This window comes from Hylaeus anthracinus, unplaced genomic scaffold, assembly GCF_026225885.1.
Source record: "Hylaeus anthracinus isolate JK02 unplaced genomic scaffold, UHH_iyHylAnth1.0_haploid 12001, whole genome shotgun sequence".
Classification (NCBI taxonomy): domain Eukaryota; kingdom Metazoa; phylum Arthropoda; class Insecta; order Hymenoptera; family Colletidae; genus Hylaeus; species Hylaeus anthracinus.
The window spans coordinates 13,552,824-13,624,912 of NW_026534348.1; the positions used below are offsets into that span (position 1 = coordinate 13,552,824).

A 72,089-nucleotide genomic window follows, 5' to 3' on the forward strand; every position below is an offset into this window, starting at 1 on the left:
CAAGTACGTGATTCATGGCGCATACTCAGCTGAATTACTATGTATTTGGATTTCCATTGGTACACAAAACTTGAGTTGGAGAAGTACTTAGCAATTTAATATTTAGTAGTAATCGCATTTCCTAATTTATTAATAATATTTCTAATATTTACACTCTCGAGTAGAGGAAGGGATCATAAAAGTATGCTGTAAATTATTTAGTTAAACACTATCTACTTATTTCACTCAAATATTGAAATTATCATGAAAAAAGGTATTTGTGAAACAAAACTATGTATGTGAATATGAAATGTGGCACAGTTAAATGAAAGATGAGTCCGGATGGAAATGATTAAAAATTCACTGTAATATTGATTTTGTCATATCGAATACGATAATTTTAGGCAGGTAAATTTCGACTAGAAAAATTATATTAGATTACGAAATAAAGATTTCAATTTGAGAACAAGTGCATGTTTTAGAAAAGTGAGAATATGAATAGTAAAATACGATGTGGAAAAAAGACGTGATTCACTAACACGATAGTTCATTTTTAAAATACTGCATCGTATTTATAGATGCGTGGGGTGCTTCGTCACAGCTGAGAAATTTGAAAACGTGGTCTAGAGATTTTATGGGACTCGCGTCATGTGACGTTATAGGTATGTGTGATACCTCGATATTCGTAGCTATCGTTACATACAGTCCATGACGAACTGATGCATTCTCAAATTTCTATGCACACTTTAGTTTCAAATACAATAATCTTTTACTCCTTGTGACTATGATGATTCTTCTTTTGACCACTTCGATCCACAAATGGATGAAGTCAATATTATTTTTATAATCTCTATTTATTTTAATTTATTCGATTTACTTTCACTTGAATAGCTCAAAGGATTATTCAGCTCTCAACGCGATAACGTAGCGACTTGAAACAATAGTGCGCAAGCTCAACCCCGATAAGATCATACATAGATTAGAGAAGGCTTCTGAGTCATCAGTAGAAAGCATGAGTTCATTGTGTAGATCAACGAACAGGAAAGTTTTTGATGATAACCTGTGCTCAATGTGTAAAGGAATAAAACAACGAGGACGAGAGTTTTATAAAACGTGTTATTTTTTATTACGAAATGTAATATAAAATACAATAATAAATTATTAAATAGTGTAGATATAATTATTTGATATATTATCTACAAATACAAATATCTGTTTGATAATACTGAACGATGAAAAAATAATTTCATTACAATTATTGTCTTTCATAAGTACCTAAATGCTAATAGTGTTCACTTGTCAGGAGTACAGAAATTGTTTCCTTAAGCGATTATCACATACCGAGACCAAAATTGCGATCGCGTATCACCTTCGAAATGGCAAAGTGAGAAGGTGCTATCGATTCTAATAAATTATTTGTTATTATTCAATAAATAAATACCGTCATAAATAAATAATTCTGTCGACCGCGATTCACGGATAAATAATAAATACTAAACCTAGTGATCGGCGAATGCAATAAATAAGTTTATGAATAAATAAGTTAAATAATGCGATTATCCAGCTAGTTCATTTTGCAATGATCCGATTATCTCGAACGATTGTCGCGAATGATTTCAGCGGCTGTCTAGTCATGCGTAGTGTGACACGTCGTTGCTTTCCGTAGCAGTCGATAGGCGCTAACTGAATTTATATCATATCAGTTTGCAGCACTTTTATCGGTGGTATCGGTTCGTTATCGTTTCGATGGCACGCTCGTCGTTTCTCGTATGCAAATCTGTACAATTTTCTCGACGCTTTCTAATAATTGAAAACGTGTCTCCAAGCGTGCAGGTAATCTCTGTACTTGTGAAGAATGCCCCAGTCACGGATGAGTCTTCTGGTGTCGTCCACGGGCTCTCTTTCTATGCTAGTCATGATACTTCTTTCCACACGCGGCGGAACTTCAAGGGGCGTAAAAGCGACGATGTAGCTCTCCACCTCGCACAGCATCGCCTTCACCGAGTTTTGAGTTGCCTCCAGAGCGTTGTGAACCTGAGAATTCGTCTCGTCGTCCACCAATTCCTCGAAAGCAACTGCGAATTTCTGCAGGTCCCTGTGCATCTTTGGAAAGTGGTTGATAATCTGCAACAGAAAAGGTGGTTTAGACGTTTTTGCCAATTGTCAGCAGCGATGTAAACTTGATTTTAAACGGAGAAAGTTTTATGACTCTGTGTCGGTGCATCCTCAAGTAACTTACAGTTGTTTATGATACTTTAAAAACTGTTACTACAAGAGTTCAGAAGGTTGTAAAAGCCTTAGATAAAAAGTTGCTTCACTATTTGTCAGGAATTAGTAGACATTGGTCCTGATCAAGGACCATTCCCAGGTAAAGACTAATTTAAACGTGGCACGTTTTCTTGCAAGCCAGACTATGTACCTTGTTACGTGGATTTTATTATTGGTCCTATAAAATATTTCCCGTACATTTCTAGCATACTACGATCCTTGGGTCTATCAAAGTGAATCAACCACGTCAGACGATTACTCCGAACATTTTGATTGATCCAAAGATCTCAGCATGGCTATAATCATACAGGAAATATCATACTAAGGCAATCAAGAAAAGTATGCATAAGAGCATACACCCTGGTCTACTCTAGCCTGCAAGGAATCATACTCCATCCAAATTAGCATATAGACAAGTAAGACTCCATTCCTTGGCTCTTGAAAAAGGTAACACGATTCAAATCATTTGAATAGCATCTCAAATTAGCCAAGGAAAGAGAAAGAGAACGCCTGGAAGGATCGACTCGACGTCGCGCGTTCGGGAGGGGGGACGTACCGATGTTGAATGATCTAAACCGCGGGAAAAGCGACGCGGAGGGGGGGGGGTGGACGCCGGGGAGTACCAAGAGCGTTATCACGGATGCGTTATCAGCGTGTACGCATCGTGACGGAGGACAAGCTGGATTACGCAGTCGCGCGACCCGGCAAACATAACCGGCGTGTACCCTGGAGTTGCATTGCGCGCGCAAACCTCGAACAGCCGCACGCGCTTCTGTTCGCCTGCTACTTTATAATAATTACCGTCTCATTAAAATTTGTTATTTAACGTTGCGTTAATTAATTGCAACACCAAACGGTCAACTGGTCGCGAACTGAAAACCCGCGCGAATTTCTGCAACGGGCTCACCTGTTCCGTGATTCGACACATTCGTGCTCTTCCGGTTTCTCGTGTCCTAACGCTTTCCACGCTCAATGAATATTTATAGAAGTGGGGGAGGGACACTTCGTCGTGGAGAGCGACACAAAGGACGATTACGTCCCTAGGAAAGTTCGGTGCGATATCTCGCTGATTACCGACAACTCATTCCGGAAATGAGAAGGATACTCTAACCCTTGTCATTGTTGCAAGTTTGGGTAGATTGTTGAAGATCGAAGCTCGCTATTTAGTTTTCCTTTTGGTGGCAAATTGTACGATCAGTGGTATTTGATTCATCGAGGAACACGATTTAAAAGAAAAGTGAGACTTAAGCTCGCGGAATTAATCTCGTTACATATTCAACTCCGAAATAAGTAGAAAACATCAAGTAGCTTGTGCCTTTATCATGAAACGTTTTATTGACAATATATGAGTAAAATATTAGGTTGTCCCGAAAGTTTCTTTCGCGAGTTGCAGTCAATTATTATTTTATGTGGTCGTGTTTATATAAATAGACAATCTTAATTTCGTAGATATTCATGTTGTAACAGTAATGGAGCAAAATGAATCGTGCACAATTCAGTAATGTAACATAAAACATAAAATATTGTACATGTATTACTTATTAATAAAGCGAAAGAAACTTTTGGGACAACCTAATATTATATTATCTCATCATGGACGAGTAGGTAAACAAAAGGACCGACAGTTTTTAACACGTCTAGCCCTAAAGAGTTAACAAATACAAAGGGAAGAATTTACATGGAAACGAAGTCTTTGGTTAACTTTCCTCTCTTTGGCGAAGAAGCCAGGGTGCGATTAAACCTTTGCACTCGTTGAAATTCTCATTAGGACGAACTAACACCACTAACTACCATTTCTATCATTGTACTATTTCTACTGTTTACCAATATTTGTAAAACCTCTTACATAATACGAATTAATGTAAAGAAGTATTATGCAAAGATTTATATTAAATAATACAAAAAATATTTTAATATTCTGTCATATCCTTTTCATTTTGAAAATAAAACTTTCTAAAAATTCCGTATTTTTTGTAACGTTTTTATTTAGAAGCGAAAACCAAAAAGTAAACAATTACTAGATATAGTTTAGCTATTTGTGTGTCACTAACAAAAATCAGAAGTTGTTCGAAGAAACTAAAACTATAATATTTGTGGCATAAAATAAAATGAGTCATAAGACTATCGAGAAAGAAACTGTAACATAAACGAAATTGTTGCGTCTGAGGCGCCCACTCGAATGCAAAGAATGGAATGCGTGTACTTGAACAACGCGTTGACTGTCAAGTTTTCAATGATTAGGGATGTCTTCGAAAGTTTCTCAAACAGAAACGTAAGATATAGAAATATTGAATACTTCCACGAGGCATTGTTATCTTTTACTATTTATTTCAGAAAATATTAAACATTACTAGCCGTAATCGTTTCAGAGATGCACTATAAGTCGAAAGCGCCGGTCACCGTTGACCAACATGGCAGTAAACGTGTTAACGGGCACGCAAAGCGCTGCCAAGGTATGCCCACTACCGCAAACTGATGAAACACTAACCAGGGAGGTCTATAGGATTACAAACGCAAGATAAATTTACCGTTTGTTGCTTCCTGTCGGCCAGCCTCTTGATCATGCTCACGTCTTTTTTGCCAGGAATCCAGTTCGGGATGTATTGATGATCGTGAACGCCGATCCGTACACTTTCGTATAAGTAGTCGTAGTCACGGTTCAAGTAATCGTACATGGTCATTTGATGCTGAAGCATCAGCCTCTCCAGGCTGATCCTAGCTTCTTCGCGTAAGTTCGCCATCGACGCTCCATCTATTTCCACACTACCATCTCCGCAGGGGTGGTGCCACATTGGCAGGTCGCCGGAAACAACGGTCAAGACGCTGATTAACAGGCCACATCGGACGACGAACATATTCGAATTGAACTAATCGGCACAATCACTGGCGCAAACTTAATCTAATCTATCGGTCGTTTCCACCTGGCCCGGACGAAGCGAGCGATTTCGCTAAGACGATGTTAGCGTTTGCCGCGAGATCGTGAACTGAGATTGTCAAACTCTCGTGCTTCCAGCTTATATATGGCATCGTGTAAACAATCGTACGTACGTACGCACGTACAACGGTGGGGTGGCAGCTTATATTTTGTCCAGAGTTTTTCGTCGGTCTGGTAAAGCCCGACGTAATCGCGGGCGAGCCTTCTTCTTCGTAGCGGATTTTTCAAAAATACTGTCCCGCGGACACCGGAAGAATCAGATAATAGCCGACGCTGAATAAGCTGCATTCTGATAGTAATTGCTGCGTTAATGTTTACTACTTACAATTAACTGTGCAAACGAGCGATGTCTGTTGCAATAAACGCCACGTTATTTACAGCCCTGCAACCGATGCGACTGATTAGGTATTTCACGTCGTCAAGTGTAACAATCGTTATAACTATTTTTTTTTTTTTTTCGTTATTGCAAATCGCAGGATTTAGAATGCGTTTTCTGCGTTCCTCTTTCGTAGAGCGTGATTTTCTTTCTCACCAGCTTCTGTAAACTTCCCAAACCGGGTACTTCATTAATTCTGTATTTTGCCAAAATTTTGTACAATTTTTAATAGTCCTTGCAAACTGTTCTCGCGAGCTTCTCTCTTGATTCGTGTACGCAAAGTATTGTGTTCGCGCGTACGTGCAGATTGGAGTAGCATTCGAATTGCATAACAGTCTTTCTAAATTTGAATATTTTTTCAGGAAGAGTGCAGCTCTGCAATACACAATCATAACGTCCAAATTTATCTCTATGACGTGTTCGCGTAAAAACAAACAATACCTATCGGTTGGCGTTGCGAGTTTCGCGGATTCGTGGTTTTACAATCCCACGTTGAAGTGTTCCTTGAAAAAAAGAACGTATCTGTCATCGCACATTTACGGCGCTCGCAACCAGATCGGAAGTAGATACAAGTTCCGTCGGAAGTCTTTCGGGGGCCTCGTGAGCCGTACAAACGCAAACAGCGCTATATTAACGTTATGATTCAATCGAGATAATCACATCAGTAAGTGTCAAAAGCCTTACGTACAGGTTCATCTAAGTACGCCGAGTATCGATGATCTAATCTATCAAATAGGATTAAATGGTAACGTGCTCGAATCATCAGCGTCCAATCTGTGAAACGTCACAATCATGCTTATAATTCTGAATCATCGCAAAAGATATAAACTGACTAATTAAGGTCGAGATACGAACTTCCTAAATTTGCTAAGTCAATAAGATTGCATAACATATACACATCCGCTTAAAAATCTGCAGATAGTTACTGATTTTTAACGAATCTGTAGCACAAGATAAAATTCATAGGAAAATATATAGTTCAATTCATCGTGCATCTGTGCATCGATAGTATAAAAATAAGATTTCAAGTTTTTGCTAAAATTTTAGCAAATACAGCTCGCGCTATATCCATTCGTCTCGCTGAATACGATACGTTCGAAAACAGGCCTTACGAAAAATTGACGTCACGAGGTCAATACATTTGCGTTAAAACTCAGCGCATAGATTCAGGAGCAAAAACTTCTAAATGAAGTCGACGTAACGTGCGCGTCCTACGTAGACGTTGGATTCTACGTAATACTTCGTTGGATTATTTCGTGACGAGATTACGTAGATTCGAACACATGGAAGTCATAAGGAAGTAAACAATAACACATCTAAGTAGAAATAATAATTATTCGAGGACAATTAGCCTACATTCATTAAATGCAAGATGAATCTATGAAAAATAGAAAATGCGCCCGCGCGTGCCTCGTGTCCGTTCTATTTTTACTTATGTCTAATTACTAATATTTCGTAAGGCGACAAAATACAAGTTAGTTTAAGGTAAATTAGTTCAAAGTCCCACGAACTCGAAATAAGCAAGTAGATACAAGTTGTAGGAGAGCCAGTTTTTTTCCTTTTATCTTTTAAAATGAAAATTATGAGATTTTAAAAGCTTACTAAGTGATCTCAAACAATGGTTTTCCTCGTGTGGATTATTGTAAAATTTCCGTTGTGCGCAATATTCGGGCCTTTTGAATCAAAAGATCTTCCCTATCTTTATTGTCGGTATTATTCCAGCTTTTTCTACCTGCCAAGCCTGGCCATAATATTTTATTCAAGCATTCCCTTTGTTTATGCATTGTACGACTTTGTATACTATTTATTATACATTTTCTACATATTTTGACTTACACTTCTTGCCAACAGCAGATATTCGTCTAAATGGAACACATTTAGAATAGTCATACGAATGAAAACAAATAATTTCTTCTTACGAACATTTATTTCAAAAACAGTAATTTTTAAAATACGGTTCAAAGTTTGGTAAGACAATGTCACAAATTCTATACATACATATAAAATAATGCTATTTCTGAAAAAAAAGTAAGAACCATAAGAGTCTCCACAAGAGAAACTGTTGTTTGTGTCAAAAAATTAAACAATTCATGTACATGTATAAATTAAGTGTAATAGTCAAGCTTATGGATAAGCTTATAGAAGCACTTTTCAAAATATATGAATTTGAACTTGTAATTAACCTGGTTGTTGATCTAGTACTCTTCATAAAGAATTATACGATTTTCGAACATTTTGCCCGAATTTGATGAATGTCCATAAAAAATAATTCTGACTCTCGCGAACGAGCATGTATTTTTTTGCACCGCATCGACGATCACTTTCACAAGTTTAATGAACTTGATATGGTATTATCTTGCTGCACACCTATACACTTTCCTCCAGACATCATCGATAACGAGCGTCAGCTGACCAAAACCGAACCTGCGAACGGTTCATAAAATCCTGATACGATTGATTAAATTTCGTTGTTGTATGCGAAATTGAAAGTTTACAATTAACGTTAAATTGCAAAAGTCGTTGCCAAACAGTGGCTGAGGTGTCAGGTGAATATAGAATTCCGTTATTCAATACAAAAAAAACATCGAATTTATTCGAGACGATTATACAAGTACAGAAATGACAATAAATAATATATGCGATGGTAACGTGATATAATAAATAAATCGTAACACTATGTACGTCTACGTGTACGCCACAATAAATATAACTACTACGTATACTTGATAAAATGCAAGTGGAATCCTTAACGTCTAAGTGCGCGTGTATAAAACGTTCGGTATCGCGCGTGAATACAAAGTACAAAAATATTTAACATTAAAGTACACGTATGCCTAAGTACCGGTTCAATATAAAATATCGATTGCCTTCAATACAAACGTGTTTTCATTCAGGAAGAATAATGCTGCGACGATACACCCGCGGGTGAGTTCAACGCGTATACAAATAATTCTTACGATTCTTAAATGGTCCCTCGATACTCGTATCATAACTAAACGAGACGTGTTTCGTCGTCTGGCCTAAGTGTAGTAGACTCCCTTACATCGCGAATTCCTGCGACATGCCAAAAGTCTTGCGACTATTGTGTTCGAATAACTCGATTTCTCGTTTATTTTAATTATAAAATTATAAAATTATAAAAACATAATAAGTTTCTGCAACTATCTGTGTCTATTAAATTTCAATGAAATAGTTGATTTCCATGAAACTTCCTGTTTTACAGAGACGAAAGTGCAACTTGACTCCAAACATTTGATATCGCAGAAATAAATATAGAAAGCCATGATCTATTTAAAAATACACTGATTTCACTAACTAAAACAGAATTTTGAAAAGGCTTGTACATGTAATACGATTATCGCGTTATACAGGAGTCTACTATACTCGAATTGGGACTAAGGAAAAATCGCCTGGAAAACGGTGTCGCCTCGAATACAGCGTCTTTCGAACGCTCGAAAGCAATTAAGAAGCAAAATATCGAAAGATAAAAAAAAAAACTGTCATGTTCGCGACAGGACGAGATTCTACGGACTGGCGAATAAAAACGAAACAACAGATATGAAAGAAAGTAAAAAGAAAAGATACGATTACACCTAAATACACGTATATCGTACGCGTTAACGCACGTCACTTACAATAAGTAATGCGCCTATGTATAAAACGTAGGAACTCTGTACGTACGCGTACGCTGGTGATATCACAGCTAAACAACATTAAGCTTTCGCCTGCTTATGTTAAAGCTACAATAAATAAGTTTGACGAACCGTCTCGTTCGGCGATTAATAATCAATGACTCTTGCGGCGTATTTTCATCAATACTTTCTGTACGTTTCGAAATCTCGATACCGCGGTGCTTCGCCACGATGTACGTATTTACAATGAGCCACGATCGGTTGGGTACGATTCGTTTTACCGCATCAACGTAAACGCGCGTCGCGTGCAATGCAAAGAGTTACAAAAGAAACAACTTCCATATCTGTACGTTGCTTCGTTGCAAAAAAAAAAAAAAGAAACGCTTGACCTGTCAGATCAAACTTTCTGCAGTCAACGTGCTTTCGTTCGGATAATTTCTCTGAACTCTTATCGCATTTATCACGCAATCGATTACATTCTAACTATGTTTATTTTATACTATCGTTTTCCCTTGAATGCGCAACACGGCTAACAGTTTCAAATGGATTCGTCCGCGACGATCGTCTCGTTAGACAAATCGATTGAGGGGTACTCTTTTATTTTCAATCGAAGAATTGCTTTTTTTTTTACTGTTTAAGGTCTTGAGAATATTTCTATAGAAAATTCAAAATTATTAAAATTATAACTGTTTATAAGGTGTGAAACCTATAGAAAAACGACGATAGCAAGATTTTGAATTTATATGGCCATATGGGGAGTGAAAAAGATGCGAAGAAAAAGTGTGTCGACTATGTGGGAAAACGAGGATGCACACAAACATGTATTGCGGCCGATACTGAAATTCATAATGAATAGAACAAAATCATTTTTGATTGTTTGAGACTATTGTAACTTCAAAACAAATTCAACAAGACAGTTGTAAATTTAACAGAATCTTCTATATACATATACAAATAAATATACTAAATTTTAAAAGTCTATGTCAATAACTTTGGCTGCAAAAAAAAACATGAAAATAAAAGAGTAACCCTTTAAAACGTACCGTACGAATCGAACTTCTAATCCGTGTTATTCGCTTATTCTTGTTATTAAGTAGATTATTAGATATAATACTGTTCTGAAATACATTTCTTAATACTGGTCTCTAGTATACAATTTGATTCTCAACGACGCTTTAACTCTCAGCTGTACCAGATGTCGGAAAAGAAATCGTTAATTCCTAAATACGATTGTCGCTCTCGTCTAATTCTATCGCAACACTCTTAACGCTACCACATTGGGAAAAACTGGCAAGATTTCAAAGTATTAAGCATCTACGAAATATCGTGACGATAAATTAAATAATAATAATAATAATTAAAAAAAAAACATTTGTCAGCGACAATTTGAAAGATGCAAAACTGTAAAAGAAGCTCGACGGGCAAATAACTTCTACGCAATAATATTAATGCCAAGAACTTAAAAACGATCAAGTTACGATGAAAATAACGTTCTTAAACAAAGAGAACTCTCAAAGTGTCTAAAGGAACTAATGTATGTATTAGACATTTGTTTCTCAAATTAAGGCTTGCAAAAATATAGAATGTTACACGCTGATAGTGTTCTAATTATAACAATAGAGAGTTCAGGTCGGCGAAGAAAAAAAGTTAATTCCTTAATAGACTGTTAAGGCTGCCTGTTAAACCCATTACTTCGAATAATTGAGAGATTTCGTAAAAAGTTAAGGGAAACCCTCGTGAGATTAATTCTGTCACACTTCTGCGAGCTTCCTTTGTTTGTTTCTAAACAGACTGTGTTTCGACGAACCTTTTCTTGGTCCCCGAGACAAGGAACTATTCTGACCGGCACCCAAAGAATGCTTCCGAACTGGCTTATTTTGTTTCTTAATCTTTGATATCCTTTTATTCTTTTGCCCGGGTCCCCTGTTAATAATTTTTGGTCCTCGATACTTCTGTTTTTTCGGGTCACAGGTACCTAGCCCAGGTGCAGTCGCGTTACGAAAGGCTTTGGTCCAGGCGTTAAGAAATGTTTGATAAAATCTGATAACACCCCAATCCTGAATTAACATCAGTGTTAAGTCGCCTTCCTTTGCCCAGTTAGAACTCTCCGTGACAATTTTAGATTTATGCTTTGTGGGTATATTCAAGTCTAAGTTTAAAATAGCAGTCTCCACTTCACATAACACCTGTAAGGAAAAATGCAAAATTGAAAATATCTGCTGTCGTGATACTACCTCTTCTTTGAGCAGTATTCATGGTAACTCGAGCACCATCTATGTATTTACAATAGTACAAGTTACAATCTGTTTTGAAATTAGATCACAGCAATTCAACAAAAATTTCAACGTTAACCATTGTTGAATCAAAGGAACATGCTATTTGACGTTTTATATTAATTCCGAAGCTGGCTGAATAGTGGTATTATATTCTACGCAGCTTAAGTTTTAGTTTTCTTTTATATCGTATGCTTCACAGTTAAATGATATGAAAAACTTTAAATCTAAATTATATTTTACGTCTAATGTCGATTTTCAGATAGAGTCTAAGGTTTTCTATTTTATCATTTTACTTCAAAAGTTCAGCAAGTGGATATCGTAACGTATCAAGAGGAAAGCGAATCGCATATCGCGTTTTGCAGGTAGAATAAAAATAATATCGTTCTGATTTATTATAGCGTAATATGATATAAATTATGCGTACCCTGAGAATCTCATTGTGCATTTGATTAATGATCTCGTTTCTCCTGTTCATCGTGAGATCGACGTTAATGTCAGATTTCAGATAGAAATCTCGGAGATGATGGAACGTGATGGCGAACCTTTGAAGCGAATCGTGAAGATGTGGAAGCGCGTGACCAGCTTTTTCTCCTTTTTCAAGACACCAAATCTCCCTGTAATACCAGTCGAATTCCTTTTCTGGGAGCCATGGCATTCTGTACTGTTCCTTCAGCACTTTGTACACCTGCGAATGAAAGTTGAGATATTGTTTTGTCTAAACAATTTCGATGTATTCCGCTGTACAACTCTTGCGCGCGATTTCTTCGAAACCGCACAAGAACAAATAGCGTCACACTTCGTGGAAATGACCGGTTTGAGTTTCAGCTGTCAGGATGCTGAATTTCGTCTTAAATGATTCTCCAAAGTTGAAGTTTTAATATATCCACATAGTCTACAATGGATATTTTTCCCGATTTCATAAAGATTAGAAATAAACTGGCCCAAAATGGCCAGTTTGATGAAATAATTAGCATCGCCTTAACCGCAGAGCTCGGAAGTGATACGGAAAATAATCGACTATCCGTTTCGAAAAATGCAATTACGCTTGTGCGTGGCAGATCGTAACGAATGCAAATTACAGGCAGAACAGAAAGTAGGACTTTAGCGCTAGCAGTACGCCGTCGCGCGCACGTGTGAGTCTCCCTGAAAGAGCCGCCCACTCTCTTTTACCCCAGCGAGGTTCAATGATTAATTACGAATCGCGGTCAGGTCGAGCATTACGATTTACCTTCGAATATATCTCGTGTATATCCTTGAGATGCATCTTAAAGTGGTTCTGAGCGATTCTGAGCTGTATCCGCACCCTCTTCAGTGTCCTGTGCACGCTGTGTCGCTGTGGCATCCTCTTCAACTGCATCGGCATCGGATTGCCACACGGCTGCAACCAGCGGTACGTATTATTCGAGGAGGATTCGATGGTGCGAAGGCCGAAAGCAGGCGCACCTGAAACCGTATTCAGGCCCGAACTCAGGAAAAATGCAAGGCTCGTGAAGGTAATCGTCTGTGCCACCGAATCTGTAATACAATAGAAACAACACTTGTCAGAAGAATACCTTCCGTATACACCTGTCGCTTTTCGGGGTTAAATCCGCACGCTCGCACACGTTTCGCGACGTTGAGGAAACGTTAACACGTTGGTCGCCACGTCGTCCAGAAATGGGTGACAGGACTTTTCATTAAGGAGGTAAACAAATTAATTACGAAGGTGAGGCAATAATAGAAATAAATCTAGAAAGTTTCGTGAATTTGGCGACAAAGGTTAAATTGTCTTGTCTTCAATAGTCTTCAGACAGAATTTGAACATTGTAGCAATTTTCACAAGTTTTAGCCTGGCAGCCAACGTGTTAAGACGTATGAGTCGAACTGAACGATTCAGGAGTAATTGTACGCATAAATCTTGGCTTGAATCCAAACGACACACCTTACCAACGCGATACTATTTAATTGTAAGTTTATTTTGACAAATTCGCAGCATTTAGAAATGTCAGATCAACTCATATCCAGTGAATCGCGATCGGGGGAAGGTCATATGTCGTTTGGTGTCCGAGGGTGTGATAGAGAGATTGTCGAAAGGGAAAGAGAGGAACTCTTCCGACTTTCACAGTCGGCGTACCTACATAGATACGTAGGTACCTACGTTGCACCTACGCGCCAATTTAACAGCGACCAATCGTCGCCCCCGCAGTAGGAAATGGGTTGCAAATCGGAGAATCAAGATTTATTGCGCAATTAAATGTCCCGGCTTACGACTTCCTTCGCAATTCCATACATCGCAAACTCACCCCGAAGGCGTATAGATCTTTCCAGCTTTTTACGAGGCCAGACCCCCGCCGGTTAATAAATATCGCGCGAGCTTCATTATTGTTCGATTTCGTGTAAACACGAACGTGGATGTCGATTAAAATTGATTTACTCGACGTATTATAAAATGAAAATTACTTTTGGACAAAAATTTGGTTAACAAATGAGGCGCGAATGATTCATCGAAAACGCATTTAAGAAGATTGATGATTAATTGGGCAAACAGACGAGGATATTAATATAATCTCATCCTATTTATCTTATCATTTCTTACTTAATTCTTTAAGGAACGCGAAAATGATTTCGCTGAAAATTATTTCATGTGATTCGATATGTGAAAATAATTGTAACGAAAATTGTTGAAAAAACTGTTTCTTAAAGCGAAATTACTCGCAACGATTACTGTAACTACTTCAAAGCTCGATCTCATCTTGTTAGTTCAACTGTTACAATTTATAGAAAGGAGATATAGCAATAGCTATTTTCAAATAGATGTAATCTTAAATATTTCGAAAGTTTCGAGAAATATCTAAAATATCTAAAAGTATCCCAAATATCCCAATTAGGATCATAATGAGGAATCTAAACGCTTCAAAAAAATGAAAGAAGTTTCTCGTGCAAGATTTTCTAACGTTGTATTACGGCACCGGAATGACTAGATGTTATGCAGAAATACACAAGAAATATACGTGCCTTAGAGCTGCAATCATTAGTGTAAATTGTGTGACATATTGCAAAACACGCCGCAAAAAGATCGTTTACTGTATTTCAATAAAGCCTCACACGGTAGTTAAAGTGTTCAATTAATTGATACATCCCTGATAGATGATCAATTGAGGTTACGTTGAAAAGTAGTCTGTGACTATATCTCGTTTTTATGCTAATTACTCATACCTGTATACAATTTACGTATGCAGTACTAATGTGAATAATACAAACATTTACTAATAATAATGATTAGATTGCGGATGTTTATGCAAATTCATATTTTCGCAGACACAGAAAAGGAATTGTAACTTAAATGAAAATATGAATGTTGTCAGTTTAGTATAATACAGGCGGGTAGATGACACATTGAGATGTAATCTCGGTCAAACTTCTTGATAAAGCGCGCGAATTTCAGGTTGGCGATGCTACACTGCGTATCAACAATGAGCTCTGGGGGCCACCACGAGGGTAATTAACGCGCGTTAATTGCCCGTGCGTGCGTCTACACTCAGCCGAAGTGTCGGTACGTGTGTTCAGGCGCGAGCTGTCACGGCGATTCGATACGATCGTTCGTGCAATTCGCACGTCAGTCACGCGTGAACGAACATACGTCTTAGCACACTGGCTAGCAAAAGCGCACGTGTGCCGTGCGATGATGCGCATCCTTGCATCCCGAGTCTCGATAGCTCTCGAATTTACCGAACGATACGAAAACCGAACGAAAGATCGGTTAACAACCGTATCACGCGTTGCTTTTCAGTCTCCATTGACAGTTCCTTCGCGTATTCTAATTAGCAGCTAAATAGGCGGCTAATCGACTTACTAATGAATTACAGGTTGATACAAATTTAAGCGTATATAAAAAGGAAATTTTTTTAAAATGTTTTTATTTACAAAGATTTAAAGAAGAGAGAATAAATTGTCTTCTAATATTTTGTCTCTGAAATATAAAAGTACTGCTCGTATTCTCATATGGAATTCTTGCGAAAAATTAAAAAAAATCATTTTTTACAGATTTCCACGTATTGTGAGATTTAGTGGATTAGGTACATGTTCATGTCCAAATTTTGAGCCATAATCTATAAACGTGTATTGTCATCCAGAACACGCGTGTTTACTAAGTTTCACACCGATCAGATGTTGTCGTGCCAAACGTTTATACAAACAGAACAAGTTAAAGTAGAAGCATATAAAAATCGATTCCGGATCCAACGACGTACGTCGTATTAACGTCGATATTTCATTTACAAACTCGACAAGGAAAGCATGCGTTGCGAATCCAAAACCGACTGTACGACCTAGTCAACTTTCAGTACGTTCAATGCGGACTGACACGGTAATAAGTAATCCGCTCACAATGCGGACAGACGCGTTAGGTGTTGTCAATCGTCGGAAGCATTGAAAATCGTTCCCGACTCGATCCTCCGTGGAAAATTAATCCAGTATTCAGTTGTTAACCATAAATTTCTAACGAACGTATCCCTGGTGGTTATTTAAATATGAACTTAGGTTGACAATAAGTCTCGATTCGATTAGCCCGTTGCCCATAGACTGGAGGGAGCCGTCGCACGTGTGTATCTTATCGTAAACTCACGCCTCCTCTTCTTCTCCCGGAATTGCTCTCCACCGCTGGTTCCAGGCAACTCGTATCGCGAGATATACATACTGCGTGGGCGTACGCAGCCGCCGTTAAAGGTGCACCCCATATTGTGTATATTTCTAACGACCATCCCAACTGTAACAATTTGCTACTCATTCGTGTTTCCCCATTCCACATTTTTCCAACACCTCAGGCGTTTGCGAAACGTGCGTTTTCGTGAATACTCTACCACATTACGAGGGTCGCACAATTTTATTGGTGATAGATACAAATAGAAATGAAGCCCCTTATTTTTCTACGTACTTTTCTTCGACAGAAAATACTATGTAAAGTAAATCCAGTATAATTTTTCACCACGTCGTTTTTTTCGATTACATTCCCTACATGGTAATGATAAATAATTGTGAGTTTACAATTCCTTGAAACCTAACGAATGATGTCGTATGAATAATTTAAGAGCTACGCCAAAATTCATCATTATTCAATCTCCTCCTTTAGCGGGTGGTGTTATAAAACTGAAGTAAACGACTAGAGCTGGAGATCGAAGGCGATCAAATTTGTAAATGAAGATGGAACGGTGACACGACGAAGACACGATCCGTCTCCTGGACGAATAAATCCGACAGTTAAAAATCGCAGGAGAACTTTAGATCCCAATCTTCGGAGGTTATAATAACGGTGATATCACGGACGGCATCCCATCCCAATGATCCGCATTCCGGGCAATGTCGTGTTCGGAAGATTGCTTACTCCGCTGTTTAATACGTACGTTCGACATCTCCCGATCGGTTCTCAAAGTGGAATTGCCGCCATTCTCGCGATGGATTCCCTGGATGCCAGTAGTCGACCGATCGGTCGGCCCTCCGGTGATTTGGAGAAAAGGGGCGGAGAAGAGGGTGGAGGGTAGAGGCCTTTTTTCCGCGGAGAAGAGGATGAAGATTGTTGGTTTTGCTATGCCAGTACCGCGGTGGTGAATGCCCCGGGGCGGCAAAAGGCGGTTGCTGCTTTCTGAGAACGGGTCGGAGTTGGCCGCACCGGGAGCGATGATTGCGTGGTGATTAGCCTCCACCTTCGCCTCTTTGGACCGACTCGAACAAGGGAGAAAAGAGAGAGTACTGCCACGGTAAAGAAATTATCTCGGAAGAAAGAGCGCAATACCATTGCCAGGCACGAGCGTTCCGCCGAATTGCTCGATAAACAAACGACAGAAGCGAATAATGGAACGTTTTGAATTTTCGTTGGGATCGCACGCCAGCTAAATGCTTGAAAGCACTTTGGCTGTCTGAAGATGTTGCTAAAGAATTTGGAAATTTATACAAAAAAAAAAGAAATATTTTTAATGCTGAACAAAGCGCAATCTTCCATCCTTTCCTTTATGTCTCGTAAATTAAGTACCACATGAAATCCTTTATTTTAAATTAATACAACACAAAATAATTCGAACAATTATTTTCCTTGCTCTGGGTTCAGCCAATCCTTTACCCAGTCTTGAATTAGTTACCAGGCTGTTACGCTAAATCGAACTTTTCAAACCCCCGATGCATTGTATTCAACAGTTTGCCATACACGTATCGACGCCAGCACCCGAAAAGCTTGCCAGTGCAAACGTTCAAGTATCGGAATACATTTCGTTAGTGCAATGTCATTCAAAATGGTAAGTGGGACGCGTCTCTGCATCTCCTCCCGTACCTTTCCTCTAGTTCACTCCATCCACATGCGCGCCGCATGCACGCACACGTGCGTATGCACAAATCGTGTTTGTACACCGAAGGTGTACCATCCTCATCCGCACCTACGACAAGAATATAGCGTACTATGTGCGAATACACGGTGGGCACCATAGGAAGAGGCAGGTTATGCATGGCACGCAACATTTAATACGAGACGCACGCGGAGGGTCGTCGGGAATAGTCTGCAGAGGCGTCGAGCTTTCTCCTCGCTTCGAATCGCAAAACGATACGATAACGTATATCCATTAACCTTTATTATCGCTACACCATCTCACTCGTTGAGTATGAAATCCGGTAACATTCTTCGACGACTTCTTTTCAAAATGCACCGTGGAAAAATGTGAAACGCCCTTTTCGTTCCCCTGGTTCCAGACTCGTGTTGTCATAACAAGAATGGAGAATCGGGTCATCATCGATCGCGAGTCATGTCTCCGCCAATGAAACCTGACGTCACGGATGCGCCAGACAGATTAGCGGGGCGCACGAAGATTTGCATTTTGTCTGGCGAGACTAGCGCGTTGGATATTCCCCGTTAGTGGACGACCCCACCCATAAACAGCCGCGACGCCGAAGGATTTTAACTCGCCAGGGTTGCACGTTAACCTTCATCCTTTACCTTCCACCCGCCAATTCTGATGCTGCCGGCTCCTTTTTTTTCTCCTTCTTCGCCCTTCGTCCTTTTGCTCTCTTTCTTCTCGCTGTTCTCCGTCCCGTTCGTCATCGGCGTGTTCTCATATTTATTCATTCTTGTCGCCAATCGTTGTCTCTACCTGTTACACCTTATCATCGAGTTCCCGCGTCGTTTAATGTATCATGTTCCATCAGTTCGTGTCACTTGTTACTCTACTATTCAAATTAATATTTAAAGCGTACCTGAAAATTTTATAAAAAAAAAAAAACATTTGGGTCGTTTTATTAAATTGCCTTATTTTTTAGTTAAAGTAAATATCAAATAAAACCCTTAAAAGCGTTGGGAGCTGCCGATAACAAAATTGAAATGTAATTCGGAGTGCAAAGAATTAAAGGTGTCAGATGCGATTTTCCTAGCAAGGCATCCAACGTATAGGGTGGACAGAATCCAAGTTTTCCGAGTCTGTGAATTTTGTCATCTCCTCCATCCTCGTAAAGAATCTTGGCCATTTACCGCACCGAGTTTATCAAACATCGATAAGAATATAAACATAATCTGGGGCATGAACTTATGGGACGACCTAATCATTTTGCGTCGACCATAGAGTACGCGTTCGCGTATACGTGTGTCCGAAGGTGCTTTACGGTATTACGACGATATGGATCACTGATGTCATACTGACGTCATCTATCGTTTATATCCAGAGGTGACAGTCTACCGTTGGCATCGGTGCAAGCGTTGATCGGGAACGACGTTTCACGACCGCATCGCGGCAAGGCAGGGCGAGGGGACGCGGTCCGCTGGAATGCACGAGATCGGCTACTACGGCGTTCAATGTCATCGTCGATTACATTATCTCGAATCCTCAGCCGGCGATAGGCCGCACACGCGCGCGCACACGTGCGCAAGAAAGCGCTCGCGGGGGCCGATCCTGTATGCGTGAATCGCGGTCGATGGTATCGCGACTCTCTCGCGTCCTCCTGCCTCCTTTCTTTCCCGAACGATTGCGCTACGGCCTGTCTTCTCCCTTTTTTCCATTCAAAGATTGTGCGTGGCTCGGCGTTTCGCCAGATCCACGCGCGTACATCAACGTACGAAATCATCAATGTAAACTCGTTCCCAAGGCAATGGCCTCTGCCGCCGCGAGAGAGAAAGCTCCACCTTCGTGTTGTCAAACGCGACGGTGGTAAAAGTTATTGGACGCGACGACACCTTTCGATCGGAGGAATACAGCTGGACCGCGAAAGAGGAAATGGAGCTAGGGAAAAACTACAGACAATTTTCAGCTAGTTCTGCGAAATTTAACTTTTCACTCGGATGTCTTCTCTAAGCGGATGTCGTAAGATTTGTTATCTTAGCTTGTATCACAAATGCATAAAATATAGTAATTGCATAAATTTGTCAAAAGTACACGCTTCCTTGAAGATTCTCATTCAAATAGCACAAAAACTAATCAAAATATGGTATACATACATACTGAGATGTAACGTAACAAAATATGAGTCGGTGTTACGCAGAAAGAGAATTATTGAAGTATATTTTTTAAAAATAGGAGAAAAGTGTAATACCATTTAAGAATCGGCCAACGTTATATCATGACTCTTATCGGAGGGTTTCTAGGTGGAACGGTATCGATTGTCATTTAGCGGTAATCGTCCGCTTTCCTTGCTTTCGTGCGAAAGTTCATCATGAATATTCACGCTAAATGCTCGCGAGGCGACATTACGCGCAAGAAAAGTAGATTATGCAAACGGTTGTGAAATTGCCGCGGTCGGTGCGTTTAAAACAGAATAAAAGGAACATTGTGATTAATGGTCAATAATATACATTATTCATCGCGCGCATTCTTGTCAGTCTAGTTCTTAGCGACGACTGATCTTTCTTGGAACATTCCAAGAGAAAGACAACCGAAGAAAACATTTTCCACTCCCGTGTTCATTCACGCTCATACGCGTCCCCTGTCCTTGCGCGTTGCAATTAGAAATCGCGTCGATGAACAAAGAGTTAGAAGAATTTTGCGTTGCCAGTGGATACGCATACGCCGCTTCTTTAGAACTTTCGTTCGACCATTAGATGCTCGGGAACGACGCGCAATGGACAGATACTGGTCGTTTCTTTCTGTCGCGCCTGAGAGCAATTTGCCATTTGTCGCGCGTTCGATTTCGCGAAGGGTCTTTACGACCGACGTCGTAAACTTTCATTCATGCCTCTCTTCGAGGATTACAACTGCTCGTGAAGCGTTTGCGAATGATCATTGCTCAATCGAATCTCAATTGAATCAATCGAAAGATTGGAATAATATTATTTATTTCTTATTCGTCATAATTAAACAGTTGCCTTTCGAAAAAAGTATATATCAATAGAAAGTTTAATTAATCCAACGAATGTTTGTACGAGCATGTGTATTTATCGATAAGAGCATCACAACTTTGTATCCTAAAAATACATCAAGGGTTTTGCAGTCGTAAGTTGCGAGGGCACTTTTACCACTCACTGTACGCGCATATTTAAAAGTTCCATGTGAAACATGCTTCAAGGATTCCATTACTGGATTGCGCTTATCTTTAGAGGGTTTCCGTACCTCTCCTAATGAGAATAAGGATGTTCGAGGCAGTAAACATACCGACGTCTCGACCAAAGGCAACAGTGTTATCGGATTAAAGCAAAATAATTTCACGTGAAACCGTAAAATCGCGCAGCTCACGTCACATTACGGATAGCGAAGAGTTTTGTGTGACTAACGGCGGGCGGTCCGGTCCGTTCGTTTCGACGGGGGCATAAAATCGAACTCTCATACCGCAGCTTATAGCGTCCTTTACGAGGATCTCGCGCATCGGGTATATACAGAGATGTCAGCGGGGTTTTTAGATGGAACTGGGTGCGTGCACCACGCCTCGAGGTCCCTTTACGATCTTTACGATTTCCACGCATTGTCGAACACGCCGAGCCGATAACAACCTCGACCTCGGGGTCATAAAGTCGCTCGACTCTGTCGCGAGGTGTCATCGCGCCGATGCTTTTAATACTCATCGCGCCCGGTTTGGTTCGGTGATTAAAATACGAGACACGGGTATACAAGGTTGCCTTAACTTTTTTACGAAGACCTCGTTTCCTATTTTCGTTTTGGACGTCGAAGTGTATACCCATCGTGAGAAGCTTTAAGTTACCTCTTGGACTACTATGCGAAGCGTTAGCCAAGAGTTCTTGGACACGTCGTTTTGCATATTTTTATTTAGCATAGATTACGAGTTTTTAACTAATTGTGTTGTTTAATAATTGTGAGTTCAAGTTTAATGTTGAGTATGTGAAAGCTGTAATCAAAAATCTCAGTGGATAAATCGATGGAAAAAGCATAGAAATATTTTTTTGTTCTTTAGTGAGGATTTCAACGCACCAGAATCTGGTGATGAGATAAGATTTCTTTAAATTTTTTATCTGCTTTTAATACATATCAAATATTTATATCAGACATACTGTGTCACTAAAAAATGTTGCCAAATATCAATATTTTTTTCAGCATGAAAGGTGGTAGATTATAGTCTAATCACTTTATCTTGGTCGCCCCCCTATGTAGACTAAACAGCTCGGTTGACACGTAACGTCATGCAAGATAAAAGAGTCTGGTATATTAATTACAATCAGTAGCTTTGCCGACCAATTAAACTGCTATTTATCACGTGCTATTTATCCGTCATATATTATTCATCCATTCGTCGCATATTGCTATATATCCGTCATTGAGCATAATGAACTTTGGAATATTGAATAGTTAGTCGAGAGGCTAGACTTCCAGTCACCATTGAAACTTACGCAGCAATTCATGTAGCGACAAAACATTTATAGCAACAAACTATCGTCTGGGTGTCGCTAGATCGCCCTAGCGAAGATATCGCGCGCGAAGGGTTGCAAAGTGGAACATGTAGATGAAAGTTGAGACTAACGCATTCCCATGCGGTGCTAATGTAAATCCTTCGCAATAGACGGCGATACGAAGAATGCTAGCCTGGATCCCCTTGAGAGCCACGATGTATGTGGAAATTGAAACGCGATCGAGTCACGAGCACGTGGTACCGCGTGTGTAAACGTGACTGGTTCGGCGGCGTGTCCGTGGCGAATACGTTCGTGTGATTCGTGCGTGCGTGCTCGGTTGCTGAGATCGAGCAACGGTGGCCGTTCGTGTGTCGCGCCGATCATTGAACCGACTTTACAACAATCGTACTGAATCAAAGTTGTCGGTGGTCAGGCACAAACCCGCTGGCTCCACCCACGATCCGTGACCGAGAGTCTCTTGATGCGTGGTCATTGTTTTCTTTCCCTTTCTTTTCATCAGAGGTGCGAGACATGATTCAACGAATGGCTGGTGGTCTCGACACCGACCATTTATAAAACCGACCAATGACTATTTTCTAACACAAAGATACATATCTTGATAACGAATTAATGTAATCCGTCGGCGCTAGGCTGGTCTAGAGATTGAATTTTCACCCGTACAAGATAAACCGGCTTTATTAGTCGAGATAAAATCAATCGATTCATTTCCATTTTGCGAGTGCAACGTTCACCTCGGTCGTTTTTCGCGACAGTATCTGGAAAAATCACGGGGCGGTAATTAAGAGCGGAACGGGAAGAATTTTTTGACATTCTTTGAGTGTTTTCTGCGGTGAATATGTATAGTGAGTGACTTTAATATTCGAATACACTATTTTTACTTTGTCTGCGATGAAAGAATGTAATTGAGGTATGTAATGTGTTAAAACATTTACTTTCACTGAATGACTAATTTCTATGTTACTTTCATATTCAGACACTTTGTTTAAAAAAAGAGTTACTTGTCAAATATAATATTCGACGAAATATTAGTGTTTATTTACAAAAACCAAAACATCGTTTAAGAATTTTCATAAGTGTTTGAATATCAAAGTAACATCAAAATAAAGCACAATTATGTTTAAGATTCGTTTCATTAGAAACACAATGAATTAAATAAATAAACTTTCTACTTTTGTTAACTAGATTCAAGACAAAGATTAAAAGACAAAATCCTGAAGCTTCTTTTATTAAACCCTTCACTTTTATTAATTAATATATAAATAAAATAATGTTATATTAAGTGTACAATTCGCGAAATATTCCCAAAATCGTTTAGAGTAAATATTAAAAATTCCGCCGACCGGAAAGGGTTACTTGCCCTACTTCCCGAAGCGTGGACACTTAGACCTCGCGAGTAAAAGAGTTGCGTACAAATTGAAACTGGTATTGTTACACGAGAGCACGGAGACCGTAGAGCGAGTCCTTCACGGATTCTACTTTCAATCGATCGCGATGCATCGCTGCATTTGTATAATATAGTGAGCGCTCATGGTACTCTGCGCTCTCAGCAGACGGACCACAGCCCTGTAGTTCGACATGAATGAACGCATCGCTCATTGCGCACAGGGCCCCCGAAGGCAGAGAATAGCAATCAGCCGCGCGATGAAGGGCGTCAGGTGGCGAGAGATCGTAGATGGGAGCTTGTCTTCGGACGGTCGTACGACCATTGCTTATTGCACGTTTCGTAATTGGCCTGACTTCAGAATCAATACACCCCAGGCTATCGGTTCAGGATCACCGCGGTGTTCACGGTACCATCAAACCCAGCTACGACCAATTACATGGTCGGCGATGTCGATCCTTCCGAGGATCTCGAAGTAGAGTACTAGACGGTCCTTAGAGTCTAGTCCCCAGAGGCAAACGATACACTCCAAGGGGCAGTATTTAGAAATAGATAGTTTATTGGACCATTGGGTATATTTAGATGTAATGTATTGTAACCCTCTATGGGACCTTGAAACTTTCAAAGTACTATATTGACATATTAGCAAATAATTCATGTCTTTGTTTATAAGGTGACGTAGACATATTTGATGTATGCTCGTGTTCGTGACGTTCAACATAAATATATATGTAAAGAAATGCCGATACCATGGCGTAAGTCTTTTTAAAACACGTTTGTGGATTATACGTGCACCTAAAACACGAAAGTACGTCATATTTTACAAATCTAGTGGCAGTTTACGGAAGTAAGTGCATTTCCACGGCGTAACCGCGATTTGCTTGAGGCCCTGTAATTGCCATCGTAGGTGGTAGAACGGAAGACTGTGCACCGAGGCCTCGTAAAGCTCGATTTGCTGCGTAGCGTATAATTTAAACATTGCCTCATTTCTGTAGCGAACTGTGCCACCCGCACTTTAAACCTTCTGATCCGTATGCATGAATATAAAAATTTCGCGAGAATGGAGAGTTGCAATACGTTGGTCATACGGGTTTATAAACAATTATATCTAATATTTTCAAATACTTTATGGCAATGGTTGACAAACTACTTCAACTTTGGATTTGACTTGATGCACTAGATAGAATTTTTTAAGCAATACAAGATTTTGAGTTATTTTTTTAAGTTCAATTGTGGAAGAAATAAAATAAATAAAAATAGGAAGAAAGTTTGTTTTAAGGTTTACTCCTTGGTAAGAAATTAATGAAAGTTTACAAGAGTCTGAATTAAAATGCGTCAAATTAAAAATACCTAATTTTGGGGCTCGATCATTCGACATAGAATGTTTCGAGCAACATTGCATTACGAGTTCTAAAGAATTCAAAATTAGACATAATTTTGCCCAGTAACTACAAGATGATCATGTGGCTACTGTTCATGCTAAATATAACTATTATACCTTATGTACCTCAATGTAAGTTGAAAAATGCAATCGGTCAGCTGATAACATGTTGCGAACTGTAATTATAAATGAATATACTACCATCGATATACAAAAAAGAAAGACACTTGCAAGGCTGGACTTACAGAGTCGAAATGCGTTACCATGAACGAGAAACGAGAACGATCCACTGACGCGTTTTATACCACCGACAAGGAATATGTAGCTGCTGGTGCTTAACGCATTCGTAAATCCCTGCAATTAGCGGCTCGTTTCAGATAACGAAACCGTAGTTAATCCTAAATTGCAATAACTGGAACGTTTCCTTCTCTGGAAGCAACCACCGCATATCGGAATTTGCTACAATCGTGGTAGATTCCATAGGGAAGCAGTTAAGGGTGTACTCACTTTTACCTGGGAGAAAAAATTGATTTTATAACCAATTCATAATTTAGCAAGTAATAATAAGTAACTCTTTTGGCATCAAGAATAATATTGTGTTTTGCGTGAAAAGTGCTAGTTAAACTTATCAGTAGCCTTATCTATCTGATCATACCTTTGGAGTGATGACATTGATCGTTTAGACAATCTGTTCGAATTGATTATGTACTAATAAATTTTCAAGTAATTGGAGACTGTTAGAACGGTTAATAGCGTCACGTCTAAAACAGGATCTGCTGGATAAGCCTTATTAATGAGTTCAACTATCAGATCCGAGACAAGGCGTGTAGTAAGATTGCTTTTCGCGTCGAAAATTATACTTATTACACAAAAAAGATTAGCATTTATTTGTACAACGTCTAAGAGTTCAAATTAAAAAGGTAAATTCAAAAACAAAAGATAAACGCAATGAAAAATGAAAAAAGTTGCACATTTTGCCACTCATTAATTTAGAATCTTTATTCATTGCTGCAAACACAAAGACCGAGGAATCGAATACGACTCAAATAAAATGTTTACTAAGTTTGGAGTTAGTGTTACCAAAAAATTCTGATGCAAGCATTTTTCTCCTTCGTATTTATAGTCTTATACGATTATTAACCGACTTCGAAAGGGAGGAGGTTACTCAATTCGACACGTATATTTTTTTTTTGTCCATCAGTTTTGCTATCAATTCGACACGAATTGTATCGAAACGTGTCACATTAACTTCGCGTAACACAAAGGGGTAGTAACACGATCGACGTTGAACCTGACAGTCGAATTGATTAGATGTGTTTACTCGTAAATCGTGAAACAATGACTCAAGATCGCCCTTGTTTCAGTATTGGTAGCGTATCTCGGGAGACAGTAGGTGATCGGGCCGATGGCCTGTAATCGGTAGTCGGGCAGGCAAACCCGTCAGAAAACCAGACGAGAATGCATGAAACTGAATTTATCTCGAGCCTGGTTTGCTCCGTAGACTGTTTTATTCCTTCTCTCTCGGGGCAGTGCTCGCATCGTTTCGCAGCCAACGAGTACGATTAACAAATTGGCGTAAAAAGTAATCCCGCGGACTCGACAAAATCGACGCACGTTGACGTACCGGCGACATGTGTAAGTTACGCCTGCGTATCTTGTCAACTGCATGTACGTCGGCTACCGCCTACCACGTTCGGCCTGTCACGTCTTGAGTAATTTCATTGGAGGCACCGAAAAAGTCGATGTGGAAAGGGAGGGTGAGAGGCGAGCGTGTAACTTTGATGTTTGCTTGGTTTTACAATCGACTGGACGACTACGTATGTACGTGTACTGCCGTTTTTCCTTACACCTAGTCTTACAAAACGGAAAACGAGAATTTTAATCGTAGTGAAATGTTGAAGATTTTCGACAAATAGCATTGCCTCAAACCGAAAGTATCATGAAACAACAGGATGTTTCAGAAGGACAGTTTTATTGTTACAAGTACTACGGTAATAAATTAACGCCATGGTTCACCAATAATGGGCTTCCACGTGAATTTATCGTAACCATTAATCGCTGCAAAGCTGACCATTACAATGTACCAGCATCACCTTCGCGTGTAGTTTAAGATTTAAATTATATTACTTGACAGTGCTGTCTATGCAACACACCGTGATCAAAGTTAATTAAAGAAGTATAAAAAGTAAAATTATATTTATCTTAATGTATAGAAATTACAATCGAACTATTATGTAATCAATCTTGTACATGTATTTAGAGGTTTTGAAAAAACTGTAATTTGAAAATTTACAATTCTATTCAAATATGATTCAAATCGTATCTATACCAGTGTATCTTACTATTACCTTACACAATTAATGTACAAGCACCTTATATTCTTTTCGTGGATTGCCACTATAATTACACTCAAGTTTAGAATTGCTAATTTGAATGAAGAAACATGGCTAACGAAAAGAAATAAATAAAATCATTCAAATCAAATAAAATACGTCATCCTTTTTCACTTTATTGTATCAGGCAGTTTTGCAACGAAAACGTTACCTAGAGGTGACCATAATGTTTCGTCGTGTATAGTGTCGCATCAACAGCCTGGGCGCTGGTATAATATTTTCATTTCACGGTGGAATGCCCGTCTGGCCCATATAATATGTCCAGTGAACCCTGATGAACCCGAAACCACAGCCAAATGCGAGTCCAAGTCATCCTTAAATCTCTTTCTTTTTATTACCGTCGCAGTAACTTACAAAGGGACACGCGAAAATGTTGCGCATCGTTCGAAATTCGAATCGTCTATTTGGAAGGTTTGCCGAGATTTTATCACTTCATTGTACCCGAACTCCGAATTGTCCGCTCGACGATATGACCGTAATGTGTACGAAATAGTTTTTTGTTAATTCGTGTAATTTTCTGTAGAAGTGAAGGGGCCGATACAAGGACAAATTGCGATTGGTGCAATTTCGAATGGTTTTGTCTCGCGACCCTATTTCGATGATTGGAATGCAGCGTATACTTTAAGTCGGTGAAATTGCTTTACCACTTTCACCCTTAAGGTTTAAATTTTCAATACAACGACCTTTTCGTGGTGGACAAAAACAACATGCAACGAAATTGGAACGCACGTGGACTCGAAAGAAAGCGCGGAAAGCATGCTAGCATTATACATACACTTCACTTTTTTTTTTCGTATAATCATTTAGTAGTATTGTATGTATTCTTATACGGATTGGTTGGTTATAAGAACTTGGCTACGGTGATCTTGGCTAAGTTAAATATCATTTGTTTCTGATTTCGATAGATATAATCTTAAATTGCTTAATTTTTAAGCCATTTCTTTCACTTGCAATTAGTCAATATTTGGAAAAAGTACCGAAACCCCTTTTAATTAAACATGAAGTCAATAAGTAATATATTTTTGATTCGGCCACGTAAAATAATCATCACTCTCTCAAAATCAGATAATCAAATAATCGCCCACGTTGAGAAACAATGTTCAAGTTGCAAAAGGGTTAAACGACCATCTCCCGATGCAGAGTGACAACTTCATCGAGCCAAGCATACAATTGTTTGTGCAAACGATAAAGTAGCGATCCGTAAACTCTGTAGGATCGTTACTGTCGCCCGATACCGTTCTTTTCACACGGGCGGCTGGACCAATGCCTGGTAAAAGAAAAGACTCCTCTTTCGTTTGTTTCACTCAACCTTCGCGAACGATCGCTTTCGTCTCGTACACCACCAAGAGCAGTGAACTTCTCTCCTTGCCCCGTCGCGAATCAGTGAAAACGTTGGTATACGCGAGCGTCCAGGATGATGACGAGGCTCCGTCGACGTCCACCCCGTCTTCGTCCTCGGAGATCTCTCGTCTTCGTCACTTTCGGTAAGGTACGAGACCACCTCTGGGGCGTACGAGTGTTTGATAAACCGGTTAAGGCCCATCCCCGGATCTGTTTGCCTTTGGGTTTTGTAACTTTACTAGTGTTGTGACTCGACTCGGAGCTAACACGAAAAAAGGGTCCGCGATGGTACCCCGAGCAAACAGTCCGTGTGTGTCCCGGATCAACACGGCGCACGCCTCTATCGGCGACCGTAGCCTACTCGCATGCGGAGGAACACGCGGATGTGGAGGACGTGGCGGCCACAGGCGGACTTGACTTTCCACGATACGTTAGCTCGTAATCGAGGAAACCTTACGTTTCACTCGCTCCTTTCAGGCTTGGATTTCCATCCCGCTCTGAAAAACTCTTCTGAACAAACACCAAACAGATTTGTTCGAGTCCCGACAGACTGGGCGGGGCAGCAGATAATTACAGAGTGCGAAGGTAAACAAATAACACGAATTGGGGACACTTCGATGAGAGCTTAACGCGTAGTTAATTAGAACGCTAATTAGTCGTAAACGTAATGTGCTAACGTGAAGCATTTCTAAGTGTTGTTGCGATTTGTTGGATGACGAGATTTCTAGTGTGAAAATGAATGTTTTTGTGATACGTGCAGGAGAAATTAATTAGCGTGCTTCGAAATGCGAAACTTATGTTTGACAATTAATTCACTATTAATTTTAGTAATGGAAATTATGTTTGATGAAGTAGCAAATTGAGATACATGTTGGTTTGTAAATCATACAGTTATAATGAAAGGGATGCACATCAAGAGATGCAACATGCGCTCTTAAATCGAAAAACAAATATTCACTCGACCAAATGAAAGTTTCAACAAAATTTCATCTCTATCACCTCTACTAAAATGTACTGATTGGCAGCAAGATACGGGAAATTGTTAATTACGGCCGGTAGTGATCAAATATCTTGCTGGAATGTGATTTAAAGACATTTCGTAAATGATGTGCAATTCTCTATACACGTATTTATAAAGTAGATCATATGGATTCATATAATAAGCCAATCACGTGTAACGAGATGCGCAATGTATAACGGTTAAGGTAATTGGTATTAAATTATGAGGTCGGGAAGATTAAAAAATTTTACGTGGTTTTGTGTTGTATATGAACAATATAAGCCTTTATAGTAGCGTTCCGAGACGAACTTAGTTATCTTAGTTTAGACAGAGTTATTTATCTTTTTAATAAAGTTCCAAGAAGCATACGCATACACACTTCACGCCTGTCCTTTATTTCCATCATCCCAGTTTTTCGTCTTTTCTTAAAGATTTATTTATGAATTTATCAGAAAAGTTTGCGAAACAGAATTTTAGAAAAAAAGTGTGTATATTTGGAAAACTTATGTATCAACGCATACATATTTGAATAGTAGAAGAAAATACCCAAGATACTTATTAAGTATAAATGTAAATAAAGTTTCTCGAAATTTATATAGATGGTTTCATTTTGTATTGAATTGAAGAATGGTATCGGAATAACAACCCAGCAAGGTGTTAATTTTAAAACGCAATATTTCGTTACATTTGAATATAGTCTTCCTTGATTCAAGACCACAACATAAATACTTGTAGAAAGTTAATATTACGAGGACAGAAAAGATCGAGGAAAGCGAGCGAGCGCATATCTTTCTCCACGACCATTATTTCCAAATCCAAATAAACACGCGAGGAGCGATGCAAGGCGCGTTGATTCCCTTTTAACTTAGCTTAGTCACTCATCTACTAATTTACCCATTAAAGATCTCTTAGTGATCGATGAGGTATTAATTATATTCGTTCGAACGACGATGTCATACGAGACCATAACAAAGCAACATTTCTTTCCGTTATCAGTTCTTGAACGTTTCATGCAAGTCTATGCCTCGTTATCATTGACAAATAATGATGAAGTTAATTCTTATTTTAAACTCTTTAAATTTTCGTTGAAGGTATTGCCATAGACTATTACCATTAATTATTATCGGTCGACTCTAGCACAAGTAGATCCTAAACGCAATATTATGATCCATATATACTTCTTTCTGCAGAATAGAAAGATATCGCAAAAGACTCGATACATCATACGATGGAGCGACTGACTCAGACATAATTTACGATCGATTGATCAACAGTATTTAAGTTCCTATTCCCATATGCACAAACAAAAGCGGCAGGAAAAGAATTTACGAAACAAACCAAGTTTCAATTAATTATGCGTAATTAATACGTAATTAATCAATGGCATGAACGCAATCGTGATATCGAACGTTATATTCGATGAAATAAGAGGCAAAAAATCGGACAGTCATGATTACTTTCCCTTTTCATGAAAAAATCTAACGCATTCCACGAGTAAGATAATACATAACGATAATAAAGTAATTTTGCGAATCTATTCGACGACTGCGTTTAGTCGAGACGATTATCGCATAATTACGATATAAGAAATACAGCCGTCTCCACTTGTAACGAAAACGAGGAAAACGTGATTATACTACATAAATATTCCCAACAGACATATCAATTTAAACGAACGACCATTGGTTTTACATAAAAAAAAACAACTTATACTGTGGTGTAGTAGATACTTTTACTATTTATGCGATAAATGATATGAACTCATCTATTTGTAAATTGCGTTGTAAGATGTGCATTCTAGGTTATCAGATTAATCTCTTGAGGGCCGAATTATAAATGGATTTTTATTTATTGTAATCGAATATGTACAAACCAATGCAATTTTGTAAACGGTAATTTACTAATATATATGTGTGTGTCAACATCCGTCAAGAGGTTAAAAATATACGTTTGGAAAAAGTATTTATACTAACGGAGCTTTCCTATATGTTAATAGCGCAAAGAAATATCGGAATTGCAATATTCTTGATGCGCTCCAAGATTTTCTAAAACGTTGGGGGAAAAATCGTGTAATCGTACGACGTGCAAAGAAAGCCGACATCCTATATATCGCGGAGAATCCTCACGTGTCACTGCATCATTATGTACATTTACAGCAAAACTTGCTGTCAGATACACCTTGCCGTTAGTTCTTTCCTGCGAGTGATTCCACGAAACAATTGCGGCATAAATAAACCGCAATTTTCCTGCAAGTACGAGGGGAAAAACAAACGCGGGTAATGAAGTATTTGAGAACTCGGAGAGCAAATAAAACGTATCGGACAACCGTCTATGAAATCGATGGTAGCTAATAATTATTGTACGATCGGCCGGGAGTTGTTCGTTCAAGGCGCAGTTCCGTTGCACGTTTCGCGAAAGATAGACGAGAGAAACGTACAGTTCGAAATACGATGTAAAAACTAGAGAGAAAGTGGGTAGAATTTAACAATGTACACACACCGCCTTAGTGTGGCGAGGGCGAAAGCTCCAGCCACCAGCAGCTCGAAGATCATCTCTTCCTCGTAGTCCTGCAGGAGAGTCTTCGGCTTCTCCCGTCGTTACCGCCTGCTCGCATCCACTCACGCACTTCCGGTCCCGCCGCGACGCGAGGTGGTTTTCCCCGGAAAGTCAGTATCCCTCTAGATCGGTGGCGATCGTTGCGTACGCGAAACGCGGAAACAGTAACCAGCGGAAGACACGTACTCGTTAAACCAATCGAGACGGCATAAGGTAAACGCGTCAGATCGATGTCAGCGTGACATAACAGCGCACCAGAAATCTCCACATCGTGAAACCGCGTTTACGAATCCCCTGTGCGATCTCGAGAAATCGCGCGGTGCTCGCCCCGACGTCGGTAACACGATTCGAACGATGCGTCCGCGGAGGAGCGCGTTAGTTGACATTCGAAGGAACAACGTGTCTCTGTTAGGAATTAGGATTCCTTCGGCTGTGCGCAGACTTCCGAGCGGGAGAACTGGTGCGGTTGACCATTCGGCTTGCCGATCTCGTGGTGACTGAGTGGGTCCTCGGTTGCGGCTCCCAGTTACTCACTCGGGCTCACGGACTCACTAGCTCACTACTCACCTCGTCCTCTCGCTGTTGCACGCTCGCTCACCGGCACTCCGGTCCCACCTTCTTCCCTCCTGCCTCCACCTCCTACGACACCCCACCTCCTTCTTCGCCACTCCACCGTACTCCTCCGGCTACCTCTCAGTCCTCCCTGCACTCCCACCTTCGTGCACGCCACCCTCGCCGATCCTTGCCACTCGCTGCGTGGGAGATAGATACGCGTCTTGGCCCTCGTACCACCGATGATTTCATTATACGTACTGTTAACCCCTTAAGCACCGTATGCTTCGCGAACCGTTTCACCGACTTCGTTTCCAACATGGTGTGTGCACCGCCTCGGTTTCTCATGTACGAACCGGTGCAACAACTACCTTTGACTACCGACCCCCTTTTTTTTTTTCAAAGGTACGTCTACTCTTTTTGAGATTCTTGAACGGTGTACTCTTACTTTTTGCTGGCCGAAATTGAGCGTGGGTAGTCTTTTTTAAAATAACAGAGTAGAGATCAGACTGTGTGACTTAACACTTTGCTGACCGGTCACGAGCAAGATAACGGTTGCATTAGTTAATCATGTATCGGCAGTTGACCATTTTTCAGGGAGAGGTTAAAAGTAAGATTTGTAGCAGTGATGGGCTTTTAAAACAAACTTTACTAAAATACTACTGTCGGTCTATGTTGATAACTCTTAAATGTGCAATGAATTGTGTGTATTAATGACGGATCGGTTTTTAAGTGCAGGGGATACTCCATTATCTTGGTATTTTTTTTTTTTTTAAATTTTGTTTAGAATATAGTTCAAACCCAAAAAATCCTTTAATATGTGAAAATTCGTAACGTAACTTGCACATGCATAAATTGTAATAATTTACAAGGCCAGAGAATATACTTTTAGATCGTGCTTGTACAATTTTAGAAACAACTGTGTGTTTAGTTTATCATTTAGATTCCGATAAGGTGAATCTAGATCTGAAGTGATCAATTGTCTATCCGTTTCGTTGTAACTTCAAACACTATAAACGAATTATAATTTCAGATATCGATTCAACACATAAAACTAGTCTGTGAAGTACACCTGTCTTTGTGCGAAGGAAGCTTTACTCTCGAGTAGTAATATATGTTAATATTGCTCCGAAATCAGTTTTTATTAACGTCAACGCGTTACTTCTCAAAATCATGATATAATTTCTGTAAAAATGCTAGTGGCTTCTTTCCTATACATGTATAGCTCGCAATACGTAATCGAATAAGCACTTGAAAAATGATGCAGGTTAAAAGAATTTGAAACAAAGACAAATGTATGTCCATTTCACGCATTGTTCATGCACGATTTTGTCATCGCAAATACTAAAGTCGAAATATCAGATTAAACGAGTGATAACGCGTAGAGAATCCGTTGACGTGGACAGAAATTCGGGGAATGAATTTATAACCCTCGATTTTAATCTTCGGTTAAGATTGACTCATCGTCGTATACAGAATCTTACTCGTCGACAAGATAAAATGATTTGCATTAGTCTAATACGCGTTCGTTACATGATTTTTGTTTAATGGACAGAAATCAATAACGCTTGTAATGAAATTCTACACAAACGGGTTTAAAAACTGCTGATTATCTAATAATAATAATAATAATAATATAAATTGTTTGAAACTGGTTTGTGTATAATAAGCGGTTGAAAACAGTTTTTAGTCTTTGTGTGCCTTTTTTCTTGACATTCGACTGCAAAGAATTAAAAATAATCGAACGTTGCATATAAGCTACAAAGTTTCATTAAATAATGAAAAGAAAAGTTACAAAAGCTTGGAAACATTTGCGATACGTCAGATGAGTAACGCGAGGTACGGAGCGCCTTTGGTGTTATCATTGTGTTCGAGGGAACAGATATGCACATCGCCGTACACGCCGTCGTAGACGTCACTGATAAGATATTACGTCTATGATTAGATGTGTCGCGCGTCCCACACTTCGATCAAGCGGTTGCGAGACACTCGTTACACGTACTCGATTGCCGACGAGACGGTATCGTGTGTCACAATTCTGGGCAAAGTAATCGCAATACCGCGAAAATGATCGCAAGGTGTTCTTGTATGCATCGACATGGATCCTGGAGGATCCATGGTTGGTCCCATTAGCGCGTGCAAATTATTCGAATATTATGCGCTGCAAATTAGAAAGCACCGCCGAGGTGGCCCGCCGCAATTCTCGACTATGGTGCCGCTCGTCCCGGGATTTTAATTTAACGATGTGCGCGCGCTGCTTTAACACCATGCCCCGGGACAGGTGAAGCTCCTCGGAGGACCCAGCTACAAGGGGATCCAATTACAGCGTCAATTATAGTGTCACGTCGTTAATTAACCGGTAGTCCAGTCTAACGGCGTGTCGTGAACGATCCTTCCGAAAACCGAGTCATTTGGAACGTGAATCATCGCGTTTACACCGAATAGAAACTCCCCTACGGAAGGAACCTGCTAGGTGCATTGATAAAACTAACCCTTTAGTTTCCGTTGGTGCTGTTACCACGACAGATATGTTATCAAACCTCAATGTCACCTTCTTTTTGGTATTTCAGTAATTTACCTGTCTAAATAACTTTCTGGTATAACATCTTTATTTCTATTAACATCTGCTAGTACTTTCTTTCTGTTAAATTTTAAAGGACTATTCTGTTAAATCATGGTTGGAAATACGGATTCGGCTAAATACATCCATCGCGTAACATAATACGTAATTCTGCATATTAATGACACACTTAAAACTTGCATACATTTTATTCCAACTGCGTATATATGCATACACGTATGTTTCTCAACGGAGATGCATTGACATTATCAGGCTAGTTTATCGATAAGAATCAATGGAGTCAGGTAATGTATAGCCAGGGGTTTCCCCGAGTTAAATTGTTTCTGTTCTTACGTCTTCGTTATATAATGCGGCACTGGCGCAGGCTTTTTAAACAATTGGCGTACTTCGGCAGGAAAAACGGAAAATTCTCGTTATGCCTGGCTAACTCTTGAAATCGGCCGATTTCCCGACACGGTCGTTGTTTCCCACTAATGTTGATGCAGGTGTCATGTTTTTGCTAGTCATTAGAACGGAAATACGTAGCACCGTTGCGCGACTTATTTCTCATTCTACGTCGCACAAATTTCTTTGACTATTCTTTCAACAGCTTTGGTAATACGAACGGGATTACAAGAAACACGAAGAAAATTCTATCGTAGATAATGTAACTGTCACTATTCTTGTTTTAGGAAATGGAATGCACTTTTAACTTTTTGTTCTGTTTGGTTGTCATCTTCCTAGACAAGTCAAGAGAATATGAGCAAATAGCAAATAGCAAAAAGTAAGTAGCAATTAATGTAATACGCGAATTTAACGTAGCCATCGACCTAAATATTTTTCACATTCTTACTCGTCCTTACTCAAGAAAAAGTTTGATTTTGATAAAATCACTGATGTATTTCATAATCTATTTTGTCTATGTATCTACCTAATCGCGAATAGTTTAGATATCATGTCATTGTCCGCATTAACCTGTTTGAAGATAAAATCGATATACGACATGTAGATAATCAGCAAAGTATTTTAATTTGGGCATCGTATGTACATATTTTCAAACGTGTACTAATTTCAACTAAAACGCTTCAATAAAATCAATGGCGTGCCTTGTAATCTACTTTGCAAGTGTATCTATACTTAATTGTAAATAGCTTAAGTATCATGTCATTGTTCGCATTTACCTGCGATAAAGTCGATTGAGGTTGAATAGGTGGGGTCAAATATGATTCATGGTTGATAAATAACTGTCGCAATAGTTCAATTATTCGATAAAGAATCTATTTCTCGCAAACTGGAAACAACTTATAGATATATGTTCCCAACGCGGTCCGCACATTGTAAGCAAATTACCCTAAATTCCAACGTAATGATGTGAAAAGCGGTAGAAGCGATAGGCCGATAAAAACAGTAGCTGAGGATCGCAAAGGGAATTAAACTCCGCTACCATTCTTCCCTTATAAAATCATCGAAGTAGTTGAAGCTCGAGCGATTACTCGACCGCCGCATTCTCTATCCGTCTTAGAAAAAGCGTAGAGGAAGCGCCACTTCTTTCATTCACTTTCGAGAATCGAGTCTGGGACAAAAAGGGCGGTAAAAAGACAGCGACTTCTGGCGGGCAACGCGAATGGCGTTCTTCCTGCGAGGAGCCGTGGCACACGAGCGATTCGCTACGGGCGAGTTTGCACCTCCTCGATGGCGAGGAGAAGCTTGAAATCCATTAGTTCCGTTAACGATAAAGATCAGGATCCTTCGCTCACCCCGAGGAACCGCGATCAACGATGGAAAATAAATGCCGCGGTTCCTATGGATCCCGTCTCGTAGAACGCGTCCGCGTGGTCGTTCGAAAAAGAATTACACATACGAGGACGCGGCTCGACTGGAAAATTTATGTCCACGGGATAAGTAAAAATAGCCGAGTATGCGATTATGCTAAAATCGATGAAACTGGCATACCTTGAACTGGAATATCTTCTTTAACCGATCATTGCGTGGCTTTAAAAGATCTCCGAACATCGTTAATTAGCACTTTGTGAACGTTTACGTACGCGGCGTAATTTATTCAAAACGAGCCATCTAAGAAAAGAAAGATGATATTTTCCGCGACGTATCGGAACGCGGGGGTACGCAAGTCGATCGATTTTTCCGTGACATCGGCTATTTTAAACGGAGCCACGCGCTGTGTGCTCGCCGGTAAAACGCTTTGCTTCCTAGAATGTTAGTACGAGATCGTGTCCGATCGTGAGTCATTCTCACCTATTCGCATTCTCCCTGCTCGATGTTAATCCACCTTGTCGACAAGTTTGTGCTCCTCGGTTCCACGAGTATCGTAGGACGTCGCACACCCACACACATACACAACCGCGCGAAAGAGCGCGAGCGCTAACTCGAAAGGGGTCACTCGAACGATTGAGAATCGTGATCAGCGCACGCTCTGTAAGGACACTCACGCCGTATCGGATTAATGAATGACTAGACAGGAGTGGAACTATGAATGAACACCGCATAGCACTAGAGTACTATATAAGCGTGCACGTTGTGGGCGGCCTCCGCTCTCGGCCAATAAGATTCCCTTGCAGTGACTTGCACGCGGTATAATACGATTACATCTTAACGCCGGCTTTTTCTTGGAAATTTACCGACACGCTGCCGATTGCGAGCAATGTTCAATGGATCTGAGCCATCACACGCCCTCACGATATCACCGTCACTTCCGTTTATCGATACACCCGTCGACACTTCGAATTCCGTACACTTTCGGTCCCACGATGATTCATGTAATTAAAAATATCTTATGCCTTAATTGGCACGCGGCGCGAAATAACCGTCGCGTGCACGAGATAATTGAAATAGATGATGTCGTGGCGGTGCGATAGCTTATCTGGAAAATAAACACGGGAAATGAAAAGCGCGGAAGTAGTTTTATTAAATGTATCGTAGAAATAATACTTTAATTACACTGCCGTACAATGAGAATAAATACAACGATGGATAGGTTTTGTAGCCATTCAGCGTGTGTCAAATATGCATGACGTTTTTCAGCTTGGTATACATCTTTTTCGGTGGAAATTGTAAACAATAATTAACGTAAAGAAAAAAGAAATGAAACAAAATACATATTGAAATGTTTACGTACGTGTGTTCGAAAAGTAAGTAGAGTAAGAAAAATGATTTCCATAATATTTTATTCGTATTAAAAGGACTATAAAATTTGCATTTCATTACAAATTTTTGATTTAAACTACTTTCAGAGAAATTTATATATGTAATTCCCCATTTCTTATAGTCGTTTCAAAAAACCAGCTATTACTTTCGGTAATATTCTTTGTTATCGTTTGTGTTGTACGATTAAAATCTTTGATGTATAGGCATGAAATCATAGCATCGCGACGCAGAGATGAATGATAGATTAAAATTATAGGAATGCGTTCTTCTTTTTCTAATCTCCGATGAATCACCGTGGGTTTTTAACAAGTTCACGTTAGATGATGCCCTTTATCGGTTACGTGTTTATTCAATCGTACTCGTTGGAGCGGTTTGCCGTTTCCATTCGCGGTAAACTTATCGCGGTAAACTTATCGCGATAACTCTTTCCATAATTTACAAAACTCTGTCAAACTTTTTCCTTCAACTGGTGAGCACGTTTGAATTGCAGCCCCATTATAGCAAGTGTTATGTAAAAATGACGAAACTAACTGTCCATTATGCGTTAAATATACGACTATATCGGGTTAACAGTAAATTAATAGCCAATGAATAACGTCGATATCGGCACTCGATATTCTATCTACATAATACGCAATAATTATTACTTCGACTGTGATAAATCACGAACATTCCTAGAGTGAAATATTTTACTACTGCCATTTGGAATGGTTCTCGCCGAGCAAGTAGTTATTTACGTTCAAAAATCGGAGCAAGGAGACATTAACCGCGGTACTTAGAAGCGAAGTCGGTGACGCAAGCGTCAGTGAACTTTGCGTGTTCGCCGCGAAGAATAAATCTCGAGGATATGAAATCGTCGATTGTGGCGTTTCAACGTTGCTTTCGAGTTGGCCAGAATCTTTGATACCTCGAAAAATATTAGCAACATCGTACGTTTTCTGTCGTCGCGTGCCAGGGTCCTCTGGATACCCGTTGGTCAAGGACTTTCGGATCCCCCGCTGGTAATCCAGCCGAATCGGGGCCGGTTGGAAAGTTAATTAAATCATCTGATTTACCAATACCCTCGAAGCCAGTTCTCGTGTGCGTGTCTCTGGTGGCCAATTAAACGCGTCAGACTATCTAAATAAGTTATGCCCGTACGAAGATCCATTAGGTGCGTGCAGAAACTCGCGGTTACACGCGTATTACTATGAAAATTTCGTCGAGCATTGTCCGCACGAAGTAAGTAATGGTTCCGAATCTTGGCATCGCGAGAGGTTTCGACCTTGTTATTCGCGCGCATTAATTATGCCAGAGACGACTTTCTCGTGCTCGGTGATACACAACATCGGCACGGTACATGTAAATCTTCCTACTGTGCACGTTTCGGGGAAAGGTGTCGAACCGTACAACGAACTCCGAATTTCTCGGAAGCATAACCATGAGAAAGCGAATGTGAGAAAACAATGGTACGATTTCGAGCCCGATACCTTCGCACTTTGAAAAAGCGCCGGTACTCTCGCGATCCAGTAACGACTTTACCCTCGATCCTTTTTTTCGGCCATTAGTTTGGGGGACCCGTTAGGATTTCGAAATCTTTCTTCGGGGCTCCCCACCTCTCTCTGCTTCGTATTTTCCAGGTTTTTCATGTCGCTTGGTCGGCGTGGAACGTTTCGATGACTTTCGAGTCGCGGTGGCGTCAGTGGTATGGCGGTAGGAGAGAACAGAAAGAAAATACGTGCGAACCTCGAGCACGGTGAAGTCGGTCGGTCTGTTCCTCAAACGCATCCCTTATCTGATCTGCGGCCCCCGAGGCATAGGTATATAATACGGAACACTGGCGATCGCGTTGTCAAAGTCTATCCCAAGCGCATCTCCGAGCCCTGGTCTCCCGCGGCGAATTCGACCATTGTTGCCCCGTTCGGGTCTACCTTCTAAGAAAAAACACCGATCGGGCCGCTATAACTTATTAATATCTGGAAGAAAGTGACTCCCTTCGGCTGCGTAGGCAAATCCGACTGCGAAGGGGCGCAAGAGTCTGTCATTTCCGCGGACTCCCGTGGGAACGGATCTCGCCGCGGAAGACGAAGACCAGGGAGAAGTCGAAGGAAAGCGGCAAGGAGATGCGAACACGCCGGTGGCATTGTGGAGTGTTCTCGACAGGTGCAGGTCCACCTTCCAGGAAACATCCTGCGCCGCTCTGTCAGGAAAGAATTCCGCGAGAAACCGGGACGTCTTTATAAAGAATGTCTGGCGTTCGATGTATGTACAGTTACTCGCAAAATTGAACGCATGCCTATCCTCGTAATAACAAATTTTGGAAAAGTGAATTCAAACCCACATACTTGAGTCGTTCTCAGCGCAAAACGATTAACTCCACTTTTTTAATAATCTTAAATTTAAGTGTCAAAGCACTCACAGTCATAAACTTTTCCCATTTATTATAACTTTCCTGAGAGATTATAAATATAAAATTCCTGTAAAGATTAACACCATTACAAGACAAAATTTGTTTGGCCATTAAATAATAAATAATTTATTTCAGAGGCCATTTCATCGCATTAATCTCATTTTTTAACCCATTCCGCAGACGTCGCTTCCGCTGTGGGACCTTTACTTATAATGCGTCGGATTATAAGTTAGCTTAAACTTCACACTGTAAACTTCCGAATTGTACCGAATAATCCGATTATATATCACTTTTATATCTCTATTTTTACCTGCAGGTTCCCGTAGTAATTCTTCCATCTGTAGGGCAGGCAGTTCTCTTCATAACAGTCCACGCCACTTAGAATATCGTTTGGTTCAATTACACACTTTTCCCTTCACGTTGCTCCAAAGAGAAATACAGGAATATCGCCACGGAGAATCGAGAATTGTGCCTAAGATAAGATCGAAGTACGTAATAGATTCCACGAACGGACATGGTAGGTGATACCTTGCTAAAATGCGTGCATCCCGCACGTTTACGTGTCGTATAGACTGTCGGGTTAAGACATCGTCCGATAGCTCGACAGGTTGACAGGGGCTGAACCAATTACGCGGGAATATTATCCCGCCGACGATTTACACTCCCCTGCAATCACTGTGATTAGTGTTTTGCCGACACTCGTGTACAGGCATCTCGTAACCACAGCTAATTTGTAAACTCTGGCGTGTATTATAGTCGCACGCACGTACACATGCATATTATACATATATATTGGTGCCGGTAACTTACATAATTAGATAGGATCGTTCGGTTGGATGCGGGAGAGCTGTCGTGGCTCTCGAGTGCAGTCAGTGAGAAGCGTAACTGTATCCCTGATACATCGGGCATCGTTCTTACTCATAGATTTAAACCTTGGATAAGGAGGTTCAATCATCGAGTCGCTTGTCCGTTAACAACAGTTATCGACGCCCGTATTGAAATGCCTCGGGTTCTCTTGTTATTAATTGTCAACGATATGTGAACGCGTACGACACTCTCAGCTCTTTGGATGACTGAATATTTTGTGGGAGAGTATCCATGAGACGATTAGTAGCCATTAAGTGTCGTTAAACAAACAGATTGGTAATATGTGGATTATCTTGCGTCGAGAAAATTTAATGAACGGTGCAGACAAATATTTTTCCTGCGAAAATGTAGGACAGCGATAGTTTATTATAAACTTGTAACGGTTCTAAAATACTAACTCTTTGACACAAGTACTTCAAATCGTTACCTAAAGTAAAGTATTTTTTCTATATAGAGTTTCAAACTGGTTTCATTTTTACGTATGTTTGCTAAATTAACTGTTTGAATTCTAAGAACTTGAAAGAATTCCACCTTGTGCTTAATGAATTATAACCGAGGTGTGAAAAATCATATTATGGCACATCATTTATGCTTGTCAGCTGGGAATAAGTGTGCGGTATTTATGGCCGATGAAAAATCTCTTTGCTACGATACTATCTGTTATCAACACTACAATAGATTATTCAGTAATAACTTACATATATTCAGAGCTAAGTAGCATTTAGAGAAGTAATATCGCAAGTACTATTTTACATTCTAGTTACTTTGTAGTTCTAACAAAGTAATATTTTTAGTTTCTATTTCAAAGGGGCCAATCAAATATTTCTGAACAATGAAAATAAATGGAGGAACGACAATGTTCTTTTAGATTCATTGTTCATAATCACGATGTTCATTAGTTAGTATTCTTTAAATAATATTATTTGAATAAACATTAAAGGTATTTAATATAAATATAAGCACATAGAAGACAAGATGCAGCCATTGAGTAATCAGCGGATTTGTTGAGTCACATGGTAGAAGAAAATGTATCGCCTTATTGTAACGTTGTTACAATAATTTCAGGGTGGAAGCACCGTCTTTCAACTCGCGATGTTTCGCAGCAGACAAGCCGCCAGATACTTACCTGGAAACGGATAACTACTTATTGTCACCTGTAACGAGTCCGCAACAAAAACTCAGCTATCCACAGGTGGGAATGCTGCCAGGTTATGAAAGTATCAATTGCCTTCTACGTCGAGTTCCTTAATGAGGGGAACAGAACCATGGATTACTGAACCGCCATAACTATGACTTCCAGATCAGTTTCAATTTTTTAACGAAGGAACGCATATAGCGTTCACAGATCACTTGGTGCATTACATCGGCACATTCGGATTTCTATTGCCTACTGTTGTGATTAGGTTGAATAAAAAGTGAGTATTTTACTTGTCGTTCATGTCTCTATCGCGCTTGATCAACATATACTGAGAAACTGATGTTTTCATCGACGACTTTTATCGCAAATAATTATTGACATACTTCTGATGATAAGCAAAAGTGAGTAACCAAGCCACAAATTAATTCATGGTACTTAGTATTCCATCCCGAGTGATTTAAAATTCCTGATTGCTGTTTGGCGGTCAATGTAGCCACGAATTGAACACCCAACTTGAAATCCATAGAAGGTACGATTCGTACCTAGTGACGTCACTCACATATTTCTGGAGTCTCATTGTTCAAAGATAGACGTGCATCACTAGGCGAAGGGAGCACCAAGAGAAATTCATTGAAATTCGAAACTGTAGACTCATGCGAAGGAGTAAAGTATGTTGACATGTGCGTATGTTATCTACGCTAATTGCCAAGATATATGTATATTGATCAACTACCAAAGATGTTAGTGATATGTTATTATGAAGCGTTTTAGAAGTGGTTAGGTTTGGCGTTTGTTTCATAAAACGCAGTAAGGCGGTCGTTCATTTTTATCGCTAGTTCCAAAAACATCGTAAAGCGTCTGCCTTTTTTCACTGTTCTTGGTATTTCGGGCGTACGTGGTTGGTACTTACGTACTTGCAAGACCGTTACTCGATTCATGGAAAGTTTCGATCGAACTTTTACCACGAACTTCTGATCCAGATTCTGCAGAGACCATGACCATGGTAGCGATGATGTCATCGTCATCGAGGACTTTCTCTTCCGCGAGCTTTTGTACGCGGGCGGTGTCTCGCGCCATAAGCACAGTGAGAAGTTGAAGCGTTGAAAGAGTGCAGGGCAGGGCGCATTAAAGCACGTATTATGATTTCATCGCACAATCTTACCACCGTGGTAATGGATGGTTACTAATTGGACGTTTCAGAAAGTTTAAATGGAGATTCAATTTTTTTCACAGCACGATGTATTGTGGTAACGTAATGGCACGTTTTCGATGAGGGTGTGTAGAATACATAATCACACAATAGGCCAAATTAGTATGTTCACATAAACAAATTTCTCCAAATTTTTGAGTGATTGGTAAAGCAAAGTGAAAATATTCTTAAATAAAATAATTTGATACTAAAAATTTTCAGTATCAGAGAAATTTCTCAAAGAATCAGTGCACATCGCAGATATTTTATATAACTTTATATCCTTAAATCTGCGAACAAATTTTTCAGGACAAAACCACAGAAAGAGCTCTGAATAAATGGTGGATAAATGACGAAATAAAAATGATAATAAAGATGATTTCGAATCGAATAATTTTTGTTGGAACTGCGTTAGTTCATTTAATAAATTTTTGAATGTAGTATAACGAGCAGAATGATCAATTCAATTTTTGTTGTAAAAAGGCCGCTATCGGTATAACCTTGGTGGTCTTTTCAAGCAACCCGAGTTGTTTCGCTTCTCCTGATTACATCGAATACCATTGGTATCTGTCGTCGTTCAACGTTGTCCATGCCTAATGGTCGGTATTAATCGACCTGTACCGCAATTATCTACGTCACCCGTCAAAACTTGACCGAGACACCGATTACGTGACTGAATTAGGTCGCTAGTGGGTGCAATTAATAACAAGACGACACGTCCATTAGCCAACGGACGCACGAGTTATGCTCGGACCTTCTTCTGACAAGCTTTCCAGCAGCATCGATCTTCAAACCGCTTGCATCACGATAACAGATTATCTGCGAATATTGATTCACGTAACGACCAGGTAAGTTGTAAAAAAAAATGTGCTTGTCTAACAAAACGTCGTCGTCTCAAATTGATGGATTTTATAACTCAAATCTAATACAGACGATGATACGAGGGAGAAAAGTGGGAAATTATACGTATTAATTCCGACGCATCGCAATACTCAACTAATTGGACTATTATCCTTTGGACAATACGCTAATCTTCCAACAAAATTAAAATCTTTATCCTCCAATTCATCTTTATCCATATCCTTCGTCTTGCCTTGCGTCTTCCCGCTGGAATAGAAAGGACAAGTCTCCGTTAAAAATAGAAGGAAATTAACGACGCTTCTATTGCTTGTTGAAGCATGTTTCCTTGATGTACATGTACAGTTGTACGCACGTTGCGCGTTCACTGCACGAATCAACTGGTTACTGCTCAATGAAACGTCCTTGCGTCATCGTCGACTCGCGCGACGTCACGATGACGTCGCGACGACGTTGCAAGACCGCAGCTAAATATTTGTACACGAATCGGATCTTCCGGGAAGAGATTCCGAACACGCGTGAAGTGTAGACCGTCTTGATCGGAACGTTGAAAGCACGTCGACCGGAAACCGGATGGCACAGTTTTTATTCGCGCACCATTTCCGACTTTTTCAGAAAGCTATTCGATGCTTTTTCTATGACTAAAGGCGGTTACGCGGCTGGGAAATTTTGTGTATAATAATGACTAATCCCCTAACGTGCACGTTGTTTGGTCTAGCGGGACCGAATGTTGATTCTATCGCACTCCAGGTAACAATAAATCTTTAACTGTCAAAGTTAAGCGTTAAAGGAACGATATGTTGGAATTTTTTTCCAGTGATTCCATGAAGCATCATTATATGAAATTTGATCGTGACTAATACTGAATGTTTCTTTTTAAGATGATCTTAATGTTTTTAATAGATATCTATATGACTGTATGATTAGAAATAAATTTTTGTGTTAAATCCAATTAAAGCCCATCGTCTTTTAATTTATGTTTAATTTTACTAAAATGAAACAAGAAATCTCAGCATCCTGAGAAATAGTGTATAGTAGGTATAAATTAGTAGATAGACACATTCTGAACTAATTAAATTAAAGAAGATAACTTTGACCAGTTGGATCAGCTAAATACCTGACCACGCATCTGTTACCACGTGCATCATTATGATATAAATTTGTGAATAAATTTCATCGAGGAATTTATTTTTCATTTAACCGAAACTCTCGTGTGCCCGCTTTTGAGGGTCTCAATATCTTAAATAAGGTTCCCATCCATAATTTCAAGAATAATATCTTCATATAATTCTTCAAATGACAATTTTATTGTCACAATGATACCCTCGCTTTCACGAAGAAAGACTGCGACGCTGCTGCAGGCAATATGAATGCAGATTCCAGTCGTAAGTTTCATATTCAAATTCGTAAGGTTTGGCCCGCGTCAACCTGTCCTACATGAATTATAGCAGTGACACGAGCACGGATGAGCTGGGTAGATTAAATAAGCGAAGGGGACTCGAGATTCGCACTGTTTCCGTAGTCATCCTAGAAAAAAGTAAGTGGAATTCTTCGGTTTGCCGAGTAAACTACGCGAGTTGCTCGTCATGAAAGTTGTGTAAGTCTGTTTAAGAAGAAGACGAAGTTTCTGCAAGAAATAATCATAAAACATGTTGATTTTGTCTATAAAGAAGTTTCAGAGTCAACAAAGTGAAATTTTTTTATGATCGTGCTAAATGAAATTCACTTGTTAGACAGAATGAAGAGAACATTGATTAGGAAAGTAGTGAAAGTCCGCGAAGTATCTGTCATCTTCAACAATAGACAGTTTGTTATATTTCTATGAAACTATATAAAAGTAACTTCTACTTATGAATTTTTTCCAGTCGATTGAAAAGCTAAATCTTCTGTATCTCGAGGCAGAGATAAATGGACTTACACCAGTTTCATAATAAACGGCTCATACGTTACTGACCAACGAAATAACTACAGGAACCTGATAAGTCTCGTATCACGGGCATTGTAACACGTACAGAAGTACATGTATCTTGCGCTACATACGAAAAGTACAAATGTATCCGCAACTTGCATCGATCACGGTCAAACGAACGTTTTCGAAGACGTAGTGACCAAAGCGCGTTTAGCTCAGATATAGGCCCACGCCCAGCTGTGTAGCAAGCCCCATGTGAAATTCACACACGAATGACGAAACGTGAAATCAATAAAGTGTAGCTACACAAAGAGCGTTATTTTCACTCGGTCGGATTTTGCGACGATAAGATAGACGCTGAGGAGTGTATTGTATCCCGTGATGACACTCGAGTGCACAATAGTGAATATTCGATGCGTTTGCTTGCGAGCCACTCCAAGCCAAATCCATCATTTTCGTTCTCGAAGTAATGGATTTTATTCAAATTAAAATATGCTGCAGTGTATATGGTAATAACGGTTTGAGGAAGGGTAAATCATCATTTCGCTATATTTTAATTTATTTAAAAAATGAAGACTCTTAATGTTGGCAGAGTTGTTAAAAATTGCCAATTTTGAGGGTTTGTATTTTCAAAATAATCTCCTTTTTCATTACACGAACTGTAACAACGTTACACTGCATTTATAATGAAATTTTAATTTTCAAAACTTTTACATTTTATAGTTCCTCGAATGCTAGTGGAAATTACGCGAAAAACGTACGCTGAAGAGCTTTCACGAGTCTGATGCATGGAAAGGGGCATGCGCACATTCACGCCGTGGAGTGAATTAATTCCAGTCGCGACGACGAATGGCAGTCTGGTTGAGACGCATCGTTTGGATCTATCCGCACACGCACAATTGCCGCGATCCTTCACGATCTTAACAATTGATTGAACCTTCCTTGAAATGGTCCCTCGATACGGGGCAATACACAGTACCGTGCATTTATCGAAGGACGATGTACACATTAATACAACATAAAACAAAATACACATATTTTGTTGCTATTTTGTTTGAGTATCGCAGATTTTGTTTAAATATCGTAGACTGACAGATTGAAGTTGATAGATAAGAATAAAATAATTTACTCGAATTTGATGCCATAATCTTTTTCAAAATTCATCATGGATGAGCATTCTCTAAATTTGTTACTTAAATTTTAAATTAAATATCGTAGTTTCTCGTATAAAATATCAGGAAGATAAAGATTATATCAACTAATTTGGATGAATCTAATCGTAAAACCAATCATGATAATAATAATCTATTGGAGTTGCCTCCATCTTAGCTGACCACATTTTTTCTGCATTCGCCAAAGAAAGGGCAATATCTACCATTCCCGTATTAGATAATAAACAAGTTGATGATATACATCTTAAACAGAGATTTAATTTTAACACCTTTGATTTATTGCATTGTTTACAATTGTCGTTACTGGCCTACACATTTTTATCATATGCTTCAATCATTATAATATACATTAATAATCGAGTTATAATTTAAACTAAATAAATGATATATGTAATATTTTGTAAAGAAATCTCGGTTATTATGTTTTTCCTATGGAGTAAAAACATTTTGGAAACTTTAATTTTAATGAAACTCATCAACGATTAGAAGCTAATTCATGTTGTATGTACAAACTTTCTCCTTGATTCAAAAATTGTGGATGCAATTACGGAGAACATGTGCGCGAAATTGTAATTAATAACCATTTTTGGGAATTGTATGAATGCGAAAATGTTTAGGACATTTTGAAAACATATAAACGAAAATGTCTAGTCGATATGAGTCTTCTACAAAGACCTATAAAAATTTAATGGGCAAAATGTTTGTTAGATAAAGAAACCATGTAAAAATAAATGGAATTTCTTCCATGGTTCATTTTACAATTCGATGTTTGCAAATAAATCATAGTACACATATTTTGTAGTAAACAGCGTTCAGTAGAAAGTCTGAACGTATATGTACTTATTTTAGCTTGAGAAACATCATACGTTCCTCGACATTTTGTTGTGACTCCGACGTTTTCTCAAATACATTATAATAATTGTGAAATAATGAATTTATAATTTCCGCAAATGATACATGATGATCGCGGCCCAGCAAATTATACGGCACAGCAAAACAATTTCTGTCTCTCGTTTTCTTCTGCTGACATTCCCCGCTGTAGACTCCGTTTTTGCGCTAATCGTCGAAATTATCTGCGTGAGAAAATCGCGAAAAACGCGATATTTGCCCTTCATCCATCGTTCGGACCTCCTTCTCCCGCGGGTCTCCTTTTTTTTTTATACTTTCGTTCCCAAAGCCTCCGTGCGAAGGCAAATAAGTGTAATGATACGTCATTTCGCGAGGATTTCGGCTCGTCTTGTTACTCATCGCTTCTTGGTACAAATAGTATGGTAGATTACGGTACACGAAAGTGACGGCAATGATTCCGGTCAAGAATGTTGATGATAAGAATGAGGATTATACTGCTGAATGTTAATTTCTCGTCTGTATTATCTTTGGAGATTATTTTCTCGTATTTATTTTCGTTGAATTTATAATTTGTTCATTTATTTCTTTTTTTATATCTGCGCTAATTTGATTTGTAAATTTTTACATAAAAATCACTAAATATCAAAGCAGCAGGCAGTATTTTTGCTTCGGTGTGTTAGGTTTTCGTTCTGGTCTCCATTGGTCTGTTCTTTCGTAGGTGTGGGCCGTCGGTAATTACATAGGGTTGGTCGCTGGTCGGCGAAAGCAACTCCCACTTAAACACACCGAGTATTAAATATTAATGTGTATTTAAATAAACCGCCAACGGAACAGAGACGCTTCTCTCACAGCTCTGCTAGCTTACGTTACTCAGAAGTAACACGACGGTTTAATATAGCTGTGTTCGTTAACGAGGCGTTTGCACCTCATGCATCAGTTAATTATCATCCTTTCCTAAGATTGTCTAACGAGAGTATTATGAACAACCGTTTTTTCAATAAACGTAATTTATGTCTGTGTGGTAAATCGTTCTGCTTTTGTTTCTTCGAACGTCAATATGGTAAGATAGATGCCAGAATTAGGGACACCCATGTCAATAATAGCATACTAGTTGTATTTATGAAAATCATTTGACATGGAATTTCCAATTTCGTTATTTATTAAATTTCCGACTTATACTAGACAATATGATAATGTAAAATAAAACAAAAGAACAAAATTTAATACCGATTAATTCATTTTTTTCATAGGATTTTATATTAGGATCATCTCTTAAAGCATCGATAAGTAGGCGGTTTACCTTACGTTTACGTTGATAATGAACATAAGATATAATAGTAATTGTCATTCTAATTGAATCACCAAACAATTAGAATTTTATATACTAGTCGAAATGGTCGAAAAGTGAAAGTAACAGGGTGAATGAAATCACAAGGATGTTGGAAAACCGTTAATGACGGTGATGTCACGGTTAGCGAATTAATAAGGTTGCGTGGGCGCGCTCTGCTAATAAACTGTACTCTTATCCGAGCTCATCCTTTAGACCTTGTTCGCGTAAGCGGAGCACCTAGACGCTATACCTTCTCGTACCGCTGTCCTCCCTTACCATTCTGTTATATACTTCAGGACCTCGGCCTTAATTTACATATCTTTGTATCAATGCTATTACCTTGCTTCACAGGCACATACTTTCAGCGGCGCGCAGCGGTTCACATTTCAGGACTCGAAAGCCCGCGCGATGGACAATGGAGGCTTTCAATTGAAAGTGTTTTAGACAAAATTAATCGACAACTTCAAATTGAAAGTTATCGGTAGATACCGCGGGACAATTGTTTCTGCATTATCTCTAACGATTACTTTACAACGGCCATTGTTGTGTCGATTTCCTGCAAAAATCTTGACAAATTTAGCGTATTATCGAATTAAAAGCAGAATAAAAATGCAATATTTTTTCATTCTTACCTATTTCTATTCTTACCTAATATTTACTCGCCATTTTATTACGTTAAATTAACAAACATTCTAATAACGAACACATGGATTTCTTCGACATTTGTTTTTACAACTGTATGTGCTTTTTTGTTTATAAATAAATGGTAGATTTACGTTAGAAAGCCACACATTTAATTCCTACGCCTGATATACAGTAACCGACAGTGAATTATGTTAACTATCTTTCGTGATATCACGGGTTCATCGAATCAACAAAGTTCGTTCGCTTAATTAAAGATGCAGAAGATAAGAATTCTTTGTATAATAAACGAGTTTACTTGTTCGGCAACAACGATTCGCTCGCATCGCTATCTACCACCTGTTCCATTTAAATGGCAACATTCGTTAATTCCACGACCTTCATATAACAGTTTAAATTTCTATCAACGGTACAAAGAATTTCCTCCCTTCGTATTTCACAGACTTTATCTGATTGAGTGTTATTAAATTGCAAGGCAACGCCGAAGCTTGCCCGTTATTGAATCTTTGCGAGCACTTGTATTATTCCACCTCGCGTGTGGGTGTTTAGAATAAGCCGGTGAATAAAAGCCGCGGTAACATCGTAAAGTATATTTCTATATCCGTTTATCCTGTGCGATATCTTCTTACTCCATTCCGTTACTAATAATCGACTCATTCTAGACCTCACTTACCAACGATATTAAAATTTACATACACGTTTACGTAATACGCAGGTTCAATGATGATTATCGATTAATAATTCTAATTGCTCTTAAGGGAAAATTGATCTGTCTCATTAATCTAGGACATCGTTAATTTTTGTATAGTTAGTCACAGTTAATAAATGCAGGAAGTAAACATTGTAATTGAAAAGCTTGTCAATAGATAAAATGTTAAAATACAAATATGTAGTGTGCGTATACATATTATATTTGTATTTCAATACACGACACACTTATTATGTGTATTGGTACCATTCATTATACACACCCGCACACGCAAAGCAGCCCCGTCCGCATTCTAGCGACTTTAAGAAGCAAAGAATCGCTGGGCTACACGGTCATTGTGTGCGCCACCGAAGGACAGAGGATCGACGAGCGATTCCTCCCGTATCATCGGTTCTTTCTCCTTCCATTTCATTTCTTTCTCTTCGACGTTCTTCTCCGCTTTTATTCCCTCGGCTAGTCTCCCTTCGCGATCACACGCGAAGGCAAACACAACGCTGATTTATCTGGCCGGTTCGCGGGGACGCGCGCGTAATTCACTGCGACTTAATTGCATTTAATTCAAGCGGCGCAACTGTAAATCACAAAGCGTCGTGCTTTGCGCGGGTCAGTCACGCCTGCTGTCGATACGATATAATTACGTCTATCAGCGACTCGCGGGCTTATCATGGCGAAGTTGCTCCAAGGAAACAATTTTTCAATTGTTACAGGATAAGTTATACATCATACGTGTTGTTCTTTTTCTCTTTGCTAATGTCGTTTCGCTTGGCAGCGGAAATCGAGGTCCTTTTCCTGGATCGTTATTCCACTCAACAGGGTGGTCCACCTAAGCCAGGCCATTTTGGTATCTCTTCCAATTGTGATAATGAAAACAATATTTTATATGGAAAATGGTATTCCACGAGATGATTAATACGCTGCAACAACTTTTTTGAAGGCCCTATGAAGTTTACGACAATAACGGCGAGTATCGTAACGAATACTTTTTAAACAACTGTATAGAGTAAATAAAGAGTTTGTATGATATTGTAACCTAGAAACCATACTGTAAACAACACAATACATTTGTTTGTTCATTCAATATTTACTTCGACCACAAAGCACAATGAGCAAAACTGTACCGAATCCAGATTACATTTTTGGTTACCTGTATGTGATTAAAAATCAGGTCTTGATAATTGGGAAGTAGAAATAAGTATGTTATTGACTTGAGTACATAACTCCTCGCAGATGTGATTTATGGGTGACATCGGTAAAATAAAAGCATACGTTTTAATCGCCGCGAATGGTAGTCAGGAGAATTACGTACTTGTACTTTGGAGTTGAGCAAAGCTGTGTAAGTAACGAAACGTGAGCAATAAAAAATAAGATCGCCGGTTACTTTTGTATCGTGCAACATTTCGTTTGTAGTATGCTAATATATCATTCGCAAATGAGATAAGTTTTAAGTGATCTTGATGTATATGAATTTAAGTACGGCGTACCGTTTCTATTAATGTAACTTTACCGCGATCGATCTTGACCATATACAAAGTAAAAGAAAATTATCGATAGGATAATAAATTATTACGAGAAGACTTGCAATTGTATCAATATTTAGTCGGAAGACAATAATTTATTAATCTTAAATTAAAAGATACAGTAAAATTCGTACAAGTTTCTGTTTACTGAATTTCAGTCGTCGAATTTTAAATGTCTATCACGACTATATTGATTTAGAAAGAGTACGATACAGACATGAAATATACATCGAAAACCCAGGCAAAATGTATTATTGAGTACAAGTCTATATTACACCTGCACCGTTTTTCGTGCAATTTTAAAATTTCTGCTAGACGCCAACATCAAAAGAGATTTATACAAATGTTGGAATAATTGCGATAAAACTAACAAGTAATGTTATTTACTCGCAATAGATGCATTAAAGTTGGTTCGCGACACTGCTCCGATAAGGTCTCGAGAATCCAGCGCAGTGAAACCACGTAGCGAGCAACGATGAAGTTCAACGCACGCGTTTATTAAATTTGCATACCGCAATTTATAGCACGAAGCTCGGGCATCCGTCTTCGATCACGATAGTATTGTCCCATCCGGAAAAAAATCCGGAATTCATTCCGGTGTTCGGAGGGCACTCGATGAGAACAGCTTGACCGCCTAAAGAGACCAAATCGACCACCCTTATTGGTGTTTCTTTTTGCAACGAGCTGGCACGCATTATTCGCGGTTCCTTAGCTCCAAGCCTGTGGTGAGTGTGCGACAATAATCTCAAGGCGGTCTCCTCGTAAATCTAGCCGACAAACTGGTACCACACCTCCGCGCGAGCGAATTTCTCTTATGGGCAAAAACCAACGAGATTCGTAACCAATAAGCGATTTCACGGGCGTTACCAACTGTATACCATGCACATAAATGCACGCGTCGCGACACGCTCGAATAGACACGTACCTTCTTGGACACCTACTTAACCGTACGAGCTGCTTTTTGCGCGCATGCACGCATACTGGTCACTCAATTCGAATGGACGCGCGGCGAGCCAGACGAGCGCCCAAGGCTTTGCAAAAGTAATTCGGCATCCTTTGTTATTTGAACCGTGGCTCGCTCTACTTTCGAAGACAAAAGCTCAGAGGATGTAATAATACTAGCTTGATTGAAAGTCTTTCGTTTAGGAATTCGATTCGTATATTCAAATGTACGAGGTGTGACCAGAAGGATCGTGCAATTTTTTAATTTCCCTGTGATGTATCCGATTAAGAAATTGTCATCGAACGATGCCGGTGCACATGTCCCTGATGTCTACTTAAAGTCTTAGCCATATCGATCGTATACGTTTGATTTCATAGTCAATTAAGTAAGTCGCGTTTTAGTTCACTCGGGTAGTGTATAGGAAGGGTAATGTATATTATATAGGAAGTATTTTGATCAACATTGTGAAACTGTTGTCTTCAACCGAGGTATTAATCGTGTTTTCGTTTTATTATTTGCTTAAGAATAGATATAAAACATATCTCGTTTCTACGATACTTTGATGCCACAGAAAGTTCACTATCTCTGATTATATTCACTATCAAATGATTACACAACCTAATTGAACTTTAATCACGATCATTATCATCTACATGATACATTGTTCTAAAAGTAATATCATCATCTAAAAGTAATATCAGTGCATCATATTTTAAGTTTGTTGAATTTGTCTATTTTTATGTAACGCATCAATGATCTGTCATCACTGGCATAGTTAATGTATTATATCATTTTAGCATTTCAGCGATTTAAAGTCACTTTTATCATCTGATATTTTACTTTGAAGGATTGCGACTTCTCTGCGAGTTAGGGTTAACTATTGTGCTATGAATAATAATATCAAGAAGCGTACGACTGTTGCTTCGCAGGAGACACTTAACTCTTGCCTACGACTTATGCTGAATATGAGAACACATGACATCATCGTGCAGACAGCTCAATTAGTTACAGCGGTTTATAAATACTCGAATACCGCGTCGACTGCGGTTTGAACTTATCATTTCAATTTCTCTCGTTTGCCTATGAATTCTGACTTGATTTGAAGTAGGGTATCGTAGAATAAGTCCGACTGCGGTGTTTAGAACCATTTCTCTTTGTTGTTCCTAATATGAAGAATACACGATATTTATTATATCATATAATCTGATAGCTTATGGCATGCTCTATCTTTTAAAAATATTTACTTAATACTAATACATATATCGTATATCAAATAATATGTTGGTTTGTAGCGTAATAAGCCAGTATTCAGAATTTACACTTTCAGTTAGGCAACACTGATTACAGCACGAAAAACATAATACATACAATCAAATTTATTAAAAATATTCCCAATTGTCTGTTTAACGATTACAAGAAAATTAAAATTTTTCCGAAACTACTTAATATAGTTTTTATATGATGATCATAGTTTCAAGTATTTGAATTTCGCTCAATTAAAAAAATAATTAAATTATATAATCAGAACAGCAGTCCTCTTGCATTAAATCTTCCAAGTTTCCAATAGAAAGGAAAAACAAAACGTCCGTATTAGTTCAGCGTCTATTAATATTCCAATGCACATAGCAAAAGTTTCTTCTTGACACAAATCATCTTTCTAATTTCTTCCCCTTCACTATTACGCTTCATCGTGTACAAGAATCATTTGCAAGAGTCACATTATTTATGATTGAACACGAAATTGTCCGCGTCCTACGCCTTCGTATTGACTTACCGTAACGTAGTCATGATTGTCGCATAACTCGATACTTCGCTACGCGTCTTAATGCATTCTGCTCTCTTCATAGTAGCGACTGCTGACGTCGCCCTTATTACACGATTATCTAAAACCATTCAATAACAGAAACATTTAGGCAATTTAAAATGTTCGGATCCTTTGTATGTCAAAGTGTACGTGCCAGAATAATTAGAAATAATGCAGTATGTAATATTATTTAGGATAATGACTCATGTTTTTCATAAAAAATCATACTTATTCTTTATATAAACTTTGATCTAAAATCTTGAATATATTTGCCTCCTTTTATGTGAACATTTGCGTCGGAAATAGGCAAGTACATGTTATCGCAATTATAAAAATTGCAAAGCACGTACTTTTTTTATTTAATTACCTTAATGCAACTTCAATAACTTGAAACATGTGAGAAATACAATACTTCTTTAACTCCAAGAAAAGAACTGGGGCCCGGGGATGGTTTTAATGCTTTTCAGAGACGGATGGATCATCTATCACATGGATCGTAAAGAATCATCGATGCTGTAACGAGTACACAGGTCGCGAAATATCATTAGCGGGCGCAGTGGCGTAGAACGAAAATACAGGGCGAATAATTCGTTGAATGCCGAAGGGGACGTAGGCGGCCCCCGGTATCATTTGTTTTGTGGGAACAGTGTACGCGATAGGACAAGCTCTATCCGTCTTGGCGAGTTCTTCCTTTTCCTCGTGCGCGTTCTCGAGCAGTGGACTTGAACGAGATAGCCGCCAGCACGGGAGTCGAGAGAGTTCAGAGACAGCACGCGACGGTATCGCATAGCAAGAATTAAATCGATGATACACGGAGGACACGCTTCTAAATTATACGCGAAACCGGTGTCCAGGACGCCTTTCGTAAAACCAGCGAGAGTGCAATCGTGGATACGCATGGTCGTGTCGCGTAGGCGAATTTTGACATCTACAGATGAATCGAGCTTTAAAGTAACTCGATGATCGACGAACGGTATTCAAGTCGTAGCAACAGGTCACTTGGGTTATCTTTCTCGGGACAAGATTTTATCGTGTAACTGAGCGCAATTTCTATTAGGTTGTCCCAAAAGTTTCTTCCGTGACTCGCATTCAGTTATTTTGTGTAGCAATGTTCATATAAATAGACAACCTAATTTTTTAGATGTTAATGTTGTAACAGTAATGGAGCAACATGAATCGTACACAATTCAATAATGTAACATTAGACATAAATAAAATATTGTGTATCTATTACTTATTAATGAAACGGAAGAAACTTTTGGGACAACCTAATAGTTTTCAATTAAAGCACTAGTTTCGAAAGATCTTGTCCACAATTTCATCTTCAAAGAATTAATTATGTATGTACACGCATATATTATTTAATTGTCTGTGATAGTGTTTAGCTCCATAACTACTATTCACTTGTAGTGGTTTGAGCTACTGGAGGAAACTAAATAAAACGAAACATTTAATAATCGTTTATTTGACAGTTGTATGAAGTAAGCTCACCATATTTTAAGTAGAGGTAAATGAAGCAATTTTTATCTCGTGATGAGATCAGCTGTTTATTCGAATTATCACTTTATATTGGGTTTTTCGCAACATACCCAATAAATCTTTTTGGCTCTTTCGTAAAGTCATTCAGGTATCGCTGAAAAAAGAACCGAACGCATGTTATATCCGGTAAAGAAAATTATATTGGTGCGGATGTAACATTCTTTTTGTCAACACAATCAATTTTTTCCGCGTACGCGGGTCAGTGAAGTCAGCGTTAGACAGAGATATATTTTATTACACCTTATCTTATTTTTATTGAATCAGATTTTAAGCACACGACTACGAATGTTGTCAACTTCAAGCGAATTTTATTACTATAAAGACATCTTATTTGTATTCTCTAATATTTTCCAATAATAATTTCAATATTATCTAATGTAATATAAATATCACATTTATTTTATAGCATATTCGTACGTATTCAACCTATCAGTGTTCGAAGTAACTGTGTGAATGAGCAGATAGTACCCTTTGTTCGCAAATAAACAATAAAAAAGTGAATGCCAGAAGATAAGAAAGATCAATAATAAGATAGACTTTTTAAATTGCTTTTCCACGGTCTTGAGGTATATGAAATGTTAATTTCGACACGTTTTAAAGGGTTCAAACTACAAAAAAAAAAAAGAATAGGTGATTAAGATCGTTTAGCCTCTCTATGAGAGTTTTGTGTGTCCCTTGACATCGGTTTAATAGACTCCATTTATTGCCTAGTTTGGTCAACAAGTAATTTCGTGTTGGCAGGTAGACGAGGTCAATCCTATCCCAAATTATTACGAGCCTTTCGAACACCGCGACTACATCTTAAGTGGGAATAAATCTGACGACCTCCGTAACTCTTCCTTCGCTTCTCACCTTTGCCCGAAAAAAAGCAATCCTCGTCGTAAAACACGTTAATCCGTTTAGTCGGTCGGGATACTATTATTGAAACACGTGACGTTATAATATTCCGTCCCAACAACAAGGTTTAATAGGGAATAACGAAAGTCGTTTCAGTTTTATTGAGATCTATCAGATTCGATTTAGGAGATAAATAATTACAGAAATGCGGATTTTTATGAATTTATAGGAAATTTTAACGTGTAAGAAATTACAAAATATACACAGCATGCAATTATATAAAAAGTGTTGAAAATAAAGCTCATATTATAATAATTGCAGAGTAAAATAAATTCCTATTTAAGTTGAATTTTTCTGTTTTAATTTTCACTTAATCTGAACACAATATAGGTATTTATAGTAACATTCTAGATCGGGACTGTATTTGATTTCCACCCTTGCTTTTCCTCCGTTTTAAAGATTTTCCATTGCAAGTGTCAAAATAATTGCAAGTTCATATTTTAGAAAAAGAAGAAGAATAGAAAAATAAGGAAGAAATTCCATTTGATTTTGAAGAATTTCGAAGTGTCTTTCACTATCTTCATTTAATGATAAAACAAGAAGTTATTACTATTTACGTAAAAAATTCGTCTTAATTGATCATCCACTGCTACCGTTACCTCTCATATGGCTCTTATCAGTGTGTCTTAAACAATTGCCGCTAATGTTTTCATTCGCAAGCTACTTCGTGACGCATACGTTTCCCTTTAACGAATGAACCTTGATCGGACGTTGGTCGTTGGGTCACCCAGCACCCTCCAGGATCCGATTGATCCTCGGTGGTGGATACGACCTTGTTCGTTGGTGCTCCACGATGTGGAAGGCGGCTCGAGCTAAAAGGGTCGATGACGAGAGAGTTCGGAAATGCGCGTCCCACGTGGGTGAGTTAGTGCAAAGCCATCCTTCCTCGGTGAGTGCAGTCCTCATGCGGGTTTGGTCTCCAAAGCTGGAGGATGAAGCGAGAGTCGACGAGAAGGACAGCGTCTCAGCAGAGGAGGAGGAAGAAGATGATGGAGAAGAAGAAGAAGAAGAAGTGTTGGTAAAGGGGCAAAGAAGAGAAAGGCCAGGCGGAGGTAAGAGGAAAGCTCAGGTGTTCCGTTTCTCGAGTCTGGACTCATCCGCGCGACGGTTTGGCGAACCCGTTGTTGGTGAACCGCCGATTCATGGTACCCGTTCTCATCTTTGCCCCACTGGTGCATCTCGCGTCCGTCTGCACACCCACGTTACCCACGAAGGACTCTTTAAGGTCCTACTCACGAGCAAACCCCGCGGCTATCGGTTTGCTTGGAAGACCAGTTAGGGACAATTGATTTATTCCTTTAATCTTTCACACGCGTCCCACAGACAGGTTCTTTATGTCATTTTTATGGGAAAATCGATTCACCTTTATATAGAGTTTTACAAATTTTATTATAAAATAATGTCGAGTATCATCCGATAGTCGGACGATTTCCACTCTCGTCCTTTGTGCGTATATGCGTGATTATTATATGGTCAAATCATTGGTAGGTGCTTATTCTTGCTATACCTATAACTATAATATACAGAAAAGTCCCGAGGCAGGTCCCCTGGACGTAACTTGAGACGCGCGCATCAAAAACGTTTAGAAGACGTTCGTGAGTCGTTCGCATTTATGCGTCGACTGAATATAGCAGCCCAGGTATTTCTCGATGTGCGTGCGACGAGGTGTAACCTTTGTTCTGCACGCGAGGAGGTGTTCTGAAAGAAAAGAGGAAAGAGCGCAATCTTGACAGGAGTCAGGATGCTATATACTGAGCGGTTTGCAATAAATTCTAGTTCGCGACTATCAAGGTGGCGGTATCAATTTCATGGTAGGGTGACGTAGATTAAGAGCATACCGTTGGCTGCAGCTCGATACTTTTAACTTAATACTTTAGTTTTAGAGCATTTTCGCGCTTCTTTTTTAATCATTTTTTATAGTTTTAATAGTTTTTTAGACACAGGAAAAGAATTAAAACTTTAGGGGGCTAAACCTATACAGTTGAGCGTAGAAAATTATTAACATAAATAAAATCTATTGCCTCTCAATTGCCACTAGTGTTGTCGCATAAACACCAATGACGTTTGTTGTAACGTGAAGTTCATAGGGTTAATCGTAACTCGTTTCCTACGATGCATACAACACCTATCATCGCTTATTTTTAAATTTGATTAACATGGACCAAAGTTATCCAAGCTCATTAATCCAATTTATGTAGTTCCGAAACCAGGTATAATCCCGCAAAGGTGGTCGAAAGCCCGCGATGTCCATCCGCGTATTCATCGTTTCGCGTTCTTCGCAATTTATGCCCCGGCATATGTCATAACGCGCGCTTACTTCCGACTTTACGATCAGTTGGAGGTTTATATTGGTCATTCGCGTGTTTATATCGCACGAACGCGCATCCCGATACACTCTGCTGCATGGTGAATCACGTGGCCTACTAGCCCACGTGCTCGGCGCGGTCGGGCAAAGTTTTGTCCGTGTTCGGGGCGCGTGCGTCGCGTTCGGGGCGTTAACTTGAGACCAACTTCACCGCTACGAGAGCACGATGAAGACGTCAATCGTTGATGGGAACACTCCTACGGAGAAAGGTCGCGCGCACTGCTTGCGATTTAAATCAACGTCCGCGCGACTCTCGCTAAAACGACAGAAATAACCCGGTCCTCAAACAGCGCGAAACCGAGGGCGGACGTAGATCTATCGTCGCCTGGTAGAAATCGCCAACGTGCCCTGTTGTGCCGCGGCGTTCTTCCCGTACCCGGTTCCACGGCTGGGAGAAGAAAGTAAGAGTGAACGGGAGGAAATCTCCTCCACAGGAGTCTCGAAGTTCGTGAACTGTCGGAAGTTCGGTTTTATAGAGATGTCTGGACGCTCTGGTATCGAATGCGTTTGAAGGAGTGTCACTTCCAGGGGTCTGCACGAGAGAAAGTGATTGGTCACCAATGAATTGTTTGTAACCTCTGGAGAGATGAAATTTTAAGGGGGTATCCTGAATTAAGAGGTCTAAAAAAAAGCGGTTTGTCGCGAATTTTTTTAGGATGGAAAAAAATAATTAATCTATCGAACTTTTTATCCTATAATATTTTCATACATATTTGAGTAGTCTGTACAAATTTTTTCAACAAGAAATATTCAAATCGAGTCGACTGCGACGCACATTTGTAGAGCACCTCACAATTGAAACCTCCTATCGGCGGGAAAGATGCAGGTCGTAATTTTGGTTTTACACAGAAAATCCAGAAGAAATTTTCATGTTTATACATTTTTCTTCTATGTGAGCTAAAAGAATTCATACAAAAAAAATTTTGAACAACTTTTTTATCAAAGTTCAAATGATTTTTTTTACCCAAAGAACTCGTTCTTTTTTTCAAACTTGCAGTAATTTCGCATTTCACAATTTTTGCGGGTTTTTCTTAGTGTTTTCTTAGTGCTTGATTTCGAGGGGCACGTAGCCTGGTGCTAATAACTTTCTTATCGGTAGAAGCGTAGAGGAGATATGAAGGTCGGCTCTGTTTTTTTTAAATAGAATGATATAGTTTCTTATACACATTCTGATAGAGTGTAATAGAAAATAAATTGTTTCAAGGCACTCTTCGAATATTTCATTAATTATCTTATTTAAATCTTTACTGCTACAGCAAGTTTTCAAAGTGATGACCTTGGACTTGGATGCATTTTCTAAAACGTGTTAATGTAGGAAACACTGCACGATGAACTTGATTTGGATCGATTCTAATGCAAGCTCCTCCTATTAGGTCCTTCTTATTTTCTCTGGTTCTTGCCATTTCGCTATATACTTACCTATATACTTGCAGCAACCTAATAATTAATCAAATTTCAGGTGACACAGAGCACAGGTCCATCGATGGGACTGGTCCAGCGATAAGCGCATCCCGAATTCGATGTTATTCGCGGTTTAATGCCGAAATAACCGAGCAAGTATCTTGTAACGAGGAAGGCAATCGTCTGTCGTTATTAAGACGAGCAACGGCAATGTAAGTGCGGCTTGGGCGGTAGACTGGCCCATATCTTGGGCGCCCACACGTCGCTTCGCTCCGCATTGTCGTCGTCGAGTTTTACGTCAGGCCATTAACACTTCCACGACAAATGAAAGCCCTTTCTTCTCTTCCTGCTAGCACAGTGCACCAAATGCACAGGCACAGATGCACGGCTCCGTGACACCTATATCGCGACGCCCCCGGAACGAGCAATTACGGGGACGCGTGTACGCACACCGGGACCCACGATGCTTCGAGAATTATATCGCGGCAGCACGGATACATTTTTACGCTTGAAATTCGCGACGGTAATGCTCAGGGCGAGCGCACGATAACTGCATCTTACGTGTACCTTACGACCCGGTTTTACGGTTCGAGGGACGAATCGGGAGGAGTGACACCGTTCGTAGGCGGAGAATTCATTCTACTTGAAAAATACCCCGAGTTTTGTTAATGTTTCTGTTCGCGAGCCGTAACGAAAATTTTCAGATGGAAACTCCGCTTCGAATCGGCGGGTGCTTGTCCGTAAGACACGGATTTCTATACCCGCGTTCCATAATCGTATAGATTCTTTGGTTATTTATTTCCACGCGACTTTATAATTTGTCCAGTTAATAATTGAAATCATTATTCGTCCTTACCCCGTATACGTTAATACGTTACAGTACATTACTTCTACAATTCAATATCTGCAATTAAATAGCAGAAATACATTTTCAGCTTATGAATCATTTATAGAATGTCTCGATGTTGGTAGTCTCTGTCGCTGCCCTTTCGCCAGTGTTTCGCTGCATCCTACACGTTGAAATCACTGACTCATAAATAACAGCTTTGCACCACTATACTGAAAGAACAGGAAATCAAGGTACTGTTTTACTTCTTTCTTTTTTTTTTTTGCATATAATGAATAAAAATTTCGTATGTATGAACTTCATTTCAAACATGAAGCGAAAGTTATTTGAGAATTTTTACGCTTCTCCTTAACGATGTCTGTGTTCTTAATGAATTTTAAGTACATTTCTTAATCTTAATGTACATGTAAAAATGTGGCACTTATTAAGAAACATAAAGAAGCTGCGTTCAACGGCCAGCATTTTTTAATGCTGTAATGCAAGACAATCTTTTAATGCGAGAAATATAGAGAGCGCAGAGTCACCTCCGTGATCGCGTACAATAATTGAAAAAAATCTGGTTGTAATCCGATAGATACGATCTGATGTTTCGAGCGTTGTTATGGTTTTAACTTTTGTAATCCGGCCTCACGGACTATTTGTTTGCGGCGTAAAATGGATCGTTAATGGGCAGGAATAAATAAGACGACCGTTTCGGTTCCCCGTCACGAGCAGCGAACACAGATGCACAAGAAATAAGAAAGGTCTTGGTTTTGCTCAGTTTCCTTTCGCGCAATAATAATCGAACGGTTCGTGGGGCAACGCAAGCGTGATTACCGCTACGCGTCCACCGGTTTCCATTCTTGTTCTCGAGCTTTTTGTGACACTGAATTATCTGTGCCGTGTATCCTAATATGCGGTGGGTAATTAGAGAGCGTTTGCCTTCTTCGTTTTATCAGGCACAGCGAGCACTCGAGAATCACGTAACAATGTCTTGATACGATCATACGAAGGGACTTTTACCGCACTGATTTCCGTTTTGTCTCTAATTTGTACAATTTGCAGGGAGCGAGTTTCTTACATCGATATGAATACTCGTTACGGCATTCTGATTCGCGATTTGTTCTACTTTCACGTTTACGGAAGAAATGGTGCCTTTCTTTATTAAATCAGTATCCTTTCCTAATCACACAATAGTAAACACATAATTAATATTTTCTTATAACTTCATTTACTTATAACAATGATTTATGCTGATGTATCGAGCCACACCTGGCTGATATGGATAAGTAATACCAGCAAATGGAATCACACATAAAAATATCAAATTTTCTCATTCTTTTAATCCGTCACATCCTCTTCACATTTGATATAATCGTTAAAGTGTTGTCTTGATATTGAACATTTGTTTAACTCAGTTTATTATTATATCGTTTCAAAAATTCCTACGAAAATTAAATGTATTCGAGATCTGATATTTATTACGCAAAGTTCGAATTGCGTTTTTCGATTATCTATTATAATCAGCATTTATAAAATTAATTACTTGATAACGCGTTTTGACTTGTATATGTACATTTCTGATTCCACCCATTGTACTTTTAGCGTTAGTTCTAAAATCTTTCAATAAAATAGTAAAGCTGAATAAAAGATGGGGTGGTTTTTAACTCACCTAACTTCAAAGAGTTAACACAATCGTATTCACTTTATCGTGAACCGCGTCCGAAGGAAGACGCTCGGGTACAAGGAGCTGTTGATCACCGAACGCGGTAGTTCGGAATACAAGCGTGAGCACGCACACACGAAAGGATCTTGATGTTTTTTTCGTTATCAAGGATCACGACCAAGTGGTACGATCCGGCCAGACAGGCTGGCAACACGTGTCGCCCTAGGCAAATGACGTCAGTACGTGTAAACATATACTGTATCCTGCCTTCCTACGGCGGTCAATCTCACCAACGACCATGCACGCTTCGACGAGCTATGAACGCCCATCCATCCATCAGATCCCCCGATAATGGAAGGATTAGAAATAAATTTGAAAATAATACTTTCCAGGCGTATTCGCGGCGACCGCCAGCTGATTTATTAAAAAAGAAAAATACGGCGGAATCATTAATGGTATTGATCGAAAATCGATGTTCTTGAGAGCATCGAACAATTGTTCGTGAAAATAATCCTTTTCGGATGCCGATTATTGATTTTTATTTTATTATTATCGAGGCATTCAAGCCCTTCAGACTTGTACAGTACGTTACAGATTAGTGTTATGCATTCGTTCGTATTAATATTGATTTAGTAGCATAGAGACTCTCGTTTAGTGTGTAAACGGACCAGGAAACATTAAACAAATTGAATGACGACAATTTATTTTGTATTACATTATTGTTTTACATCATTTATTATTATAAAATAATTGTTTAGGTTAAATAAATATGTTATTTCCATCCATTTAGTAGGTATCCATTACAGTTTGAAAAAGTGAGTATTTTACACGTCAACACCAGAGCAGAAACACTTTCGCTGTAAATCGGCTCAACAACAACCCGCCATTAATTAGTCGTTTTAATGCAAATCATGGCAATAGTTTATTCAACGGATAGGTAGCGGTGCTTTTCATTGGACAGTTATAAAAATGACATGCTCGACGACGACCACCTCGTTGAATGGATGTTACGGGTCGGTGTAGCTGGCAATGCTAATTTGATTGCCCCGCGGCCAGCCAATGACTTCTGAATTGAGACATAGTAATAACCAAGTACTTAACCAGAGACTAATTCACCGATACGTCGAGGTGCCCGACAACTAACGAGTTGACGGTTAGAAATGAGTTGCACAGCCATGTCCCGAAGCTAGCACCGATTACACGTAAAATTAGATCTGATCTAAGAGAATCCCCGAGGGTTGGGTGCTGGCGACGGAATCATGTCTGATCCTAACACGATTATCGGAGGTATTAAATGTCGGTGATTCACCTGGAGTTCTCGACTCGGTGGTCTTCGGCCATCAGAAGACCTGCCGGATGAATCAGCTAAACTGCAGACCCACCGTATTTGTGCGTTCCCGAAATTTCTGACAGCAAATTAATATTGGGTTCATGCATAATTATCCAGGCTTTCTTTTTCGTACCGTTCTGTCGAATATTCGAAATAAGCGTTTATTTCTTTTTCTGTTCAGACATCATTTTCCCAGGGGATAGTTCGTCAACGTGCGTGTTGATAATCATTTTCACGTTTAGTTTCTAGACAAATATTCCATTGAAGAAACGCGCAATAATTATGCATCAACCTAATACTAGATCGCTTTCCGCACCAAAGTTCTCACGATGCCACTAAATGACTTCTGGTAACGTCACCGAGCGCTCGCCTCAACAGGTTTAATGAATATTAATACGATACGTCGCTTTAGCATACTTACTTTTAAAGACCGTGGAACGCCAACAAATAATTTACTTGAAAATTCCTTCGTCACTGCTTTATTACTTTCTAACAAGAAGTATTAATATTCGTTCGAAACGTTGCATATAGAACTTCACCTGCTTCGAAAACTGGATCCTTATTAAATTGGAGCAACTAAAGTTAAATTTCCAATTTTTTTGGTGCATTATTGCATGTACATCTATATGGAAATTTCGAGGAGTATATTTTGCGATGAAGTATGTGTGGTAATGGTAACAAAGTGAGAGGAAAAAGTGAAGAATGTTTCATTCCCTCCTTTATAGTATCAATGTCTTTAAATAGATTTCAACCTTTTGAATTTTTAATGAGTATATTTATTAGATCTGATCATTCAGAGTCAAAGTGTATAATAATGGGAAACATACAAAATATAATACTATTTTTCCCATTATTATATATATAATGTATATGTATATATATATATATATATATATATATATATATATATATATATATTGTTATTAATCTTTCTTTAGTCCAACTAATTTCATCACTTTCTAATTATTTTAAATATAATACCCACTGTTTCATAGAAATACATGATTCATTAAATTTTATTACTATGTATGATGCACGTATTTATGAAAAAATTCATTCGTATCGTAGTATATCGTTTCAGTTTGTAAAATTATAGCGGTCTTTTTCGAATCATTTATCTTTTATACATGCTTTCATCCACCACTGTACATTCTACGAAAGCTATATAACGACTTACGAAAGTTACTTAAGAAATGCATGTAAGATAATACTGAATAGGAAATACGTTACGCATAGGCGTATCTCCCATCTCGCTTTGACTGATTCCTGACAAATGTCGATATTAATCAGTTTCCGTGTAAAGATCCATATCTTTGAATTACCTGCGCAGTCGTGGCGCATAAAGTGATGGATATAAAATGAACGATCTAATAACGCAAGTCAATAGCCGTTCGCTATCGGGCCAAAAGGTTAATCCGACCTCGGATCTGAAATTCAAGGAGACCCGGATCTCAGTAAAAACGTTGATTTGATGCCGATTGAAGGTGTTAAAGGAAACAAAAGAAGCGATAAAGGCGGCCATGCACGAGTGTCTCCGTGTACGAAATTCCTACTCAGGGGAAGTTGATCGAGTCATTGAAAGCGACGACAATCGTGCCAGAACGCCCGCGCGTTATGAATCAGACGGTGGTAATTGCGCCAAGATCAGATATACTGCCTTTCTGCGCTGCCATTTATCTATAAAAACAAAGATCTGGTGCAACGCGTGTTTACAAATGATCGTCGTTGTTGCATTACGGAGTCGTAGATAAAAGGTATTAATTACAAAAGCTAATTGCGGGGGCCGTTGGGTTCGTGAACGTCGATAACGCTTCGGTGGTGACGAAAGTATGAGCCGAACGTATGATCGATGTGTCTTTTAAGAATGAAGGGAAATGTCGTGTGTATTTTTTAAGCGAAATGTGGACATTACCTGATAAGACAAAAAAACCGTGCTAATTGCTTTTTCATGTGTATCATTACAGTGTTGCAACTTCCGTTGCACAATCTATGTTGTGCGTTTGCTTCAAAAGTGTAAGGAATGGCGCGAGAGAAGCTGAAGAGTAATATCATGGTTTTTGGTACTCCGAACATGAAAGAAAAAATGTTGTTCCATCGACTACTATTTTTATTGTGACGCTAAAAACTGTATTCTAACGTGAATGTATTTATTATCGCGATCCAAATGCTCGAATTAATTTCGAGCAACATCGTTAGAAATAACACGTACATTCTTTTCGAATATCAAACGAATGTAGATTCGGAGCAAAGCGTGACTATCGAGCGCGTAATTTATTTCATCTTAAAAACAAACGTGACAGAGTGGAAGCTGAACCTTCGGCGTTAAATTCCTTGCATCTATTTTCCCAGCGGTTACCACTTGAAAAGAGTCGGCTTTTGCCACGCATGCATTAGTCGCGATAGGGATCGTGCAGGTGGTATAGTTCAGACGTGACACGATTATGTCATCGGTCGGATAAACTGTTGCTCCGAGAACGTAACCACCTTACTTATACGACGTCAAGCTTCTCGTGGATCACCATCGAGACACCTGCACACCTTATCGGCTCGGTTTACCATCTTCTCGGTTCCTCCTACCCTTTTTGTTGTGTCCTTATCAGCAGACGACCGTTCGTCGTGTTTACCTTTACTACGTCACTCACCACGCGCGTCGTTGTGCACCTAAAACCCGGCGGACGCGGTGAATTATCTTGGTCAGGGAATTACCGGTACGCTTAAGTCATGAGAATCACCTAACAGAAGGCGTCCTCGGTTATTTGATGCTGATGAGCGTTGTAAACGAACGAATGGGGAATTACTCAGACTTTGTATCTAACGTTTATTTCTGTACTTGTTCGCAGGATTACGCGGCTTAGATTCGGATTTAAAACTAACCGCAAAGGGGAATCCCAAAGTGTCGCGTGAATCTACATGCTACATGTTTACATTGCCGACGCACGAAGTTTGCTGGAACGGGGAGCGGATATGACGCTCGCAGCTAGAAACATTTATTTGATTCTATCTGATTATATGTAAGGATGTCGGATGATGTTTGGTGGAAAGAATTTGTATATTTTGAGCATTTCGATTCCTGTAATACATGTTTGCGCGGACGCAGCTCTGGGAAGTAGACGTTTAGTAAAACATGATTTTTGTTTATTATTTAAATTCAAATAGAACTATCTATTCAGAGTTAAATGATTCTACACGAGTCTGTACATAGTGCGACTTATCTTGTAGCTATAGGTACTTGTTCTTATTGATTCATCGTACTTTAGATGTTTACACCACCTTTTCTTAAGCACGTAAATTCCAATTTTAATCAGTGTCTGAAAGGGAAATTCGATTATAACTATAATCAATTATGGATAGCAATTATTGTAACAAAATAATCATTAATTAACTTTTGTTTATCTATTTCGTTGAGAAATAATTTAGATAAACTATATCTATTCGTAAATTAAACAAGGAGTAAACAAAAGTTACATTTTTGTGGAATGAAAAATATAAGTTATAAACAAGTTGTTACTCCGTTTCATAACTTCCTGAATTCCTTTCGGTTTGCGTATATGTATGTTTATTTCGTCAACCGCGAATTTATCAAAGTTTTCTCCTTCGTGTACAATGTCACGTTCGTCGTTATCCAGTATCAGTAATCGCTAGAACTTTCAACACGGTACCGCTTTTTATGATTCTTTATCATTTCGATTTTTATTGTCCTGTTGCATACTCCACATATTCCTTATCGCAGAGAAACCAGGCACAAATTAAATGTAAACATCCGTATAAGAATATCTTATATATTTATTATAAAATAAAGAAAAGTAATTTATTATAAAATAAATTCTTATTTCATATAAATTTCTTATTTAATAAGAAAATTTTCTCGTTGAAATTTGTGACTGTTTCAATAATCGTTAAGGCATAATAAACATGACGCCATTGAGCAAATTGAAGAGATCGTTCGAAAATAACAAGTTTATTCGCACGAATAGATGGAAGAATCAAGATAAGAGCTACTCCTTTTTTCTCTGATACGTCCATACGAATACATGCCGTGGGCGGTGCACGAAAAGTCACCTGACGCGGTGCCAGTTTCCTTGCTTATTCTGAAAACGTACTAATGGCTTTTATATATTGCCTGGCCCTTTTCCACTTTTTCAGATAAATGTTAGTATAATGTTAAGTGTTAATAACGAATATTGTTTATTATACTTGGCTTGTTCTTCGGTACATTGCCTTCTTTCAATCCTAAATGTACATTAAAGACTAAATAGCATCTAAGTACATTGGATAAAGTATCCAGTTAGTGAATGTACAATTGTATGCACATATATGCAAAAGAAATGTTTTTCTTAAGCAGAGATAATTTATTCAGTGGCATTCTATATCTTAAACGAAGTGCGCTGTAAGTTGAAATCGAATTTACATATGATCGAGCGAGTAACGGACAAGACATAGACAAAACAAACTATCGAAAGGTCGCGTACAAATTCTACGTTACGATTAACATCAAGCCACTTCGCGTCGGATACGGTTCAGTGATAAGTGGTCCGTGAACCGTAGAAATGAACGTTATTCGAATACCTATTATGCTTGCTCAAGTACGATACGGTATTCGAAAGCTCAGAAGAATGCAAGCACAGACGTCTGGAATCCACATTAGAATATCGAGTAACCCGCTACGAGGTTTACTCGAGATTTATTTCAAGGTGGCCAAAATTTGATTTTTAATTTGGAGTCAACCAGTCCTGGAGGAAAGCCTAAAACAATAAGATTTAAATACATGATCACATTCATAATCATATCAAACGAAATGTTCAGGATCGCTTCTAATTGTTCAAGATAAATTTCCAACCCTTACCTGCTAAGTAAAATATGTTTCAATGTACCTACTACAATAGATGCATCAGACATTTTCCATTATTCGAACTTCTGTGTTATAACTCTAATCGAGAACATGCAAAAATGTCTATTCAATAAAAACATTTAAAAATGTACGAATATATTTTAATTGTCACTAAAATTACAACTTAAACAGCAAGTGGAACCTTTTTTTTTTTTAGAAATTATAATTTCAGGCAAGAATTATAATTATTGCGCGAATGTGCAGGAAAAAATATTAAATTTCCACGCACATATCGTGGCTCGACTTTCGTTTTTGACGGTTCAAGATATCGCATACATTGTAGAACACGTAGGTAGGGAGATCACGAACAAGGGAACAGAACGAATTAACGAACGGTTAGCCGAATGACTAAATTACGCATGCAAATGCAGGATTAATCGAACGAAGAGGAGCAAGTGGAAAAAAAGATGAAGAAGGAAAAGCAAAGAGAAAGGTAGTTGAAAGAGCAGTAAAGCCCTCCTCTGGCCTACCCACACTCGACCATACGCTACCATAACTGGCATGACGTCACTGTCGTGACTACACTCACCCATCCCACATTCTTTGTCCCTCTGCTCCCCTTCGGTGCGCCCTCGTGAGTGATTATCAATATAAAAATGCGGGGCTGAATTTTGAACGATAAATCTGGGGGGAAAGCGATGAGCCGCGTGCCGTCGGGAATACCAATCAGCCGGCTTGACTAGATGTTTGCTCCCGATCTGCATAAAGATCGAGCACCGAAAATTATACCGAAATGCACCGGTTAGAATGTTCTGGACCCCTCGACAGCATCGAGACCCATTTTGTTTCGCTTTTGCTACCCCTACTATTCCTTTTCTCACCCTTCGCGGCTTTGCGGCCGCGCCCTGCGAAACGTTCCCAACGACCTGTTGCCTCGAATCAGAATCCTTATACTCGAAGCGCACGTGTTCGAACACGGAATCACTGTCTAATCTTTCATGTCCGCATACCGGTGGCTTTGAAAACACTGTCGCTGCGGTTTCGACTCTTTGCTTCGCAATGTTTGACGATGCCAATGCAAAGACGGCTAGCACACTCGAAACGAAACCAAAGATATTCGTTACCGGTTGTTGTGAAACCACATGGTCGCGTTGGTCTCTAAACTATTTCTCACGTTGTCCAATCGTTGTAAATTGAACCAATCACCCGTCTGGTGAGAGAAAGTGAGACACTGTGCACAGGGTTCCTAGGTATTGGGTTCTCCGGAAAGTCCATGCCGATTTTTGATAGGTGGTGCAGGTCTGAATATGTCGAAATGGCTGAAAACA

General features: G+C 39.2%; 2 protein-coding genes across 3 annotated transcripts; both read right to left on the minus strand.

Annotated features, from left to right (window-relative positions):
* Window positions 1-1,245: 1,245 nt before the first annotated feature.
* On the minus strand, window positions 1,246-6,390 carry LOC128890589 (uncharacterized). Its single transcript, XM_054149240.1, has 2 exons — window positions 4,776-6,390; window positions 1,246-2,103 (listed from the first exon to the last, which is right to left on the minus strand). The coding sequence occupies exons 1-2, from the start codon at window positions 5,100-5,102 to the stop codon at window positions 1,780-1,782; spliced, it is 651 nt and encodes a 216-aa protein (XP_054005215.1). The 5' UTR covers window positions 5,103-6,390; the 3' UTR covers window positions 1,246-1,779.
* Window positions 6,391-8,135: 1,745 nt separating this feature from the next.
* Window positions 8,136-37,790, minus strand: LOC128890587 (uncharacterized). Of its 2 annotated transcripts, none has more exons than XM_054149238.1 (4): window positions 37,685-37,790; window positions 12,695-12,981; window positions 11,891-12,151; window positions 8,136-11,376 (listed from the first exon to the last, which is right to left on the minus strand). In XM_054149238.1, exons 1-4 carry the CDS (start codon window positions 37,692-37,694, stop codon window positions 10,942-10,944), a joined length of 993 nt encoding a protein of 330 aa, XP_054005213.1. In that variant the 5' UTR covers window positions 37,695-37,790; the 3' UTR covers window positions 8,136-10,941. The 2 variants fall into 2 exon arrangements, with proteins under 2 accessions (XP_054005213.1, XP_054005212.1); XM_054149237.1 differs by lacking the exon at window positions 37,685-37,790 and adding an exon at window positions 32,261-34,067.
* Window positions 37,791-72,089: the final 34,299 nt, after the last annotated feature.

Coding starts and splice junctions, on each gene's coding strand:
- LOC128890589 (XM_054149240.1), bottom strand. CDS start 5,102: ATGTTCGTCGTCCGATGTGGCCTGTTAATCAGCGTCTTGACCGTTGTT. Junction 2,104..4,775: donor CCGACAGGAAGCAACAAACG/GTAAATTTATCT, acceptor TTTCTGTTGCAG/ATTATCAACCACTTTCCAAA.
- LOC128890587 (XM_054149237.1), bottom strand. CDS start 32,315: ATGATCTTCGAGCTGCTGGTGGCTGGAGCTTTCGCCCTCGCCACACTA. Junction 12,152..12,694: donor TACACGAGATATATTCGAAG/GTAAATCGTAAT, acceptor TTTCATTCGCAG/GTGTACAAAGTGCTGAAGGA. Junction 11,377..11,890: donor TGCACAATGAGATTCTCAGG/GTACGCATAATT, acceptor TTTTCCTTACAG/GTGTTATGTGAAGTGGAGAC.